This window comes from Myxocyprinus asiaticus, chromosome 15 (genome assembly GCF_019703515.2).
Source record: "Myxocyprinus asiaticus isolate MX2 ecotype Aquarium Trade chromosome 15, UBuf_Myxa_2, whole genome shotgun sequence".
Taxonomy (NCBI): Eukaryota; Metazoa; Chordata; class Actinopteri; order Cypriniformes; family Catostomidae; genus Myxocyprinus; species Myxocyprinus asiaticus.
The window spans coordinates 6,287,702-6,341,739 of NC_059358.1; the positions used below are offsets into that span (position 1 = coordinate 6,287,702).

General features: G+C 36.6%; 4 protein-coding genes across 5 annotated transcripts; 1 reads left to right on the forward strand and 3 right to left on the reverse strand.

Annotated features, from left to right (window-relative positions):
• Positions 1–1,824: 1,824 nt before the first annotated feature.
• Positions 1,825–7,505, reverse strand: LOC127453224 (ras-related protein Rab-25-like). Its single transcript, XM_051719470.1, has 5 exons — positions 7,369–7,505; positions 5,232–5,427; positions 3,828–4,021; positions 2,659–2,739; positions 1,825–2,496 (listed from the first exon to the last, which is right to left on the reverse strand). Exons 1-5 carry the CDS (start codon positions 7,403–7,405, stop codon positions 2,369–2,371), a joined length of 636 nt encoding a protein of 211 aa, XP_051575430.1. The 5' UTR covers positions 7,406–7,505; the 3' UTR covers positions 1,825–2,368.
• Positions 7,506–8,162: 657 nt separating this feature from the next.
• LOC127453238 (ragulator complex protein LAMTOR2) lies at positions 8,163–10,277 on the reverse strand. Its single transcript, XM_051719487.1, has 4 exons — positions 10,079–10,277; positions 9,103–9,265; positions 8,651–8,740; positions 8,163–8,538 (listed from the first exon to the last, which is right to left on the reverse strand). The coding sequence occupies exons 1-4, from the start codon at positions 10,144–10,146 to the stop codon at positions 8,482–8,484; spliced, it is 378 nt and encodes a 125-aa protein (XP_051575447.1). The 5' UTR covers positions 10,147–10,277; the 3' UTR covers positions 8,163–8,481.
• A 162-nt stretch (positions 10,278–10,439) lies between these two features.
• On the reverse strand, positions 10,440–19,648 carry LOC127453126 (ubiquilin-4-like). Its single transcript, XM_051719301.1, has 11 exons — positions 19,491–19,648; positions 18,437–18,588; positions 18,152–18,312; positions 17,309–17,571; positions 16,899–17,057; positions 16,316–16,529; positions 14,725–14,864; positions 14,526–14,609; positions 14,305–14,420; positions 13,356–13,524; positions 10,440–12,654 (listed from the first exon to the last, which is right to left on the reverse strand). The coding sequence occupies exons 1-11, from the start codon at positions 19,635–19,637 to the stop codon at positions 12,502–12,504; spliced, it is 1,758 nt and encodes a 585-aa protein (XP_051575261.1). The 5' UTR covers positions 19,638–19,648; the 3' UTR covers positions 10,440–12,501.
• An 11,048-nt stretch (positions 19,649–30,696) lies between these two features.
• Positions 30,697–35,352, forward strand: LOC127453201 (1-phosphatidylinositol phosphodiesterase-like). 2 transcript variants are annotated; one of them, XM_051719440.1, is made up of 3 exons: positions 30,697–30,756; positions 33,405–33,457; positions 33,645–35,352. In XM_051719440.1, the coding sequence occupies exons 2-3, from the start codon at positions 33,408–33,410 to the stop codon at positions 34,516–34,518; spliced, it is 924 nt and encodes a 307-aa protein (XP_051575400.1). In that variant the 5' UTR covers positions 30,697–30,756; positions 33,405–33,407; the 3' UTR covers positions 34,519–35,352. The 2 variants fall into 2 exon arrangements, with proteins under 2 accessions (XP_051575400.1, XP_051575401.1); XM_051719441.1 differs by lacking the exon at positions 30,697–30,756 and adding an exon at positions 31,896–32,055.
• Positions 35,353–54,038: the final 18,686 nt, after the last annotated feature.

The window sequence follows — 54,038 nt, forward strand, 5'->3', positions numbered from 1 at the left end:
AAGAAAGAACTGCTGACAACAGTCTATAGCTGTCTCAGGTGAGACTTCCACATTCCACAGCATTGCTATGACTTCACCCATGCTTTACAGTGTCTTATGGGCCTGGAAATGCCACGTAGTAGATAATGATGACTCGTTTCCTTTGAAACAATATGACTCAACTCACTTGGTATGCGTATCTGGTGATATTCTTCTATTAAATCTGCCTAAGTCGTCGTACTGTGAAGATATTTATATAACATACTAAAAGATGTTAGATGCAGATTATGTGCATTTTTCAACAGCTTTGTGTGTTTTCTTTTTTAATTTCATTTTATAAACCACATTTCGTTCCACAGCTTCTGATGGATAAATAAATAAATGATTCAAGACTTCAAACTGTTTGCTTCAGTTGCAATTGTATATAATACATCCAGCATAAGTGAAAATCTTATCATATAATGAAATGTATTATGCATTTTTATTATGATTTATGTAGATCAAAAGCAACAGTTTGCTTTATATATTCACTGGCCGCCAAAAGTTTGGAATAACGTACAGATTGTGCTGTTTCGGAAGGAAATTGGTACTTTAATTCACCAAAGTGACATTCAACTGATCACAATGTATAGTCAGGACATTACTGACGTAAAAAACAACACCATCACTATTTGAAAAAAGTCATTTTTGATCAAATCTAGACAGGCCCCATTTCCAGCAGCCATCACTCCAACAACACCTTATCCTTGAGTAATCATGCTAAATTGCTAATTTGGTACTAGAAAATCACTTGCCATTATATCAAACACAGTTGAAAGCTATTTGGATCGTTAAATGAAGCTTAACGTTGTCTTTGTGTTTGTTTTTGAGTTGCCACAGTATGCAATAGACCGGCATGTCTTGAAGTCAATATTAAGTAATTAATGGCAAAAAAAGAAACGGCTTTCTCTAGAAACTCATCAGTCAATCATTGTTTTGAGGAATGAAGTCTATACAATGCTTGAAACTGCCAAAAAACTGAAGATTTCAAACAAAGGTGTACACTACAGTCTTCAAAGACAAAGGACAACTGGCACTAACAAGGACAGAAAGAGATGTGGAAGGCCAGATGTACAACTAAACAAGAGGATAAGTACATCAGAGTCTCTAGTTTGAGAAATAGACACCTCACATGTCCTCAGCTGACAGCTTCATTGAATTCTACCCGCTCAACACCAGTTTCATGTACAGACAGTAAAGAGAAGACTCAGGGGTGCAGGCCTTATGGGAAGAATTGCAAAGAAAAAGCCACTTTTGAAACAGAAAAACAAAAAGAAAAGGTTAGAGAGAGCAAAGAAACACAGATATTTAACAGATAATTGGAAAAGAGTGTTATGGATCTTAACCCCATTGAGCTTTTGTTGGATCAGCTAAACTGTAAGGTGTGTGAGAAGTGCCCGACAAGACAGCCACATCTATGGCAAGTGCTACAGGAAGTGTGGGGTGAAATGTCACCTGAGTATCTGGACAAACTGACAGCTAGAATGCCAAGGATCTGCAAAGCTGTCATTGCTGCACGTGGATTCTTTTAATGAGAACTCTTTGAAGTAGTTCAAGTAGTTTTTTTCAAATTGTAATAGTAATTTTTCACATTATTAATGTCCTGACTATACATTGTGATCAGTTGAATGCCACTTTGGTGAATAAAAGTACCAATTTCTTTCCATAAGAGCAAAATCTGTACATTATTCCAAACTTTTGGCTGCCAGTGTGTGTATATATATATATAGAGAGAGAGAGAGAGAGAGAGAGAGTGTAATAGCACATAATGTTGATTTAGTGCTGATTAGTTTAAAAATGAACAAATTCTTATTTTCACAGAATGTGGTGTATCCTTTATTCTCAAATCTGCATAGGTGTGTTCAGTAAATCATTCACAAACTGTGTGAATGAGTGTGTAAATGAAAAAAAAAACATTCTATCTTACTAATTAAAATAATCATTTTTTTTTTTCTTTTTCTGCGTCCATTGATCATAACATTTACAATAATAACAAAGAAAGTATGATTAGGAACGTTTGGCATGAAATCTCATAAATAATATCAACAGAAGCAAATGTCTTTATTTTGCAAAGAAATGAGAAGGAACATGGGGAAAATACTTTTAAATTAAGCAAAAAAAAAAAATTTTTTTTTTGTTGTCACCTGACAAGCTTTTAAAAATCCCTTTTAATTATTAAATAATATTTTAAAATACAAATATGGCTATGTCAGTCAGTGAAATGGTTTAGTTTCTTTCACTTTTTATCACGCTTGTTCTTTCTAATCAAGAACTGGCGGTTCTCAGTCTACACACGGAATTTTGCAACTTCATCAGGACTCTGGAATGTCCAACCATCTGAAATGTTCCATCACATATTCTTACAACAGGGTTTCTTGTCCTCTTGTGCATCGGCTGCTGGTGCTTTGGGTTGGGACAACGTCACAGCATTGATGGACCCTCGAGTCACCTCTTTGCTGCTCACTTTTTTATGGATTTCTGAAAGAAAGGGACCAAATAATGGCACCGTGATCATGAAAATGAAGTGAAGTGCTTGTGTACATTACGTCAAGCCTAACTAAAGACAAATCCAGAGATAAAGGAACTCATGTAAAGTACATGTAAATACGGAGTGATGTGTTCAGAATAAACCGTTGCTACCTGTAAGGACAGTGTTGAATGCTGCCTCAACGTTTGTTGACTCCAAAGCTGAAGTTTCCATGAACAGAAGACCATTCTTTTCTATAGAGGGGCCAAGGAATGATGATAATATATGAATCGAGTTCCTTTAACAGTTGAAATTGTATTTATTTTGTTATAAAATGAATATTGTACATGACATGCAGAATGTTTAAAGAAATAGTTCACCCATAAATTAAAATTCTGTCATTATTTTTTCACCCCCATCCAAACCTGAATGCTGTTATTTTTTTCTCTGGAACACAAAAGAAGAATTGTTGAAAAATCTTTCTGGAGCTTTTCCAAACAACTCAATCTCCAAAAGGACCAAAAAACCGCATTAAAGCGCCATAAAAGTACTGCATATGACTAATGCAGTGTATTACAAGTCTTGTGAAGACATACAATAATTTTGTTTGAGGAAAAGACCAAAATTTATGTACTTATTCACTGAAATCCTCAACTCTGTTTCAGCTCTCAATACTAACGGTTGGTGGCAATTACGACACCAACATGATCACACAGGAAGTCGGTAAGTTGTTTCCGAGAGTTCCAGTATATACCCTAAGATCGGCCACATTCCGACTCACTGACATGTGCCATCTCCTATCAAACATTTTTGCATCAGCTTCAGCTTGTTTACCTTTCCCTGTGGGATGACCAGAAGCACAATGCGTCAGCAGGGAGGGAGACCCGGGTTCGGATCCTGCGTTAAAACCAGGAAGTAATTGCGTTCACATATTCAATACTGAGTGAATTGAGAAGTTGCATTTTTCCCTCTAGCATTACATTTCTACTCCATTGATGGTTCAATTCAGTTTATAAAATATGCATTCCTTTTAACTGTTTTACAACATTTACAGCTGAAAACAACTCTCTTTTGGCACCCCTCTGTGGACAATACAGCCAGAAAATTGACCTCACATGCCCAAACGCCCCACAACACTTACCGCTTTGGCCACTGGGGGCAGTGTTTTGCATTTCTGTAATCACAGACCGATTTTAGCTAAAGAAAAGTCAACTTACTGTTTTCAATTTCACTTAAGTCACTTTAGTCTTTCATCAGTCTGACGGCACTACATTTCTCCTGTTGTGTTCCAGTATACAGGTTTGGAATGGAACTATTCCTTCATCTTTTAAGTCTTAAATACCTGCAAAGTCTTTTGCATCCTCTGTTGGAACAGATCGTACTGCTGCCAAGTCTGTTTTGTTGCCCACAAGCATCACTACAATATGAGGATCTGCATGATCATAGAGTTCCTTCAGCCAACGCTCAGCACTTTCATAGGTCAAATGCTTTGAAATGTCATAGACTAGTAGAGCTCCAACTGCTCCTCGATAATATCTGAAATAGAGCAACATTTTTGCACCAGATCAGGAGAATACATTTGTCACTTTTTGTACCATGTGAGTGAACAGTATTAATAGTTCAGCCAAAAATGTTGCCATCATCTTCTCACCAGGTTGCTCTGTTCCACACAATGAAAATGGATGGTGACAACGGCAGCCGTTATGGCAAGACTTTCGGTGAATTACGTCTTAAATTTTGGTCTGTTCCTCACACAAAAGTATTGTATGGCTTTGAAAATCACTGACCATAGCACACAAATTGAACAGACTGCTTTCATGGTACTTATGGTTCTTATTCAGTCTTTTCCTATGAAAGTTATGCGACTGGCGCATTTTTGCAAAATTATATTACAATGCTCCTCACACATATTGCAACTGTTCTGAAGTGAAATGTTCACTGTGTGGCCCTTAAAGCGAGTTAAATTTTCTCTCAAACAGATGAGGTGTTTAGGGATGATGCTCTATCATGTTTTAATTAACAAAACTTACCTCCCTACCCTAAACCTAAACCTAACCGAAAGTATCATAAAAAGCAAATGTGATGCTATTGCTATTATGCTTTTGCTGAAGCAACCACATCATTCTGTAGTGCTTCTATGACACTTTCAGCTCACGTGTCAACTTGCATGCTCTTCAGGACTCATACTTCAGTCCTTTGCATCACAAGTGCAACGTTTTATCAGTTGCGCTACTGCGTAATTTGATCATGCTGGAACAAGCTTGTAAATGTAGTTCCTTATGTAATGCAAATGTTGATGTACATGTCATGTACTTCAGTAAAAAGTGTCTAGATGTCATAAGCTTGCATTGTTTGAGGAACCAGGCAAAGTGTTTATGAACTGATAATATGCCGTTTTACTACTGATTTGTGTGAAAGTAAATAAAAAAATAAAATCATTGTTTTTGTAGCGCCTCTAGTTTTTATTTTACCAGGAAACTGCCACATTACAAACCATGAGGCACATAAAAATAATATTGCAAAAATGTAGATATAGCAATATGGTTCTGATACCAGATTGCTTTTATTTGTACATGGAGCATGACAGGTGTAGTCACCATTCACTTTTATTGTACAGAAAAGAGCAGGAACAGAACTACATATCTCATGCTATGTTCTACTGAAGAAAGCAAATCATAAAGGATTTAGAGAACATGTAGATGAGTAAATTGTCTAGTAGTGCAATGTTACAGCAAGCGTAACTCACGCTGAGGTGATGGCCCGATACCGCTCCAGTCCGGCAGTGTCCCAGATCTGAGCTTTGATGGTGAGACCATTCAGCTGCACAGTCCTTGTGCTGAACTCCACTCCGATGGTTGTGCGGCTGTCATGGCTAAATTCATTCTTAGTGAAACGGGATAGCAAGTTGCTCTTGCCTACGCCAGATTCACCAATCAAAACCACTGAAATAAAACGTAGAGTTGTGTATGAGTCAAAGTGTGTGGGTCTGATACTGACCAAGATTTGTTAGGGCTGTTGACAGGGGAGGACAACCAGGACGTTGTTCCAGACCCAGGCAATGCGATAAGGGAGGCCTATGAAGGTCCTCTATAGTATAGGCTACTCATTGGGCCTGGGGGAGAGGGAGCCCCACCCATACGTCTTTGGTCCTGGGCCCAGTGAATTTTAGAGACGCCCTGCTTGGTGTATTTAGCAACACTGTCTTTGTGTAAAGTGAATGATTAGTTGTGGATTAAAGGAGCAACCACTTAGCACATTCAAACTGATGATGCAATCAGCTACAATTTTCTTGGACTTATGCAGGCACTAATAAGGATTTAGTTTAAACCTAGATTAAATCGAATTATTCAATTGCACCACTCTTTAAACCTTGTGTAAAAGTAATCAGTATTACATTTAAAACCATCATTCTGATCCTTAATTTGACAGCAAATCTACATTAACTGAAATCTTGTTGCTCCACTGAATGGGAATGTGAAGCATTTCAACATAAAATTTAGACATAGTTGCTATCAATTAAAAAAAAAACAAATTAAAAAATAAACATTGGCTACGTTTCTGTGAAACAATGCTTGCTTGATTTTCCAGGCTTTGTGTTCATTACAATTTGAGACAGAAGTGATCTGTCAAAACTTGTGGGTGCAAACTTGGATGACTCAAACTTCTCAAAGATCTTATAAGCAAAATCAACACTCTTCCCAGGATTATAATATCAAATTGCTGGGATTGGAATGGATTCCTCATGTCATGTCAAATTATAGTATAAGTGGTATTAATCAATTAACTCGTGCTCAACAATTTGTGACTTAAGAATTTGTGACAAAACTACAGTTGTCAAAATTTTCATGTAATCCTAAAATTGTACCAAATGAAGACTGCAGACTTTCGCCATTGCACAATGAACAAAATATTAAGCAGATTAAACCATTTCCTCCATTTATAAACAGTTTTATGTTGGTCTTTTAACAAATTATCATGCTCTTATGTCTAAGTTGTTTACTTGATAAGGATGATAAAAGAACTGCTTTTGTTGCTTCAATTTAACCATTATGAAATCAGCACAAAATGAAAGGATTTTTAAAGGGTTGCTATGCTTTTCGCTGGTAACTGTGCACTGCTATGGTACGGTTTCACATTGAGTTTCAAAAAGTATTTCCCCTCCCACACTGTAAAATGTAATAAGTTAACTTCTTTAAAAAAGTGAGGAAACCAATTGCCTTTAAAAAAAAGCAAGTAAATATAGGCTACTTAGTTGGCTCAAGTAAAGTGGACTAGTTTACTTTACTTGAGCCAAATAAGTATATTTACTGCAAAATAAGTACATTATATTTAGATTTTCATTTTTAAGGCAATCGGTTTACATGTGTTTTTATGTAAGGTTAACTACTTCGATTTTTCAGTGCATACTGAGTAACTAAACTCAGTAATCTTGAGCAAACAATACCTCTGTTGTCATGGAAATTAGAATTTAGGCACTGAACCAACCTATTGGATTAGTTTTACAAAAGTAAAAGTTTAAGGAGTTACACTAGGTCATACTAGTGTTTCCATTAGTCAATAAACAATTTTCCGTATAGTATAACATGTGCAAAGTAGACATCACCCTGTTTTTTTTTTTACCACAATTGCCATGTAACATTTTCTCTACCACTTTTACTACCACATCTAGTCATTTAAGAAAAATAACAGCAGATGATGAAACAAATTAGACATCCAAAAAGCACTCTAAGTTATATTACAAAGTAAAGAAAGTAACATTGCTACTTCTTTGACAATGCCATGAAGAGGTAAGAGGACATGGCAGTACAGTATCTCCTCTACATAATCATTCAGTCTGTGCAGGTGTATACAGTATAAGGTCATAGATATGTAGTAAAGCTTACCTTTGAAAACAAAGTTGTAGGCCTCATCAGACCCCATATTCTCACTCCTGAAAGTATATCCTTTTTCTAAAAAGACTTAGATTAGTACTGCATGAATCAAGATCACAACCAATCCCAACAGGATTACCAAGGCTGGCCTAAAGTACCAACAAAACAAAAAAACAGTAATAAACAGAAATCAAACCTTACAATGTATGGTGGACAGTTCACTTGCTTGTACAAGGAACTAGCCTTCTTATTAAGCCAGCCAGTTCCGCTATCAAATGTGCTGTAACTTAGGGAGGGTGGGACTTTAGGTGAGCTGCAGTCAGGTCAAACAGGTAGGGCAAGAGCAGTTGCAGTCATATGATACTGGCTGTGATAGTGCACCTGCTCAGCCAATAACAAAAAGACATACACATCATGCACAACCAATCATTTTCACTTAAGCAGTCTTTCCCCGAGATCAGGAACACACTTGTCTTGGAGGAGCCCCTCCCATGGTACATATTTTGGATTACACTTGCTTGCTGTGATAAAACGTATACATGATTCTGCCCAAATGCATTTACTGTTTTGCTTGAACACAAACACTGTGTACACACACACACACACACACACACACATATATATATATATATACTGTTCTTTGATATATTATTACATAAACTCAAAATTAAATTTCCAGGGGGAATAAACTAATTATAAAAATAAAATAAAACCCAAGATTCAGATATGTTTGCTCCAAAGAATAGTCTGCCAAAATGCATAATGAACATACATCAATTTTGTTTTAGATAAGTAAAACAACAACATAATTTTTTCTTTTTTATTATTGCTCAACACTAGACACAGCCTGATCAGCAACTGTAAAAATCTTATTGAGGACAAAACAAGAAAATAAAAATTGGAAAACTGCAGATCAAATGGATTAGTTCATGATCATGCAAAGATTGAGTGTAATATGCACACAATTTGTAATAGGGATCATATTGAGAATGCAAATAAATAAAGGCACAGATAATATATTTCAACATCATAAAGGGTGATTGCTTGAGAAGATTCTGTTCAAAATTTGTAACTGGGATTTAATGTACATAAATACACGTTAGTCAAAATATTTAAAAAAACACCCTATGACGCTGCCACTTGTGTTAGTGGTTCTTCAAGGTACTGCACTAGAGCTTCCGCCTGCAAACAAATAAACATTTATAATAATGAATAAAAATGTTATGATTGATCAAGAAAATACATGCAACATGAATTTGTTCATATTTGTCAGATCATATATGCAGCGTCTCACCTTGGCTTTAAGCATTCCAAATCCTACAGTTTCCTTGGCGTACATGCAAAGCAACAAGTTTGCAACACGGGTAATGGCCACCCTGCCCTCCTGGAGTGAAAAAGAAAACATGTGGCACATTATAAAATATCATCATTGCAGACCAATAAACCCATTTGATATTGAACTGTGCATAGAAAACGCACAATTCCAATTCAAATCTGATGTAAACATTTTGATCTGTATATGTTTTAATGTATAACACCCTGTTAATGTAAATTCATAATCAAGGTAAATATTGTGTAAAAGAAATGTTTTTAATCATAGCATATTTGTGGATGGTAGGTAGGTAGATAGATAGCCTATCCGTTTCTGCTGTTGGAAAAACCCATATCGTTCAGCCTCTAATGTTCAAAGATCTACAAAATAGTAATCTACAAAACAATAACCCCACTGTCTCATTTCATCCATACCATACAATCCATCAGAATTAATTTCAGTTTGTCCTCATTAAAGGCTTGATGTCCGTTTTTGTCATAGGCCGCCCAGATGTTACTGGCAATAGCTGCAGTGACTCTTGCATCAGTGTCTCCGTATCCAGAGTAGGCCAACAGGGAGCCTTCATTATTCAGTAATCTAAAATAAAACAAAACATACTTCAAAAATTGCAACATTCAAAGTATTTAGACACTTAAGCCACACTTTACAGGTGTATTCTATCACATTAACTACTGACCTGTTCTACTAGCATTTGACAACCATAAAGTTGATACTTTTCGTCTTCATTTTTGCTTTCTCATTACAAAAACCAACAAACCCATAAAATAAGTGTGCTTCTGCTATCTTTCTTTAAAATAAATGCCGCTTTATTTGATATTGTGCTATCAAATGCAATGCCATTCATCAGGATCAGACATTAACGGGGGCCAAAAAAATGCCTCTGAAATACAAAATGTTTTGTTTGTTTTTTTTCACATCTGATATAGTTCTAAATATGGCATACATGAGTTAATGCTGATTTAATTCTTTGGGTAAGAGGTAATAAATTCTTAATTTTGAAAATTTGATTAATGAATTTATTCAATTAATGTACTTAAACGGAAAAGACAGTTGGTCTGAAACATTATACACACACAAAGGTTAAAACAAAATCCAGACGGTAATATTGGCTTTTAATATAAAACTTAATTTCTGACACTACAATTCAAACATTTTTAAATGTGACTTGTGTGCAAAATACTTTTGGGCCTACTGTAGGAATGTATGAAAATATATTATATATATGCTTTATTATGCAAATCAACAATCATATTTCCCAAGATATTAAATGAAGAGAAAAAAATATTATATCACATTATAATAACATCTATTTATTATACATTGTTTCCTACGTGTTTATCTGACAGCTAGGCTAACCACATGAACAATGATTGAATTTCAAATACTTACAATGTGCTTTGTACACCACTTGTGTTTGCTTGACTGAGTACTTGTGTTAGTGCTTTAGGACGCAACATAATTTAAAGGAAAAGTACGCAAAAAAACAAAACAAATTAATAAACGTTTCAAATTTAATCGAGCTTTCAGCAACCAACTTCCAGCTGGACTAGACGATCAGCTGACTTCCACTTCCGTGCTGATGAATCATGGGAAATGAAGTTTGAAACACGTTTGAGATCATGTACAGTCGGGTTCCGGAAATAAAAATCCCGTTCATTTTTTTCCATAGACGAACTGATTTTTATGAATAACTTATAAACATTTAAAGACCATTTTTGGAGGGTTTCAAACATAAAAGTGAAGCTTATAATTTTATAAAAGCACTTTTAATTTCATTCTGTTAAAAATCGTGTATTATTTTTAGGGTTTAACTGTTTGGAGTTACATTGTCATGGCAACGGTTGTTTAATTGGATATAACTTTACACAGAAATGGTTAGTAAGTGATTTTATCACACTAATATCATGTTAACACGCATATTGTTTACGTCTGGTGGCTATACTTTAGAAACAGTGAGTATTACGGATTGTCCCCATTCACTTCCATTGTAAGTGCCTCACTGTAACCCAATTTTTTTGCTTTTTCTAAAGAACAGGAGGGACAAGTCCAAGTTAAGTTTTGTGGCAATCAACATTTTGCCACAAATGCTGTAGACTGAGCTTAACATTTTTGGAACCTAGAATATTCCTTTAAGCACAAAGGCCTAAATTGAGACATTGGACTATTTTGAAAATTTTCAAATGCCTCAAATATATAAAGATTAAATCTTTTAGCTGTATCGCCCAGCCCTAGTCTGTAACAGCATATGGTACTTATATATCAGTTTTTGTTTGTGTTGACTAAGTATTCAAGTAGCTTAGATTCTGCTTTAGTTTCTTATTATATACATATTAGAGTTCCCTCAAATAATTTTGATTCCATGTCTTTTCTATGTAATTACTGGATAAGGATCAACTGATAGATTACACATACGTAAAGCAAATTCTAGCTGACGAAATATAGGAGTTTAACATTACTAGAAGTAGGCCTATTTGTATTCAATACAGAAATTTCCATTACTTTTCTAGGATTGTTGGAACCCTTAAAGTGCCATTTAAGGCCTATATTATGTAATAATTATATCATAACAAATAAATATGACTTCCTGGAGTTTGGTCTGTGAATTCCACACTAATATGACTTGTGCTGTGGTCATATTTTCAGTAAGTAGCATCTGACACACACATGATAACCACAACCCTCAGTAATACTGTAACTTGCTGTTGGCTTTAAGAAACAACAAACCCCAATAAATTCAGGTTTTTGCCATGTAATTCATTTAGATTTTTTTTTTTTTTTTTTTAAGATTATGGACGTACAGCAAAAAAAAAAGTTGAACACATTTTTAATTCACATCAAAACTCAGCTGTTAGTTCCATTAGATGGCTGTTGATTAGCACTGAGAAAAGCTAGCATCACTATCATGCTGTAACCAGGTTCACTGCCAGATCAACTTGAGAATGATGTAACCAGTATACAATACAAGTCTTCTCCAGGCACTAGATTACTTCAACGTCAAAGCAAAAAGATATGGTAAAGACAAAATGTTGTCTGTGTTCGCCATTGCTCGTTAAGCTGAGAAATAATTTTATTGAAGCTTTGTTACAACCTTACCAATATAACAAGCCTTTACCGTTGCTTCATTTACACTCCCCACAAAGGCAAACGACTAACAAGATGACTGAATATCTTGAATCTCACTTCCAAAACTCATACCTTTCTAAAATAGCTTAAGTGTAAGCAATCAGAGTCAAGGTGGTATAGTGCTCTGACATGTTCATGTCTATTAGGTTTCAAATAACACATCAAATGTCAAGGAACTCTCAAATCAACATGAACCGAGGAGGATTAAAGGGAGTAAAGGGGTAAGCTCTACCTTTCTGCAATAAATACTGGTTTGATCAGGCATGATTTAGGAGAAACACAAAGAAATGAAGGAAACCAAGCATTCTCACAACAGACAAGAATTCCTTTGGCTTAGGAATTCAAGCATATGTTTTTTATTCCCCTAATCATTGTGCAGTGTCTCATGTGAGTGTTTTAATTATAAGGAATGGTAACCTAAACTTAGTTCAGCAAGTGTAAGCTTTGTCCCATCTTACTAGTGATGTGGGGGTTAGTGTGATGTCATTCCACAGCGATTCTGGTTTTGTTTTTTTGTTCAAGGAAACAAATTTGGAACCCCTTTGCTCTTGATTCAAAGATCAAAAAAAAAAAAAAAAAAAAAAATTGAGAAATAATTGGAATTCTGTCTATGTGGGCTTGTCAGATTTTATGTGATGAAGGACTATGTTCGTTTCATGTCTCCCTTTGCACGCTCTCAGCTGGTGGAATTAGGAAGGCTGAGAGCCGAGCAGTCTTTCGATGGCGGCATTGATGTCACCCCCGGTGGCGATGAGGGCCTGAAGGTTGGCTTCCCTGTTTATGAAGCCCATGGCACTCAGCTGCTCCAGCTGCTGCTGGAAACGAACCTCTGGAGTCTGAGTCTGCAAAGCGAAGCAAAATAAGTGACGTGAGCATACAGCATCTTAAACCAAATGGCTATTTTTAAGGTGCTTTTTATGTGGCCATTAGACTAGTTTTGCAATCCCTCCGTCTCACAACTTGCAAGTATGAGAAAGTTAACAGATATGCTTAAATAAAGTCTCCAATAAAAACTTAAAGGCAAAAATAGCATTTTAGTTGATAAGTTCAACTCATTTTCATGAATCAGTTGGCTTCTGTTTTCAAATAACCAATTCCAAACTATAGTTCAACGATTAATTTGCATCAACACTTGCATGTTAACAGTGTCCAAATGATGAAAATGTTCACAAGTCCCCATGAATAAAAAAATAATTAAATATCATGTTTGTGTTCAATTCATGAATACAATAATAGATGAAAAACACGCCTATTTAAAAAAAATAAAAAAATAAATGTACAAGACCTTTACTGTATTTTACTTCTTGCATTAAACTTTTTCAATACATTTGGCTACAATGGCAAAATAATAGATTTTTTTTCTTCATAAAAAATAAATTAGTGAGATATATATTCAAGTATATATTGAATATTGCCAAAAGGCTGAAAAATAGATTTTTTCACCATACCGCCAAGCGAGAACAAAAACAAGTATACAAGGTCCATTCCAAGTGTACAGAACAGAAAAAAAATAAAAAATTAAAAATAAATAAAAAAAGCGTACCAATGCACTTCCTCCAGCAAACATCTGTAGCATCTGTTGCATGAGCTGCTGCTGGGCGGGATTAGTACCAGCAGTGGGAGCGGAGCTCTGGCCGGAGGGTGGAACATTCTCAGGGGTCACATTTACCCCTGTTGGCAGTGGGGCACCAGGGATAGCACCAGGAACCAGACTAGAAAGAAATAAGGCAAGTTTATTTGAGGAGTCAAGATATTTTCATACAATTTGTTTGATTGTGAATTTTGACTGGGGCTGGGTGATATTTCGAGTAAGTCATAAATTAAGCAAGAATTCATGAAAATTAAGCAGTGAATATTGATATGACTTTAATGTGCATTTTATTTGGTCACAAAGCTTCCTAAAGAGTGTCATGAGATTAATTTTGCAATCCTGTCATCTCATGACTATGCGAGCATTCAGACATCTTAACAGCGTCTCTGGTTGTAACCCCAGAAGAAGCTGAAGTTAAATTAATTTCAATGTATCAGTTCAATCAATATATTCAAAACTGTTTAATCGATTAATTTGTTGATTAATTCACAAAAATGTAAACTGTTCTCATGTGGCAATTTATGTTTTTCAAATCTTTTAGTGAAACATTATGCAAACATTGCTGTTAATTACTATACATAGTCAATGATGCCTTGATAATATTTTTAACTACATTTTCATTGTATTTTCCTTCTTCAAACATCTTGAAAGACTTGAATGGCTAAATGGCTATTTGGTTAAAATGGTTCCCTCTGACGTTTGAGCAAATACATAAATTGAATATACTCAAAGGGCTGAAACATAACATGTAGGCATATAACAGGCACGACGATGTTTTAATTTAGAGGATGCTGTTTTTACTTGATGACTAAAGCAAGAGGATGTGTTGTCTGGGGTTTCTTACTCTGTACAACATACGCCTGCCCTGCATGTTTCTATGGAAGATGACAAACAATCTCACCTGGGCATAAGACCAGGGGCTTCAGTTTGAAGGGTCTGCAGTCCTTCCTGTATCTGCATTAGGGCTTGCATGGCTCGAGGATTTGTCATGACAGAGAGGGATTCAGGGTTCTGCATCTGCAAGTCAGTCCGATAAACAAGCCCGTCAACACATGAAAGCAGATTATAAACCTAAATTAAAGGAATAGTTCACCTAAAAATGACAATTCAAACCGCACATACCTGCTGTAGAAACACAGGTAACTGCTGTCTCATTTGCTCCTGTAGCTGTGGATTTCCAGCAAAGAGCGGGTTGTTCATCAACACCTGAAAAACACAATTCATTTGTAAAACTTAAAAACACATGCAAATATTAGTGAAAGAACATACAAGCTATTCCAAACTGTTCAAAAACAAAAAACGAGAGATGTTAGTTTGTGACCTGTGAGGCGACATCAGGATTCTGAGCCAGGGATTGCATCATGGTGCGCATGTAGGGAGCAGAAAGCATGTTCTGCATCAGCTGTGGATTCTCCGAGATCTGCTGCATGAGGCTTTGCATGCCAGGACTGTTAAACATACCTGTTCAACAACAAGTGAACCAGAGAGATCAGGTATAAATAGTATTACACGAAATCAAGGAATTTTAATTCTGCAGTGCTTTCAATGTAAATTGCACCCTTTTAAATATTATTTCTTCAGCATTATAATAAGCAAGTTTCAATTAGGGATGTGCACGAGTAGTCGAATACTCGAGTATTCGTTTTGCAATAAGTATTCGAAAATTAAAAATACTATTCGAATTTCGCAAAGTTTTGCTTTGCTGGCCATATATACAGTGAGATGCATGTTAAATCCTGAACACATAAACTAAAACTCACAGTTATAACAGAATGCACTGGGTGGCACTGTTGAGTGTGGACACAAGTTGATCACATTTGATGAGCAAACTGTCCTGTCAGTGCGTTTAGATGTACAGCAAAAAGCGGGTTATTGCAAGAATGCGGCTTACTGCGAGAAAGCTGGGTTCCTGTTTAAATATACTGTATAAGCGGTGTACACTTTACTCTCGTATATGTGCAACTCATCAGAAAGCAGCATCCCCTTAGCAACGTAATCAAAGCGACGCTTCTGTAAACAACAAACATGGCATCTGAGAAAGACTTTGCTAGCTGAGGTAAGGGACATTCCATCATTTAAACTGGTGTGTATAAATGAGTACACTTTACGGAGCATGTGGATATGCTTGTTTTTCTCAACAAAAACATGACGAGATTCAATATAAACATAACTATTATATGCCGAGTGTTTATAGTCGTCCTGTATGTTAATTGCATCAGTATACTTTATCAGTGGTTTCTTTTTCTTCGCTTTGCATGAGCTTAAATGCTTTCATTCTGTACTTTTTATGTTTTCACGATTGCTTGTTTAAATGTTTTCAACAAAAAACAAACAACAAAAAAAAAACACAGGACATAATACAAGCTTGTTTTGGATGTAATTAGAAGCTTGTTTTTTTTTAAATGGTGATGCAACCTTTATGACAAAAAAATAATTTTACATCTCTTTCCCATTAATTACCTTAATTTAAATAACAGAATATTTGAGTATTAGTTTTTTATGAGCTTAAATATTCGAATACCAAATTACTGACAAATGCCCATCCCTAGTTTTAATGAGATAGTTCACCTAAAAATTACAAGTCTTTCATTTACTCTCATGTTATTCCAAACCTGTATGATTTTCTTCCTTTTTTTTCTTTTCTTCATACAATAAAACTGAATGGTGACTGAGGCTAACATTCTGCCAAATCTCTCCTTATGTATTCCAAAGACAGCAAGTCATTTGGGTTTACAATACCGTGAGTAAATGACAGAATTTTGATTTTGGGGTAAATTATCCCTATAAGTGTAAACAAAAACACAATAATGCTATTGAAGCTACTAACAATAAGATCCTGGGTGCTTAAGATGCATCTAAGTCTCTACACTATTTCCTTTTTTCACCACCACAACATTTAACAAGGCCATTACCGTTGCCAAGGCTAGAGGAGCCAATGCCCAGAGGGTTGGACACACTGGGTGTGGTTGAGCTTGTGGTGGAGCTGGTGGTGGTAGCCGTCCCAGAGGTGGTGGTGTCTGGGGGGCTCCAGGGATTTGGCAAGGGCTCTCTGTTTTCTGTCCTGGAGGGCTGTATTCCCGAGCCATCAGCATTACCACCCAATGCCGAAAAGGGGTTATTTCCGAACTATTCCAAAGAAGATTAAATATATTGTTACACACTGTCATTTCACAAGACAATACTTAACATAATTAGTGACAATTAGCATTGCAATTCAAGCCTATATTGTGTGGAAAGCAGATCCACATTCTTGTAAAAAATAATAATAATTTAATTTAAAAAAAAAATGGAAATGTACACAATGAAAGTGAACGGTGACTGAGTCTAACATCTGGTGTTCATTATCTTTTGTGTTCCATGGAAAAAAGTCAGCCATAAGGGTTTAGAACAACATGAGTGTGAGTAAATGACAATTCTCATTTTTGTGTCAAATATTTTGCTTATTAAAAATAATTAAAAAAAAAACATTTTAAATAAATATATTTATTTGCAGACCTGTTCACGTGCAGCACTAAACATGGGCTCCTGAATGTCTGTGTACATCCTCCGGAGTGCATTGTACCCCCCGGGAATACTCTCTAGGTTGCTAAGCGCCCGATCCTGGTTACGCATCATCTCTTGCATCATGGCTGGGTTCCGAGCCAACTCCATTGTCTTGCAAAGCAAAAAGGAATTTTGTAAAGTTAATTTGCTTGATTTTAAATAACTAAAATTACTATACCATTATGCTTGCTATATCTTGATTGATATATTAGTATAATTCATTGTTGTAATTTATTCAATTATAGTACATTACCACTACATGAGAAAGAAGCTTTTATTTATGGGAAAGCACAACATTTGTTGTGCCACATGACCAATAACAAATGCACTAGATGCTACAGTGAATCTCCATTCAAACATACCTGTCTCATGAGCTCTGGGTTGTTGAGCATGTGTGAAATCTCCGGGTTGCGCTCCATTAGTTGCTGCATCTGGGGATTGGCCACTATCATCTGCCTCATAAGATCAGGGTTGGACATCATACTCTGCACAAGCGGGTTCTCCATGATCTGAGACAGCATCTCTGGGTTGGACATGAGCTGCCGCTGCATCTGTTGCTGGAGCTCCATGAAGTTGGCAGAGCCCATACCGAGATTAGCCAGGCCTGACAGGTCACCAAACCCAGCTGAGAACACACAGGGTGAACCAGAGTATAACATAAATACAAATAAAAAGCACAGAAATATCTTAAGACAAAAATATTTTCATTAGGATTAACAACAACATTTGTCTTTCAAACAAAGATATTTACATAAATGGTTGGTTAACCCAAAAATGAAAATCGTCATTTCCTCACCCTCATATTGTTTCAAACCATATGAATTTTTTCCATGGAACACCAAAGATGTTCGGTAGAATATTTCCCTTAGTTACCATTACTTACACTTACACTTCCATTGTATAAAAAAGCATGCAATGATAGTGAATGGTGACTGAGGCCAACATTCTGCCTAACATCTCCTTTTGTGTTCCACAAAAAAAAAAAAAAAAAAAAAAAAAAAGCCATACAAGTTTTGGACAACATGGGAGTAAATGACAATTTTAGTTATGGGGTTAAATTACCCTCTAATGAATAAACAAATAAAAAAAAATCATAATGCATTAAAAATAAATAAATAAAACTTTTGAGGGTATATGCAAACAAACAAAAACAGTATTCTGGTATTACACTGAAAACAATCAGAGACAATGAACTGATCTCCCACCTAGTAAATTAGCTGGCTGTGACAGGGCTGGGGTCTGCCCACTGCCCGGGGTTGTGCCCAGGTTGCCAGTCGGGCTGGGGGTAGCAGTCCCGGCATCATTGCCCTGCGATGGTCCAGGGTCAGTAGAGGCAGAGGACTGCGGACTATCGCCACCTGTAGTCCTAGAAACACAAAAACAACCTAAATGTGATCCAAAAATTCCCTTTAAACCAATGCAACACAAAACATAATACATAAGCATCATCATATTACAACAAATGGTGTTGGATATGAAAATCCTCTTACTTTTGTGCAGTTTTGATGACCAGATGAACTGTGAGTCCGTCTTTAATACCGTGCTGACTGAGTGTGTCTCCATCTTTCAGGATCTTACCAGCAAAAATCAGAACCAACTGGTCTTGCTTCGCCTTGAATCTTTTGGATATTTCTTCTTTAAACTATTCAGGAGAAAAACAAAAGAGAAAACTACTATACTTTGTGCTTGTGTATTGAAACTGTGTTGTAATAAATAAAGATTTTAAAGTGTTTAGGCTACTACTGTATTCGAAAATACTATCATTTATTTTTAGAAAGACTAGCTACATTGACCTAACCACAGAAATAAGGACCCGGTCTTATATGCTTATTCCTTTGCACTGTACTGTACATGGATATTAGGAAATAAACACCTTGTTTTGTAAATTGGCTCTTTTACATTAATTTAACAATGCATTTGGTGATTTGCTAATAGTCCTCTGAAATCCAGTGAAGACGAATGAGAAACACTGAGTGAAAATCGCAATATATTAGTTTTGAAATCGCAATACATCAAAAATGAAGAATCGTGACCTAAATATTGATATAATATCGCATCGCCAGTTACCTTGTCTATCCCACCCCTAAAATGTAACCGAAATGAACTGACTTAAACACAGTTATTTCCAATCCAAAGACAATAAAGTCATTCAACATTCTTATTTTATCCATACTTCACCGCGAAACCATATATATGCTTGTGAACCCAACAATATCAATCATTCCAGGAAAAAAGCGTGACCAATAAATGACACACTAGAACCTTCTACTTGAGCAGGCCATTTCTTTCACAACCACAACAGCGAATTACAAAACCTCGCATTGCATGCGTTTCTAAAACCACAAATTAATAGTTTATCTTAGCAGATCATAATATCACAATCTTGGTATTTATACAAGTAAAAGTGAGTTTAAACGTCCACTAAGGAGATTTTCGACTCGTTCGGTTCGTCGTCGTCAATCGTTAGCTCGCCGGCTAAAGCAGCTAGCCGCTGGTGTAGCGCGCGCCTGGTTGACACAAACAGCGGGAGATGCGAAAAATCACCTGTGCGACGGATGAATCTTCGGCAATGGCTATTTCTTCTTTGTCCTTGGGTGTTTTGACGGTAACTTTGATGATAGTCGCGCTAGCGGAGGCATTTTCCTCAGCGCTCGTCTCCACGGCCGGGTCCGTGCCGCTATTCTCCGCCATCTTTACTCTTCTTTTACTTCATTACATCATAGCACCGACAAGCAGCGGGGAAAAGAGTTGGGAACACGCCTGCAAGCCTGCACAGTCTGTGCCATAGCGACTCCTGGTGGTGTGGAGGGGTATTGAACGGCGCCGTAAAATGACTATGCGGAGTCAACTGTCATTTGTCAGTCAACCTAATGTCTATGTACCGCATGTAGCATACGATATCTATCGATATTTAATCACGTTCAAAATAAGAATTATAGATATAATTCCAGTGGCGGTTCTGGCTTACTTGGTGCCCTAGGCGAGATCTGAAGTGGTGCCCCCCTTAATATCAACAACAACAACAACATGAGAAACAGATCAATATTTGAGTCCTTTTTGTACTCTAAATCTACACTTTCACATCTGAAAGTTCATGTCTGAAAGTGTAAGTGGAGATTTAGAGTTAAAAGGGACTTAAAAATTGATCTGTTTCTCACCCACATCTATCATGTCACTTCTGAAGACACAGATTTAGCCACTGGAGTATTATGGATTAATTTTATGCTGCCTTTATGTGCTTTTTGGAGCTTCAAAGTTCTGGCCAACATTCACTTGCATTTTATGCATATACATGTATACTACTGTATATATAAATAATATCTAAATAATATATATATATATATATATATATATATATATATATATATATATATATATAATTCTGTATATATAGATATATTATTCTGTTGATCATTCATGATTATCTTATGTTTGTGCAGAATGTAAGAATACATTATGAACATTCATAATCTTAACCATATAGAGCCTTTAAGGCTGAGTAGCCTGTCAGGAACAACTCGGGGCACCTTTCCCCCATCTTGTGAGCTCTCTGTGGGGGCGGAGTGGCTCGATTTGGGGCATCTTTCTCCCATCGCGAGGTAGGGGCAGGGCAGCACAGTTCGGGGCCGATCAGGTACCCTATCATGCCGCCCCAGAGAGCGTTGCTGCCCTAGGCGGCTGCCTATATTGCCTATGCCAGGATCCGCAACTGTAAAATTCAATTGTCACAGCAATTAGGTTTGCACTAGTGAATGTAACATGTTAATTCTTATGAATTACTAATCACAATTCAATTGTTGATATTAGGAAGGATCATAGCACTAACAATGTAATTACTGGTATCAAAAATTATTATTTTTACTGGTAAGAAGCTAATGTGCATTTCGACATCTTGCCATAGAGCTGTTCAGCTAGATAACCATGGGTTCCATCGGGATTTTCTTATGGGACTTTTTCAACTTATGAGTAAAATAAGATCTGTGATAAACATTACTTGACGATATGTGGGCGTATTGTTCTACAACATATGTTACACACTTTCATACCTCAAACATGAATTTGGAAGCCACCGTTTAATACAATTCAATTCAATACAGCTTCAAAATGTACGTTTGAGGTATGTGTGTAATATATGTTGTAGAAAAAAACGTCCACGTATCATCAAGTAATAATTACCACAGACATTATTTTATAAATCTCATAAATCTAAAACTCCCATTATAAAACCCCATAGGAAAATCCTGAGGGAACTCATGTCGAATTCTGTTCCAGGTTTGTGGACTACAACCTGAACAGCTCAATTGCAAACTCTCGGCATGATCATGATTTCAAGTTCAATTACACTTCCTAGAGCTTGACGCATGCGCAGAGCGCTAGATGGCGCTATAGTAAGTGTAATTGAGCTTGAAATCATGATCGCCAAGGAGACTGCAGATGTCAAGGTTTATAATGAAAACCGAGTTACATTTTGGTCTGTTCTCACCCAAAACCAATTGGATCACTTCAGAAGACATGGATTAAGCCACTGGAGTTTAATGGATTACTTCAATATTTTAAGGGCTTTTTGGAGCTTCAAAATTTTGGTCATTATTTACTTGCATTGTATCTACAGAGCTAAAGAAATATTCTTCTTCAAATCTTCGTTTGTGTTCTGCAGAAGAAAGAAAGTCATACATATGATGAGGGAATTTTACATTTTTGGGTGAACTATTCATTTAAGTACTTTAAGTGTTTGTGGTCTGTTTATAATCTCTCTATTAAGTTCAAGTATGTCTATGCATTATGTTTGAGGCTTTTGTTACATTAGTATTTATAAGTCAAATGGTTGTTAATCCTTTTGTAGTGTTGTCACTACTGTATCTCTTCTCTTTAGGATTTTTCCAGCTGTTCCTTCTCGTTTTCTGTTAGTCAATCAGATTGCAAAAATAACGTACACTTTGGTTGCTTCTGATGTGTACAATCACTTTTTTCCCTTTCTTAAAGGGGAATGATCATTTTTGTTGCTGTGTGCCTACTGATATCTAGTGGTAGGTAAATAAACAACACCACTGAATTAACAAACAACCATACAGAATGCATTATTGCTGCTCAGAAATTATTATATTACAACAGGGATTTTTTTTCTGTGTTCCACACTTGAAAATATTGTGTGTTTTCTGTTTATTTAAATGTCAGTTTGGCCACATTATCAGTGTAAGAATTTGTATCATGTGTTAAACTGTGAACTATTAATACTTTTCAAAATATGATAAACATTATTAATTCATATTTTGGTGTATTCATCATATTTTACATACTCAACCCTTATTTGCAATGGTATCTCACAATATCTGTTCACCTTATATTAAAGGCTCAAAATCATTGCAAGGCGTTGTTTATCTTTGCAGGAGGTTGCACGAGCGATGCTCACCCTTCTCAAGGGTTCATTCAAGTCACAAAGCATTGTCTGATCACAAAATATTTTAGACCCCATTCAGACCTGTTTTTAGCACTGACCACTTGTGAGCGGATTACCCAAAACACATCTTAATTCCAGGTGGAAATGGGATCTGTGTTTGCGTGCTTATATTATTCACACACAATATTTTTACATTTAGATAATGTACAGTATGGGGCATAGGAGGCCTTGTGGCTAATGTAAATCTCTCAGGTAATCCCTGAGAGAAAAATGAGAAATTGTAAAAGTCTGAACAACTTTTTTTGTATTTTTCTTAATGTGGGTATCTACCAATGGCTACGCAACTTAAAAAATACTGCTTGCTATAGTAAAGTATAAATGAGCTGACTGTCAAATAATGGAAGCATTTGTTCTCATTATAAACACTGCTGACAACACTACACTAACTATACTAGTTATTTTAAAGAGTTGGTTGTCTTTCCATGCTATCCATGCATGAGATGATTCCATCTCTGAATTAAATTTCACAACATTTTACTTTTTTTGTTTATTGAAATGCTGGTAACATGCTTCATGATGAAGCTAAATTTTGAAGGAAACCTCCTGATTATAATAGTCTAAAGGCACTCTGGCACCATGTTAACTTGTCCTATCACAAACCTTGTTTTCCTGGCTCAGCTGAACCTTTGGAATCAGACTAGGACTGGCATGTGAAGATAGCTTCACTTTTCTTCATTCTCTTTCTCCGCAGTTTTTTTTTGGTGAATGATACCAGTATCCAGTATCTTTTTCATACTTGCTGGGTGTCTCTACTACATTCTACAGTCATTAAAATAACGGTGTGGGAGACTCTCTACTTACATTAATGCAGGAGAGAGTGGCAAATGTAGCATAACAAGCGAGAAAGTGGATAAATTAATCGGCTTCAGTGCTAGAAAAAATATTTGCATATAGAGCCCTGAAAGTCTGTTGCCATCTACGCCCGCCGAGTGCCTGCGATGTACAGCTCCACTGATTATTATAGGAGTGCAGCTTGCTTCCAGCATAGAAATGGTAAGACAGGGCTCTCCGTTGGCATGATGTCTTGCGGTCCAAATGAAACATGTCCGGGGGCAGTTGTAACAGGGGTCAGTTGTAACATTACTATTTACTTCAATCAGGAACAAGTTAAAGTGAACAGGTACACCCACAATAAGACCCCTTTTGTACATGCTGAAGATCAGCAGTTACTTCACAAGAATACACATTATACCCAAAAGTCTGTTTTTTGGGTGTGAAAGTAAATTTTATAACATTTTTGATTGTGTCATCAGTTTTTATGCAAATAAAACATAACTAGCTTTGTTTAGATCACTGTATATCAGTTAGCATGATTGACATGTGTCAGTGCTGAAGTGTGTAGTTTATCAAATTTCATCATGATTGACAGTGACTGACACATCATTCATGTGTTAAAACTATCTGCAATGACAATATTAATGAAGGAGATTCTATAAACTGTAAATTGTAGTTATTGAGGATGCAAATAAATACTGATTAAGCTTTGTATTTAGCAGATAAAGCATTGCTCTTTGTATTAATTTATTTCCAATATTTGCCATTCTGTGTTGTGTGCCATTAGAGCTACTCTCGCCCCTGTGAGCAGTGCTGGTGTTCCAAACAATGGGCACACAAAGGATACGCTAATGGCAGTGCAATTTATGCATGTCACAAATATCAGATTGAATTGTTAAACTGAAATACTCTTTCATACTTAATCTCAGATGGCTACTTGGACAATTTACTGTCTGGTTTCCGACTGCATCATAGCACAGAAATGGTGCTTATAAAGTTCCTAAATGATATTCGGCTAAATACTGATTCAGGCAAAATATCAGTGCTGGTATTATTAGATCTCAGTGCTGCTTTTGACACTGTTGACCACATCATTCTCCTAGACAGATTAGAAAACTGGGTAGGGCTCTCTGGGACAGTCCTCAGCTGGTTCAGGTCATATCTAGAAGGAGGGGTTACTATGTGAACACAGGCAACTATGAATCTGAGTGGACATTCATGACGTGCGGAGTCCCACAAGGCTCAGTTATTGCACTGCTCCTGTTCAACCTGTATATGCCCCCACTAGGCCAAATTATGAAAAAAAAAAAAAAAATTGCATACCATAGCTATGCAGATGATACCCAGATCTATCTAGCCCTATCACCAAATGACTACAGTCCCATAGACTCTCTGTGCCAATGCACTGATGAAATTAACAGTTGGATGTGCCAAAACTTCCTTCAGTTAATCAATGACAAGACAGAGGTCATTGTATTTGGCAACGAAGGCGAAATTCCAAAGGTGAATACATACCTTGACTCCAAGGGCCTAAAGACAAAAAAATAAATTAAGAAATCTTGGTGTCATTTTGGAGTCAGACCTTAGTTTCAGTAGTCACATCAAAGCAATAACTAAATCAGCCTACTATCATCTAAAAAATATAGACAGAATTATATGTTTTGTAACCAGTCAAGACTTAGAGAAACTTGTTCATACATTCATCACCAGTATGGTAGACTACTGCAAATGGACTGCTAACCAGCCTTCCCAAAAAGACCATTAGACACCTGCAGCTCATTCAGAATGCTGCTGCCAGGATTCTCACCCGAACCAAAAAATCTGAGCATATTATTCCAGTCCTCATGTCTTTACACTGGCTTCCAGTTACATTTAGAATTGATTTTAAAGTACTATTACTCGATTATAAATCGCTCCATAGCCTAGGACCTAAATACATTTCAGATATGCTTGTTGAATATAAGCCTAACAGACTTCTCAGATCATTAGGATCAAGTCAGTTAGACATACAGAGGGTTCACTGAAAACAAGGTGAGACAGCGTTTAGCTAATATTCCACCTGCAGCTGGAACCAGCTTCCAGGAGAGGTTAGATGTGCCCCAACAGTAGCCACATTTAAATCCAGACTGAAAACACTTCTGTTTAGCTGTGCATTTTCTGACTGAGCATTGTTCTGCACTTACTGATTTCACTGAATCATTTTGCTTTTGTCTTTCTTTCATTTTAATTATTTTGTATCTCATTGACTTTTGATGCCTATTGAACCTACAGAGAACAATCAGTAAACTCTCTCTCATTTGATTACTGCTAAACCTGACTCTGAGTTTTTATACTTCAATATCCATATTGAGGACCCAGCTGTCGCCCCCTACAGCTTATGGTGGAAGAATGCGGGCAATTTTATCGGTGTAAACTTGATCAACCAACAAAAATAAGATAGGTAGATTTTATTATTTTTTTAGGGACTGTCTGGTAGAGAGATTGAGTGAGGCACTGCTGTTAGTACCTGAATAAAAGAGGCCTTAGACTTCCCGCACTCTGTACCGAGAGTGGGCGGGAGTGGTTCTGACAGTCCACGCTTATGATCTAGTCCTCACTTGGAGTCTTTATTAAGAATCTAGCAGTGGCTAGATATCACACCCTGATGTAGTGGTATCTTGATTAGAATGTGAAGATGTCCTTGTGACATCGGAGACATCAGCAGAAGGATGGCGCAAATAATAGTCTGTGGACTTTGAATGGGAAAACCTTGTCTCTCTTGGTGTCTCCACTCAGATAGGGGTGCCCCGAGTTTAGGAAAAGATAGATAGCAGATTCTTTTAGTTCAGATTAGATATTCATTGTTCTTTTATTTTTTTGTTTTATATACACAGTGTAGGCATTGGTTGATCATGGGTATAATGAGATCTGCCTTTGAGAATAGAATTAAACGAAAATAAATTCAATAATGATTTGGATCATTTCACGTTCTCTGCTTTTTCAGTTCCCTGAAGTCATGCTCTTAATATCTGTTCTCCTGATTTTTATACTATTTTATTCTTTTTATTTTATTTTTATATAACTTTTTCTCAATGTATGTATTACATTTTATTCTTATTTCATGTTTTTATTTTTATTTTATTTATTTTTTTATGTATCTTGAATTTTCTTTCAAATGTATATGTAAAGCACTTTGAATTGCCATTGTGTATGAAATGTGCTATATAAATAAACTTGTCTTGCCTTGCCTTTTAACTTTATGATGGTTTCATATATTGGCCAACAATTAACTTCTGTTATCAGCTGTTTTTCAGTCTTTTATCTCATTTGCCAGCCCTGCCTTTAACCCTTTAAAATGCTGTTTTAAAAAGACAACTAAAAAAATGGTGGTGTAGCTCTGGTTCCTGAGATTAACCATAAAATGTAAAAAAATATATATTTATATCGTTGTTATGCCATTCGTCCTCGTTCAGCCCCATTTCGTGGCCGGCCCACCGGGAAAAGTCCTGGTTCTCCCTATGGCCAGTCTGCCCCTGGTTACAGTTGACCCTGGTCTCCTCCTATATTTATCAGGCTTACTAAAGGAGCTGTTTAGCACTGCAGGTTTATTTCTTAAAAATAAAATGAATATAAAAGTGAATGTGTATGTATTCTTTATGTGTCTTGTTCTATAATTGTAACAATTAAGGTGTTGATGAATTTTGGCCATGCCCATGGTGATTCAGTCACTTGATTTACATTGATTTCCACAGTTGCAGATGGCTTGCAAATTACTAGGAACCTGAGAGGCCTTTAACCAAATACCTGCAGATGGGAGAAGTGCATATCTTAACAATATACCTAATCTTTATACTCCCATTCCACAATATTTGTAATCTTTTATGTGTGGCAAATCAGACAAGCACAAGTCAGCATTGCCCCTGGCAACCAGCACCAATCTGAAAGGGAATCATGCAGAGAATACTAACCGGGCACACTTCAATTCAGCTCATTTAAAGAAGAAAATTAAACCCCAGTATATGGCAAAATTTTATTTTCTTTCACTTTCTTGCCTTTTAGAAAAAACTACAATATAATGCATTGTTGGATATGAATGGGCAGTGTTTAAAGTAACCTATTATATGCTGTTTTTAATCCATGCATTTGTCTCTGAGGCAAATGGCATACTACCCATTCTACTCTTACTACTGCAAGCTGCACCACAAAGGAAAAATTGCTATGTAGCCATATGGTAATTCTGTACTACAGTACAATGGAATTGCACTAGTGCATGTTTTCAATGTGAATTTTTACGGATGGTCGGATGGTGAAACGTTCAAGCCATGGGGTGCCACTTTACCTTAATGAGGCCTGCCTGTGGTAAAAGGCACTTTTGATTTTATTTTCTCCTGAAACGCTAAATAGCAAATAAATAGATAAACAAATAAATAAAACTACCACAGCACCTTCCGAAACACCTGTTTGTCACTATGCACTGCAAAATTTTCCTGATCCATGAGATCATGGCATGCATGCAATGTCTAGCTTGATTATGGGTTGATCTAACATTTAATAACTTTTAAAATGTTGCAAATTTATGTAGCTAGTGAGAATCTTTAACATTATCACATTTATTTATTTTTTTTGACAAAATACTTTTGTTCAAGATGATTAAATCAAAAGATTGTCCAAGGATTGCATTTGGGATAAAAAAAATAAATAAAAAAAACCTTGTTGCAGGCGCTAAAGCCAACTTGTTGAAAAAAACACGTTTTTTCTGAAGAGGGGAGAACAGATTTATTATGTATAATGTTTAAATTGGGCACACACTGACTGATCCAATCATAACAGAGATTCATATGTTCTTCTTGCTGTCTCAGAAGAATATGCATAAGTTGACAAATTATGCCCTATAACTACTGACCATATATATACACAATATCCCAATTTCCACCTTTGCATTTAAAACACCAATTCTCCAAGTTACCCTTGGATACAGTTTTTCTTGGTTGTTGGCAGATAGGATGTTCCAAGCTTCTTGGAGAATTCGCCACAGTTCTTCTATCTATTTAGGCTGTCTCAATTGCTTCTGTCTCTTCATGTAATCTCAGACTGACACGATGATCAATGGGGGCTTTGTGGGGGCCATGACATCTGTTGCAGGGCTCCCTGTTCTTCTATTCAAAACATTTCTATTTGCAAAAGTAATGTTTGGGAGTCTAACATTTATTTTTCCTATTGACACACTAAAGCTGCAGATATAAATAACTATCTTAAGACAAATGCTTTTGTGAAAGACTTTTGCACAGTACTGTATATATATATATATATATATATATATATATATATATATATATATATATATATATATATATATACTTCAGTCTTGACGCACACTGCGAAGAGAAAAAAGCAGCCTTTAGTCCTGCTTACCCATTAAATGCTGTCGGTGTTCTACTCAGATGGGGACCGTCTCCACATAGAAACTAATGATCTATCTAATGATCTCTTGTTTCCCCTGTACAGAAACAGACTGATCCTCACCTGGCTGGTGCTCACTGTGATTCACTTCCTCCTACTGCACAGATCCCTTCACCCCACTGAACTGGCCACACCATTTATCCTGGATGGACATTGAGACCACATTACATCTACCCAGAACATTCCTCCTCTACCAAACACCCCCCCCCCATCTCTCTCTGTCTCTCTCTGCACGTATCTTGTTTGAACGTTATCCAAAAAAAGGCTTTATTGGAACTGGGGTAAATTTGCACAACCGTTTTGTGTTTGCCTCATTCCTCCCATCACATATGATAACAGTCATATTCAAAGCATGTGTGAATTCAGTTGAGAGGTGTACTTGATGCAATGAGTCAGATATAGGCTCTGGAATGACACATTTTAGTTTTTACTTACAATACATTATGTTGCCGCCATACAGTAGACCTACAGGTCATGCCAAGTTAGTGAAATCACAAAATAAAATCCAAACAATAGAGCACAACAGCTCCTGACACTAAAAGGTATCTTTTCTATGTTAATCTGAGTTTTTGTCCTAACCAGTCATGACGAGCACATTGGTACACTCTGTCGATTGCTTGGTTTCTATTTGTGGCATCACGCCGAGTAATCCCCATCCACTATGATCTGCCATCGGTCCAAAATCATTCTCATAACAGTATATAGAAGCCAACATCTCATGAGCCTGTTAAAAACTACTTGATTTTGACTGGATGAGTAAACAATGACTGAATTTTCATTTTTGGGTGAACTAACCCTTTAACTGAAAATCATTTCAAGACTTTTACAAGACATGTATTTTTCATATTTTAAAAGAAAATAGATTATTTCCACATCTAACACTGACATAATTGTTCTGAGGATTGCTGTAATTACATGTAGGGTAAGTGACTTATGTATTGTATATGCAAAATTAGCCAGCTAATCGACTATTGTTAGCTTGCTAAATTTAAGCTACCTGATAAACACAAAGAATGAGAAATATTATTTAATATTATTATATTATTTAACACTCTTTGTTTATATACTATAATGTGTAATGTGATTTGAAAGTCATGAAATGTCATATTTACAAAGTTATATCAACATAAAACTATTTTGCAGTATTTCTAACCAGGTATTGAATAGGGTACCCATTTAAAGTTCTTTGGACCAATTGAATCACTGTGACGTCAGATGTGGACTCGATTGACCGAGCGAACTCAGTTGTGCATGACACCGGGTTTGCCTTCAAACTGAGGTCACGGCTCAACAAATAACACATCAAAATATATGACATTTCAAAATAAAATTCATACATGACAGATGAAACAAAAGCAGAACAAAAATCTTCAAAACAATCTGTAGTCTAGCATCTCATATTGTTCTATTTTTAAAAGAAGCAAGCTGTTCTGATTTATGTATTTATTGTTTTATACATTTGCATGAATCTTTTATTTGAATGCTTAATTAATTTGTATTATTTTATCTTAATTTCTGGCAAATATATGGACAGTATATAGTACTACACTAATTCTGTTTCAACATGGGTTCAGTATTTGAACTGCATAACATTTATTTGGTGGGGGGGGGGGCGGGGGTTGTGATGTTTGTGAACCAAGTGAGCCTGGACAACTGTTTAAATTGTTTGTCAGTTGGGTAATCGCATCAGGCACCAGATTCTGAACATCCCATCAAAGTGACTCAAATTGATTTTTTTACCTGTTTAACTGTCCAAACATGAAAACTGTCAAGCAATAATATTAATAATAATAATAATAATAAGTATTATTATTATTATTATTATTATTATTATTATTATTATTATTATCATTATTATTATTATTATTATTATTATTATTATTATTATAAAACAATAATGCACAATATCATAATGATTGCACAACCTGTGAGCTTGATTATGCAGAGTCATGGATGCAGTATGAAACATGCATATGTATGCAAATGTACCTCAATAAAATAGCCAATGGTGTGCCAACCCAATTTTTGCATGAAATTCTGACAACTATATATATATTCAGAACGATATTAGTGTCAAAGCAAGGAACTTTGCTGTGCTCAACATATCGTGGTTTCTGGTTATCCACCAAGAAGCGTGAGGTACCTATTTTTTCAGTTTTGTTATTAATAAATGTTTTGACAGTTATAATTTAATACTTGAATTATCTGAATAATTTTCAAAGGTCTTAAATTTTGGGATGTGTGTGCATGTCAGGCAACTTAAAAAAAGTGCTTCATGTGGTAGTATCATAATTACCTGGTTTTTTTCCATTCAAAAATGTTATTTAATCTGACTAAATTTACCCGACAAATTATGTTACACCAATGAAAATTTTTATGGGTTAGATCAAGTTGAAAAAGATCCTTGAGCAGACAATTGCAGGTTACCACTTTTTTCATATGCTTTGAAACAACATCTGTTGTGAAAAGTGCTATACAAACAAAAATGACTTGACTTGAAAATGACTCATATACTGTATATATATATATATATATATATATACTACCGTTCAAAAGTTTTGAGACACTTGCCTGAAATGTTTCTCATGATCTTAAAAATTATTTGATCTGAAGGCGTATGCTTAAATGTTTGAAATGAGTTTTGTAGACAAAAATATAATTGTGCCACCATATTAATTTATTTCATTATAAAACCAAAATTTAATAAAAAAAAAAAAAATAAAAAAAACGTTTTTGAAATTGATGACTTGGACCAAATAATAAAGAAAAGCAGCCAATAAGTGCTCAACAATAGATAGGAACTCCTTCAATACTGTTTAAAAAGCATCCCAGGGTGATACCTCAAGAAGTTGGTTGAGAAAATGTCAAGAGAACATGTCTGCAAATTCTAGGCAAAGGGTGACTACTTTGAAGATGCTAAAATATAACACACTTTTGAATTATTTTGGATTTTGTTTAGTCACAACATAATTCCCATGGTTCCATTTATGTTATTCCATAGTTTTGATGACTTTACTATTATTCTAAAATGTAAAAAAAAAAAAAAAAAAAAAAAAATTATAATAAAGAATGAGTGTTTCAAAAATTTGACCGGTAGAATGTATATATATATATATATATATATATATATATATATATATATATATATATATATTAGGAGTGTAACGGTACATGTATTCATCCCGAACCATCTCGGTACAAAGCTGTTTGCCAACCGCCACAACAGGAAAAAGAGCAGAAGAGGAAGAGACCATCTATGCACCAACCCAAAACAAGAACGCCGAGTTCAGATGACACTTAAGACCTCGAAGACCCTCCTGCTTGTTTTAAATCAGCAGTGTGGGAAAGTTTTGGGTTCCTAGTGAACTACGGCAGCAGTGGAGAGCGAGTGGTAGATTGGACGAGGACGGTGTGTCGCCGTTGAAAGGCAGCTGTACGGTACGTGAGTGGAAATACGTCCAACATGCTAACACATATCAGATGACATCATCCAGATGTGCCAATCACAGGAGCTAGGCAGAAAAAAAGACAACAGGAGTGCAAAAACTTATCCCTGCAGCTTTTAACCAGTCTCTAGATGTGAGAGCAGACAGGGCCAAAGTCATTACCCAGGCAATTGGTATATACACAAACAACATATAGTTTAAGTGGAACAAATTGTAACAATTCTTCTGCTAATGCACAAGTTTTATTTTTCATTATTCTATTTATTTTGTACTTTTATAACAAAAGAGATACTTTTCAGTTTTGTAGCTGATTGTGACCAAATACCTTTTGTTTTTTATCAGCCCTACAAAAAAATATGATCTATGCAAGAGTGCATTCTGTTTACTGCTTAGTGCTTAATACACTAAAGGAGGCTGTATTGTACCAACTAACTCAGGGGGGGACTAAATGCCACTAGGTGGAACAAACTGTAATTTACACTACTGTCTGTTCAAAATAAATAAAAAGAAACCTAGCATTCGGGATTTGTTGCTTTTTCCTGTTGTACCACTCGTATCAAACCTTGAATTCTGTGTACCGTTACACCCCTAATATATACTGTGTGTGTGTATATATATATATATATATATATATATATATATATATATATATATATATATATATATATATACAGTGTGTGTGTGTGTGTGTGTGTGTAAAACATTTTACATGTAATGGTCATTTTAGGAAAAGTAGTTGAAATGCTTTGAATATAAATAACAATATTCGCCAACTTAAAATGAATTACTTAAGTGCTTTTGACAAGCTTCTGTATGTTCATGGCATGGCATGGCAAGTTTCATGTCAAAACCATTGTGAAGATAAAGTCTCAGAAGCAGCAGTGTGGAATGGGGAATAATAAGACCAAAACTAACAGATACATAGGGACCAAGCACAAAAATAACAAATACAACATGCCTTTAAACAACTTGGTGTTTTTGGCCCCTAAAGAATATAAAAGCATTTTGTTTTCACCATATGACCTGGGCCGGTGCATTTTCTTTTTGTGAAATTTCACAATAGAACAGCTCCATTATCTTACAACAAAGGCAATCCAATAAAGTTTTTAAGTAGCACCCTTAGTTCTAATTAGGTGGTCAACACCAGTCATATAATTCAATATAATCAGACTGATGTTTATAACACTAAAAACCCTTGCTTTGTCCCCTCAATCCAATAAATAAACACAAAATCTTGAGTAGCCAAACTGTTATTGCAGTGGAACCTTCTGTTCACTTTGCTGTTCAAAGAAACTTGCCTTTGCTAATGTATTACTGTATTTTATTCTCTGCAAACCACAGACTATGGCGAAGATGATAGTTACTGGGAAAATTCTATTTATCCTGATGCTGCTGTGAGTATGAAAATCCCCAAATGTGTACAGAATGGCTTGTGTTGAAATCATGTCAAGCAGAACTACAGGGTGGCACATAAAATGTCATTGTGCACCACTGGTGGTTTGTATGTATGCATTTGTATATGATAAACCAACCTTTGTTTCAGGTCCATATTTGACCTGATATTCTGATTTCGTTCCACAGACTGCTTAAGGATAGTGGGCAAGTACAAGCAGACGATGAGGTAGAAGAAAAGCAAACATTTCATGAGTCTATGACACTCAACCTCCCTAAATCTTACAAAATTGACTGGATGAAATCTATTGACAACAACAAGTTAATCTCTGCCATCACTATTCCTGGTGCTCATGATGCCTTGGCCCTTCATGGAGGAGCACTAGCAAAATGCCAGTCATTGTCTTTAGAGGACCAGCTTCTGGCTGGGATACGCTACTTGGACCTTAGAGTGTCTGGGGAAAATTTGGAAATTAAACATGGAATAACTTACCAACATATAACATTCCCAGAGGTTCTCAGCAAAATCAAGGCATTTTTATCTAAATACAAAACTGAGACGGTGCTTGTCAGAGTTAAGCCTGTTCGAAATTTTAGAGGGAAAGTTCAAAATTTGATTCAGAATATAATTAATAATGACGATGTCTGGATCAAGAATTCAATACCAAAAATAGGTGAAGTAAGAGGAAAGGTTGTTTTGGTTCAGAAAGACCGCTTTACACTAGGTATCCCTCTGTCTGGCACTGACAACAAGGGAGACTATAAAGTAACTAATATTAATCACAAAAAGGAAATAGTTGCCTTGCATCTGATGGAAGCTGCTAATAAGTGTAAAAATAATGATCATGATGAAGTTGTTCTGAGCTATTCAAGCGGCACAGGCGTTGGTACATCTAAGGGATTGAGTTTGTTTCCAAGTAGAGTGGCAAAGGAAATCAACCCTTGGCTGTATGAGTATCTTAAAATGCAATCTGTAAAAAAACCCAAGCCTTGTTATGGGATCATAGCCATGGACTTCCCAGGCTTTGACTTGATTCAAATGGTCATCAAATTCAATACCTAGATTTTCCAGTCTGTAATTTTAGCATTTTGTTAATCAAGATGTTCTTACTGATTCACTTTCATCACATTCATGTTTTTTTTTTTTTCTTCCATTAATTAAGCTAAAGTTTAACAGGATAAAGCTGATCTGAATGTAAATTTGATCCTTCATAAATTGATTGATGTCAGTATTTTAAATGTGTTCTCAATAATTAAGCATTATCATTAACACTGCCTTTTGTTTGGCTTTGTAAGACACCCTCAAAACCTATGAAATGAATTGTTTTTTTCTATTAAATTTTACTTTAAAATTGTGCACTAAGGCTCATTTTTGTTATTATCAACAATTCTGCATGCGTATATCTCCAGTGACATCAGGCTAAACACTTTGGGTTTGTAAGTATTTAAGAGGAACTATTAAACTAGTAGTACATGAAGGCAGATGTTACACTGATAACAGCTAGGCTGTAAACTTGTAATGAAAGTAATGTGATCATTGTTAAAGTAACTAAATGTGTTTAAATCCACATGTTCAGATTTTAGGATACATTTCTGTTGGCTAAAAGAAGTGGATACATTCATGTGGATGGGAACATAAAAGATTTTTTCCAGCACCCCATATAAGTTATTCATTTTAAAAGTTGGACAACAACTGTGAATTTCTGTTCTCTTATCTCCATAATTGTTTGGCTTTATCAGGTGAGATAATGTTGGTTGGTTAGGTCTTTAAGTTTCCCAAAAGTCCCTTTCAAGTCAACGTAAAATTGGATCCAATAAACTTTATACATGTTCCTACTTTTATGTTGATCATTTTCATAATCTTTCATCATAATGTAATAAATTGCTCCACCTCTTTACTTTAGTTGACGTCATCAAGCCCTCTTTTTTTCCAACCCCTCCCCTCCAACCACCTGTCATATAAAGACCACTTTTCATGATCCATTCAATTCTGGACGAAAGTCACAAAAGTTTTACATATTTGATATGTAACTTACAATAAATGTAACATTTATCATATAAATAAAATGTAAAATGGTTATACAGCCTAAATAAGATTTTATGGTAACACTTTACAATAAAGTTCTATTCATTAACATTAGTTAATGCATTGGGATCATGAACAAACAATATATATTTTTACAGCATTTATTAATATTAGTTAATAAAAATACAACTGTTCATTCATGTAAGTTCAAAGAACATTAACTAATGTTAACATATACAACTTTTGCTAAAACAAAAAAAAATGTTATCAGTATATGTTGGAAAAATTAACATTAACTAAGATGAATAAATGCTAATGTGACTAATGTTAACAAATGGAACCTTACTGATTTAATGTTGGAAGATAAAAGCTGAAAACATCCCAAAGATTCTGTATGGGGATCTGGTAGATATCTAAACACTGTAGGGCCTCCATGTGAAATATCTGCACAATTACTGTATGATTGATTAAAATAGGCGTTTTGAGATTAATTAGTCCAAAACAATAATTCATAAAAGTATTACAAGTATTCCTTGTGAGTCAGAGCTATATATTCAAATAGATACATGAAAATAGCTTCTTAAGCTGTTCATAACAAAAAAATCCTTTAAAATCTAGTAGTGACAAAAACCATCTATGTAAATGTAACCACTACTAATGGTCTCTGCTGCTTTTCACAACTAGATTAGTCTTTATACAAACGTTCAGAAGATAGTGCTGTCCATTTCAAACTATGAACTTGTAACAAACTATTTAAAACTTTACAAATGTGCTATTGAAGCTTTTAAAACACACCTTCTTCTTTCCTATTATTTTATTATTGGGTCATTACAATTCAGTGCCTTTTAAAGGATTAGTTCACCAAAAAAATGAAAATTCTCTCATCATTACTCACCCACATGCCATCCCAGATGTGTATGACTTTCTTCAGCAGAACACAAATTAAGATTTTTATTTGCTTCTTGGTATTTCCATCCAGCAGTTTTTTATGCGATATCTCAAAATGCGTATAAAAAACGTTGATGGAAACACAGCTACTGTCTTCTGGAGAGATCCAGTCGGTTTTGGGTGAGAACAAACCAAAATATGTGTCTATGTCATGAATTCAAGCTCTTTTATACTTCCTTATGCTAGATGGCGCTAGGAAGTGTAATCAAGCTTGCAATCATCATCACCTGACATCATCGCTTGCTGATGTCAAGATTTATATAAAAAAAAAAAAAAAAAAAAAAAAAGAGTTGTCACCCAAAAGTTACATTTATGTGCTTTTTGGAGCATCACAATTTTGGTCACCATTCATTTGCATTTTATGGACCTACAGAGCTGAGATATTCTTCTAAAAATCTTTATTTGTGTTCAGCAGAAGAAAGTCACACAAATCTGGGATGGCATGAGGGTGAGTAAATAATGAGAAAATTTTCATTTTTGGGTGAACTATTCCCTTAAATCCTTAGTAAAAAAAAAAAAATATGGCATGTATTTATAATTTATTTTATTAGGCTTATAAAAAGATAATTAAGACTGTTTATATGCCAGACACTTCTGTGGGCCGAAAAGCCACATTTTTAATAACTAAAATCTTAATTGTTATTTATTGCACTTGTACCATTTCCTCATGTCCAGAAATGCACATCAAACAGCCTTGGCAAAACTTAGTTCTAAATCATCATATATATAATTTTATTTCAATATATTAAGTGTTACATATTGCATTCTCTCAATAATATGCATTCATTTGTGATAAATATGTCATTTTTACAATAATAATAGTGCATTTTTAGTTGTGTCCATCATCCATTCAGCAAAATAATGATAGGAATTATTTGAAGTGTGTAACTCTTCTGTGAATTCATATGGTCAAGCACCCACACTGTTGTGGGAAAATAAGGGGATAATTGTTGCAATCTTGAAATGTAAAAATATTTATGTTCACAGAAATAAAATCATCATTATAAGTTTACAAATATGTTACCAAGATATCATTCACAGACCATGTGTGGCTAATTTTACCCAATGAATGTCTACCTTGTTCAAATTGACTCATCTAACCCCATCTAACAGGACAGACATCTGAAGTTTTAAAGGGATAGTTCACCCAAAAATGAAAATTCTCTCATTATTTACTCACCCTCATGATATCCCAGGTGTGTATGACTTTCTGTCTTCACCAGAACACATTTGAAGAAAAACAGAAAAATATCTCAGCTTAGTAGGTCCTTAAAATGCAAGTGGTGGTGCAAAAACACAGCGATTGATCAAGAAGCTGACAATATTAGCAGCTGTCTGTTTATTTCCAGATAAAAAAAATAAATAAAAAAAACAGGTGTTCAGTGTGGTCTCAAACTTTTGGACCCTATACTATAAAATGTCTATCTAAATATACCCAGGAAAGGCTGATGTGACTGAAGGCTTATCATATAATGATACTTTTACACCGCTGTTGCTCACTATTATTGCTCACTATCGTTAGCAGTGCGAGCGCTTGACTCTACATGATTTTACGACATTCGTTTGCCATAACTGTAAAATAGAATAGATTTAGACTAAGAAAATTTATTTAAAATATGTATTAAACATGTTGTTATTATAACCGTCATACAATTATAACAAAACAAAATTGCACTTTCATAATAAAAAAATAAAATAAAATAAAAAAAACATACACAATCCCAAACTAAAATTCCAATATCATCATATTTTTTGCAAAAGCTTTTAGCTAAACAGGTGAACACAATTAACCACATTGGCATACGATAGTTGAACAGAAAGGCTGAACAAGGGCATTTTCATAAATGTACAGGTTGGAGCAGGCTGTCACATGTATTTTAGTAAATATTGTAATTTTATACAATAAATGAATTACAATATCTGCCGGCTAAAACACTGGTTTGATATTTTTGAATGTTACCTTATCCATATTAGTGGTTGCATCAGTTGTTTTGTGCTCATAGTTGTTTTCATGTTTACTTTTTTAAATAGCCTATAATAGACCATACATTTACAGCAAGTTCCCATTATGATAACTGTTATGTTGGATCATTGTGCATGATGTGCTATAGAATATGAAACATCCTTTTTGGACTTCATTTCCAGGAGGCAGCGATCCAGAGGCTCTTTCCTCTCTCTCTTTTCTCTCTCTTTCTCTCCTACCCCTGTTATTTGCAGTGCGAGAGGTGCCACAAGCCTCCACAGGGTTTTCCCTATTCAAGCTGATGTATGGGTATCGGCCACGTGGCGTGCTCGACGCCATATGGCAAGCTTGGGAGGAGGGACCTTCAAACAGTAAAAATGAAATTCAGTATGTTCTTGATCTTAGAGCAAAACTCCACACTTTGGGTCAATTAACACAGGAGAATTTGCTCCAAGCTCAGGAACATCAAAGCCGACTGTATGACAGAGGCACTCGACCATGGGAATTCGGACCAGGAGATAAATTGCTTGTATTGCTACCCACCTCAAGCTCTAAATTACTTGCCAAGTGGCAAGGGCCCTTTGAGGTCACACGGCGAGTTGGAGATCTCGATTATGAGGTTAGGCGAATGGATAGGGGTGGGGCACGTCAAATTTACCACCTCAACCTCCTAAAATCATGGAAGGAGGTGGTCCCTATGGGGGAGGGCGGAGCTCGGGCCGGAGGTGACTCTCAAACCTAATTCATTCACCCCGGTCCCGTGTGGAGACCACCTCTCACCATAGCAGCTCACAGACGTGGCCAAGTTGCAAGCGGAATTCGCGGATGTGTTCTCGCCTCTCCCCGGTCACATAAACCTCATAGAACACCATATCGAGACGACCCCCGTGGTGGTGGTTCGTAGCGGCCCCTATCGCCTTCCTGAACACAAGAAAAGGGTTTTTCAGGAAGAATTGGAGGCAATGCTCGAGATGGGCATAATAGAAGAGTTGCACAGCGATTGGGCCAGCCCGGTGGTTCTGGTACCTAAGAGCGACGGGACGGTCCGGTTCTGTGTAGACTATCACAAAATGAACACGGTGTCCAAATTTGACGCGTACCTGATGCTTCGGATTGATGAGTTGCTTGATCGGATGGGCATGGCTCAATTTTATTCAACACTGGACTTAACAAAGGGTTGTTGGCAGATCCCTTTAACTTCAATCTCCTGAGAAAAAACTGCTTTTTCCACACCCTTTGGCTTACACCAATTTGTGACTATTCTGTTCGGTTTGTTCGGGGCCCCTGCCACGTTTCAGCGTCTCATGGACAAAATTCTCAGACCACATACAGCACATACCGCTGCATATTTAGATGATATTATTATTTATAGTAATGACTGGCGGCGGCACATGCAACATCTGAGAGCTGTCCTGAGGTTGCTGCGGGGCTCACGGCCAACCCCGAAGATGTGCGCAATTGGGCGTGTGGAAGTTCATATCTGGGGTTCCACTTAGGTCACGGGCAGGTGCGACCCCAGGTGAACAAAACCACAGCGATCGTGGCCTGCCCGAGGGCCAAGACCAAAAAGGAGGTAAGACAGTTTCTGGGGCTGGCTGGCTACTACCGAATGTTTGTGCCTAGTTACTCTGACATCACCAGCACATTGACTGATCTTACTAGAAAGGGGGCCCCCGATCTGGTCCAGTGGATGGAGTCATGCCAACGGGCTTTCCTAAAAGTAAAGTCTGCACTTTGTGCTCCTAATTGTGCTGCTTTTACATGCTCCTAATTTCTCTCTCCCCTTTATTTTGCAGACAGATGCATCTGACAGGGGGCTGGGGGAGGTGCTCTCACAGGAGGTGGGGGGAGGAGGAAAGGCCACTGTTCATCAGTCACAAGCTCTCCTTGAGGGAGACGAAGTACAGTACCATTGAAAAGGAATGTCTGGCGATCAAGTGGGCTGTCATCACCCTCTGCTACTACCTGCTGGGGTGGGCCTTCTCCCTCTGCTCAGATCATGCTCCACTCAAATGGCTCCACAGCATGAAAGATACCAACACGTGGATCACCTGTTGGTACCTGGCACTTCAGCTGTTTAAATTTGAGGTGATTCAAAGACCATGGGTGCAGATGGCTGTGGCTGATTTTCTCTCCAGAAATGGGGGGGGGGGGGGGTTGCATGCTGGATGTTGCCCCGGACTGAGTCGGGCAGTGGGGGTATGTGGGGATGGAGGCGTGATCGTGTATCTGTCTGCGGGAGAGGGGGACCGGTAAGGCTCGTTACCTGGGCTGTCATAATCACTAACACCTATGTCTTGTTATAGTGATGGTGGAGGGAGACCTGAAAAGGCCGACAGATGCATCAGTCAGCAGAAAAAGACAGCAGAGAGAGAGTCAGCTGTGTGTGACCGCTAATATTGAAGTTAACTCTCATTGACTTGTTTGTGTGTATATTTGGCCATGAAGAGCCCTTTTTGTTTATGTATAGGTTTTTTTTTAACTTAAGTATTCCCTTAAGCGTTGCATAAAGCCCCTTAACTGCCATTTTCCTAAGTAAACCTTAAGGGTAGTAAAACTTAACCTTAAGTGTTTGGCTAAGAGTTACAAGGTTCCTAAAAAAGGAGAAAGAAGAACCAGTTGAAGAGTACAGCATACCAATGCACATTTTTCGTGATAGAGAGAGCTCTTTAGACCATCTTAGCGATAATAAACAAGTCCAGGATTACTATGGGGAATCGCTAACACGAAGAAAGGCAATCCAATATCACATCTAACACTTAAAATTCACCTCACTACTCACTATCAAAGGTGTCTTCCTGAAGTGGACACTCACCAGCCATAAAAGCAGAAACCTCCATTAATTGCTCCGTATGATAAACTCAAGACATTTTTTAATTCACACAAAAAAAGTGTTTAAATCTGTTAATTTTGAGAATTGTACCTGAGAAACAAATTAAAATCTGCCCTTGTAAACTCCAGAAAAAGAGTTTTAAAAATGTTTAAGCAGGAATCTGCAGTTATCACAAAGGACTTTGATTGGTGCATCCACAACAGCGCTGAGAAAAGTAACAGGTGCCAGGTGAAAATGTCATTTATGCGATAATTCGGAAAAGGTCGGACAATAATTTACACATCAATAATGATACTGAGAAACTTTATTAGTCACTAAAATGAAAATAAAAAACAGTAAAAAGTTAAAGTATTATTTGTGTTAAAATGACGAATGTGTCCATGGTAACAATAGAATTTTATTACGGTAAAACCTGGCTCACTGTAGTAAAACCCTTAACACTTTCCCTTACCTAAGAGAAGTGTCTAAGGGATCATATGCAACACCCTTAAGTCATTCCCTTAGTTAAGGGGAAATAACGCCTTCAATTTTACATTTAAGGGAAAAAATTAAGGTGCTTTATGCAACTGGGCACAGGTCTTTTGTTACCCCCTTGATGCATGAATGGAGTTTGATTTCTTCAGTTAATCTGATGGCGAGTCAACCCAACAAGAGAACCTAAGGAAGCTTCTAGTCTCAACACAAGGAATGAGAATAAATGGAAAGGACTGCTTTTTTAAACAAATCCAACCAATGTGGTAGGATTATTCTTGACGTGGTTAACTGACTTAGGACTGATTGAGGTTTCTGAAACACACCTCCACCTCCTTAACCGAATCTAGTTGCACAGGCCCATTGGCATTGAGAAATTCATTCAAATTGCCAAGTGATTTATAAAGTAACTTGATATACTTGTTACATCAACAACAAGAGCACTTGACTCTGCTACCAACAACACAAGAACTCGACCAAGACCATGAGAACCAGACTCTGATTATGCAAATATGCATCAAGTCAACTGCCAATGGCATGTCCTTCCAATTTTAGCATGAAATGAACAATTTATGTTAATATAGTTAACGTTAGACAGAAGTATATCAGTATCAGAACTACGAACAGTGCTGTGCTCAACAGTTTCTGGTTTTCCAACAGAAAGTGCAAGGTATTGTTATCTTTGTTTTATTGTACCAGTTACAAAGGATTTGTCAACCACATTTAATACTTTCTTAAATTACATTTCAAAATATAAGGCCATAAGACTTATATCTTAAATATATTTTTTGCAGTTGTCATTTATGCTCTTCTTCTTCTTTTGAAATTGTTTTTATTTTACAACGATTGATAACTATGATAATTTTTTTGAATAAATATCCGCCATTGAACAACCACAGTAGATTGTAGGGTACAACGGGGCTGTAGGGCACCCCTTAAGGAAATGTTGCATTTTTCTGGTCACAAAATGTATCAAGGTAAAAAAGAAAAAAGAGGTGGTGAGGGAGTTTAAAAGAGTTTAAATATCACTTTAAACCCCCTAGGGGCCTTTTGCCCTGGGTAAAAGGCTTCCTCACTTGGGGCAAAAGGCCCCTAGGGGGTTTAAAGTGATATTGTGTAGATACCGGGGCAATAGTTAGGGCACAATTTGTCAACTAATGCAAAGAAATTTGAGACAGCAAGAAGCTTTTTTGAGTAACAAAATTAAGATAATACTTCCTCAAAATAACTACTTAAGAAAAGGGTTTATCATTTCCTGTTAATGTCAAACACATTTGGCATTTTATTACATCTCATGTATTCTATAAACAAACTAATCACTATTATGATTGGATGAGTCAATGGGAGCACACTTTGAACATTTTTCATAACAAACCTATTCAACCCACTTAAAAAAGAACTATGTGTTTAATAGGGGCCTTTCACCCATGCAACAGGGGTCTTTTTACCCCAAATACTATCATTTCACTTATTGGACAGTTATTGAAAAATGTTTGATTTAATGACCTTAAACCAAACTGAAAATGATAAATAAATATTTTGTCTCAAATGACACATGTTAATTTCAGGGATTTTCATAAATCTGTAGCATTATAAAAAATATAACAAATTAGATCAAACTGCCTCAAAATCAGCCTTTAGAAACCACAAGCAAAGATCTCATGGAACAGGAATATTTTCCAGTGCATAGTGACAAACAGGTGTTTAGGAAAGCACTGTGGTAGATTTTGTTGCTATTTAGTGTTTTAAAAAAAAAAAAAATCAATAGAGCCTTTTACCCTGCAGAGACTTTAGCCCCGTTGTACCGTACACATTGCATTTCATAAAGTAGCAATCCAACAAACTATTTGTTAAAAAGAAAAATAAACAGTTGCTATTTGAGTAGACATTATGGGAAAATGTAAGTTTAATGAGAAATGGCTTGATAGAAGTACAGTACATTCTTGGACAGGCTAAAGCCAAATGTTTTAAATTTATACTTGTGAGAATAAACAGTGGAATTAGAAATGCAATGCAAAAAGCACAATTAGAAGTATCAAGTCGACCAGCAGAATCCTGTATTTTTGGAAAAAGACATTTAGAAAAGCAATTGGCAAATTCCGTGGGTCTATTGCATTTTTCAGAAGAACATATCATATTTATACCTAAGTAAAAACTGGTTGCCTGACTTTTATTGATTTCTATATAATTTAGAATTTTGTCCATTGAATTTACATGCAACGCAAATTCGAAATTCACTTTTTTTTCTCACCTTTTTATTCTCCCCTACCACAGGCAATGAAGAAGATGATAATTACTGGAAAGATTTTTGAGAGTAGAGTATTGACAGGATACCAAAGAATCTTCAAGTTGATATTAATTGAAATATTATTACACTAATAAATATTTTAGGCATTTTTAGATTTTCACATTCCAGTTTCATAACAAATTTCCATCAAATTGAATTGTGTAATGTTTAACAAAATTAAATTAATAAAACTTAAATATTTTATTACAAATGAATTTTATTACAAATTACTCAATTCAGTTTGATGGAATTTTACAACAGAATGCGTAAATTTTAAAATAATTTTTTTGAGTGTATAAATTTCAGAAATTCCGTATTTGGTGTGCCCCCTTTTTGCTTTAATGACAGTATGCACTTGAGCTGGCATGGACTCCATAAGTTTGTGCAAAACCTGATGATGCATGTTATTCCAGCATGATTTGAGAATGTTCCAAGCAGCATCTTTAGTACAAAGGAAATTTGTATTTGCTTATATTTGATTAGAAATAGTGCAGCATAATATTTCCACATTTTTTTTTTCCTTTATCACCCATTCCCAGTGCGCTTTTAAGTCCTCATGGTCGTATAGTGATTCGCCTCAATCCGGGTGGCGGAGGATGAATCCAAGTTGCCTCTGCGTCTGAGACCATCAACCCGCGCATCTTATCACATGGCTTGTTGAGCGCATTACCACAGAGACATAGCGCGTGTGGTGGCTTCACGCCATCCACCGCGGCATCCGCACTCAACTCACCACGTGCCCCACTGAGAACGAACCACATTATAGCGACCACAGGAGGTTACCCCATGTGACTATACCCTCCCTAGCAACTGGGCCAATTTGGTTGCTTAGGAGACCTGGCTGGAGTCACTCAGCATGCCCTGGGATTCGAACTAGCGAACTCCAGGGGTGGTAGCCAGAGTCTTTTTACCCTGCTACCCAGGGCCCACAATATTTCCACATTTTAACTTTTCATTGTTTGTTTGTTTTTCAAAATCCTAAAACTGTCTGTTTATTTCCACATTTAAAATAAACAAATATTTGAAAAATCCCAGGTTTTCAGTGTGGTCTCTGACTTTTGGACCCCACTGTATATAAAAATATACTGTATATTGTTGCAAATAGCCTATATGCATTCACAACTATGCTTGTTGGGGGCCACAAAGGCTGATAGGTTGGAATTATTTAGGCCAAAAGAACAGATATTACATAAAACATAACATAATATTACATAACAATCAATCAATTTACCTTTGATTTCTCAGGCATTGATTATTAACTAAAGTCTTTCTAGCAAGTCAGTGCACTGTCGGCCATCTTTGGTACGCTCTCGGGAGGCTATTTCCAGTCATGCCAGTGCAGCTCCTATCAACTTGAATGGGGAACAACGAAATCTCAAAAACGGTTGGTCAAGATTACGATCAAAGAACATATTTCAAATCAGCAATAAAATTTGATAATATTGAAATCATAAATTGTGCTTCTTTACCTCATATTTTGCTAAAACATGCAATTTTCCCGGCTTGTTTGGCTAATGCACATGTGCGTTAGCAAATTGATTGACAGGCGATGTCTGTATCTAAAAGGTGACTGTAAGATACCTGCAAGGTGGGACTTCCTTTCTACATCCATCAGGGGCGTTTTTAGAGTTTGAAGAGACTAGGGGCTTAGCCCAGACACAGACCCACCAAGCACAAAATACAGCTAAATGCATTACTGACAAATTGCATGTTTTGGAAGAACACTTTATTCTGTTTCAGTAACAACTCCTGTATCTACACTTTTCTGTTAATGCGCACCATACTCTTTGTCTTTCATGGTGTCTGCATCATATTTGACTATTTGTTATCTGTCTCTGTGTCTTTCCTGGTCTCTTCATCATATTGTACTCTTTCCTGGTGTCTCCATTATATTTCACTCTTGCTGTTTGTCTCTGTCTCGTGTATTGAGGTAGCTTTACTTGTTTAGGGCCTGTGTCCGGGTCTCCTAAATTAGTAATGGTCCGACCAGTTGCCCCTGCCTGCTGCTGCTCTAGGTCTTTAATTGTCCTGCTGTTCTCATCTGCCCTCACTCTTGTCTCATCTGCAAAGTAGCAAAGTAAAGATGCAACATGTCAGTAGGTACTATACTGTATACTGATAGAATCATTTATTCTGCTGCTGCTTCTTTAAATTAAAGTTAAATGCAGAGCCTAGGGAACAAAGTAAAATGTTTATGCTTTTGCATATTATGAAAATATTATTTTAGTAATAACTTTGTCGAATAAAAAAATACAATCCTGCTGGTACCTGACTTTTCCTAAAAGTGTCTGTATTTTCATTTATAAAGTTTTTTATATAAATTACACAAAAGACAAAGAAAATAATGATCAATTATACCTATAACTACCAGGCACGGTCATATTGACCGCACAGGACTTCTAATGTTAATCTTTCCCACGGTTGATGGTTGCATAGCAACTGTCATTTGTCTCTGTCAAAGAAACGTTGCTAGCGGTCTCGAGTGCTCTCGCTAATTTGCTCACAAATGCAAATTGCTAGATTGAATTGGCTGATCAGTACAATGGTTGAATAGAATAGAAGTGTCTGAACTGAATGAAATCTCTCAATTGGGTATTTTTTCAATTGAGACTGAGATTATAGAGTTTGGAATCTAGCGGTCAAAATGACTGCTATGGCCATTCTAGTAGATACAGAATTCCGGTAGTTCTAGTGTTAATGATAAAAAACAAAGAATACTCTGATTTTGTGATTAACATTTTGATTAATTTTCAAAACAAAGAAAAACAAAACATATATACAGTGATTCAACATTAACACCCACTACTTCCCCTCCCCGATCAAGAACCCCACCCCAAACGAACATCCCAGTGGTCTTACATAAGTACACACATTTACAGAGAATAAAATAATAAATAAATAAATAAATATATATATATATATATATATATATATATATATATATATATATATATATATATATACATATATATATATATATATATATATATATATATATATATATATATATATATATATATATACACACACACACATACATATATATATATATATATATATATATATATATATATATATATATATATATACACACACATACACACACATACATACTGTATATATATATATATATATATATATATATATACACACATACATACACATATACACACATACATACACCTATAATAAACATACAACTCTAAACTATACCTCTCTCTCCACAGACCCACTGCGAGAGTCCCCCAAAAAAATATCTACCCCATTTCCCAATAAAAGAATCCCATATCCCCAGCCTTCTACATGATACCTCTTCGAAGGCTGCCACCCTTCCCATCTCTTCGCACCACTCCCGAATTGAGGGTGCTCCCACCGACTTCCAACCCCTTAAAACAATCTGCCTGCCTATCATCGCACTAGTGAGGATCCAATTGTTTATGTATTTATCACCTACGTCGATGACCGCCCCATCACCCAAAACACAGAGTCTGGGGCAAAACGAAATCCGAATGCCCAACACGTCACACAGAACACTCTGTACCTTCAACCAAAATTCCTGAATCTCAGCGCACCACCAAAAAACATGAGCCATGTCTCCTTCCTCTGATTGGCATCGCCACCAAGTGGGTGTGTCTTTAAGACCAAGCCTATACAATTTAGAGGGGGTCCAATAGAACCGATGTAAAATCTTGAATTGTATAAGGCGCACTCTTGCATCTCTCGATGCAGTTTTTATGTTTTTTAAAATCCTAGCCCATTCTCTCTCCTCCAATTCCAGGTTTAAATCTTTCTCCCATAATCTCTTGAGAGTGGTTGAGACTCCGTCCCCCAGACTCTGAATTAATAAGGAGTAATACACTGATGCCTCATGACCCTTTCCAAAAGCAGAAATCACCACTCCTAGAGTATCTGCTGCTTTAGGGGGGTGTATGCTATTCCCAAAAATAGTACAGAGCAAATGGCTTAACTGAAGATACCTAAAAAACTGAGATCTGGGGATCCCAAAATATTGAACCAGATTTTCAAAGGATCTCATCACACCGCTCTCGTAAAGATCACCGAGTGAATTAACCCCCCTCGCAATCCATTCTGACCAACAAAAAGGGGACTTATTAATGCATAGTTTGGGGTTTAACCATAGGCTCGAGGCAACATTTAGATAAATATCTGAATTAAACACTCTGGACACTTTTGTCCATACTAAGTGTAAATGTGAAATAATGGGGTGTGATTTAACTTCTCTAATTAGTTTGATGGAAAGGCTGTGCAATGGCAAAATAGGGGCAAGAAGTTCTTGTTCAATGCAGAACCAGGGAGGGGCTCTTTCAGGTGGAAGCGACCAATGAGCCAAATGTCTGAGACCGAATGCATAATAATATAACAAAATCTTGGGTAGGCCTAGCCCACCTTTGTCAATCGGCCTATGTAATTTATTGAATGTAGTCTGGGGCGCTTACCACTCCAAATGAAAGATTTCGCTATGCTATCAAATTGCTTGAAATAAGAGAGGGGGACATCTACAGGGAGAGACTGTAGCAAGTATTTAAATTATGGAATACAGTTCATTTTAATAACATTAACCTTCCCAATCATCGATAAATGTAATGAAGCCCACCTGTCTACATCGCTCGAAAACCGTTTTATTAAAGGGTCAAAATTAACTCTGACTAAATCAGACAAATTTGTTGGGAATAAAATGCCCAAATACTTAATGCCCTGTTTGGGCCACTGGAAGGCACCTGGCTGGAAGGCCGTTACTGGACAGTATGCTGTCAAAGCCAAAGCTTCGGATTTAGACCAATTGACTTTGTATCCTGAGAACTTGGAAAAGGAATTAATAATTCTGTGGAGGCAAGGCATAGATCTAGTGGGGTCGGAGACGAATAATAAAATATAATCTGCGTAAAGCAGAAGCTTATGCGCCACACCTCCCACCACCACCCCTGGAAATCATCATCTTTTCTTATAGCGGCTGCTAATGGTTCCAGGGCAAGACAGAACAATAATGGGGAAAGAGGGCAACCCTGACAGGTGCCCCTATCCAGAGTAAATAATCTGAAATTAATCCATTTGTTTGTACCGCTGCTACAGGGTGTCTATAAAGTAACTTGATCCAACCAATGAATGTACTCCTGAACCCATACATTTCCAAAATCTTAAAAAGATAATCCCATTCTACCATATCAAACGCCTTTTCGGCGTCAAGTGAGATGGCAGCGACCGGAGTCTGATCATTCGCTACTGACCACATGATATTGATGAGATGCCTGATGTTATCAGAAGAGCTGAATAAATCCCACCTGATCTATATGTATAAGAGATGTCATAACTTTACTTAATTGGTTAGCCAAAATTTTAGCCAGAATATTTACATCTAGCTGGATCAGGGAAATTGGACGGTAACTTTTACACTCGCTTGGATTTTTGTCCTTTTTAAGAATCAGACTGATCCGGGCTTGTGTCATGGTTGGTGGAAGCTTTCCATTCTTTAATGATTCAGTATAAACTTCTAACAAAAGTGGAGCCAGTTCTGTAGCATAAGATCTAAAAAATTCAGCGGCAAAACCATCTGGTCCCGGAGCCTTACCGGGACTTGATTACCTCGTCAAGTTCCTCCAGGGTTATCTCAGAATCAAGAGAGTTTTTTTGCTCATTCGTCAGTTTAGGGAGATCTAATGGTTCCACAAAGTTTCTAATATGTTCATCAGTAGACGAAGACGTGGAACTATAGAGATCAAGATAGAATTCTTTAAAGGCATTATTAATATCAATGGCTGAGGTCAAAATTTCACCACCAGCAGATTTCACTGAGGGAATGGTAGAAAAAGACTCTCTCTGCTTTATATATCTAGCCAAAAGCTTTCCCTGCTTTGTCACCCGACTCAAAGTATGACTGTCTTGCCCTGAACAACCAAAACTCCACTTTCTGCGACAGAATAGTATTATACCTGTATTTCAATCAGGTCAATTCTCTGAGGCCATCAGATGACATACGGCGCTTCAGCTCTGCCTCGGCACTTTTAATATTTCCTTCCAACTCCACAAGTTCTCGTGCTTTGAATTTTTTGATAAATGAGGCATATTTTATGATCCGACCCCTAAGAACCGCCTTAAGTGCCTCCCAAGCCATGCCCACAGAGGATCCTGAGGACCAGTTGGTCTCTATATAAACACTGATTTCAGTCTTTAACATTTGTTGAAAATCAGGATTTTGCAAAAGGGACACATTAAAGTGGCAACTATATGATTTCCTTTTCGTATAATATCTCTAAACTCACCAGGGTGTGATCTGAGACTAAGATATTTCCAATTGAGCAATCAACAACAGATGAAATGAGGGACTTCGATATAAAAAAAAAATCTATTCTAGAGTAAATCTTATGAACTGATGAAAAAAATGTATAATCCCTACCAGATGGGTTCAAAAGTCACCAGATATCTACAAGACCAAGGTTTTTACAGATCTTGTGAAGTGTCAGTGTAGCTCTAGGGGGTTTACACACTTTTGCTTCACTATGATCAAGGACTGAGTCTATCAAAAGATTAAAGTCTCCTCCCAATATTATATCATGAGGGGTGCCAGCAGCTTGCAACATCCCTTCAAGATCAATAAAAAAAGCCCTGATCATCAACGTTAGGTGCGTAAATATTAGCCAAAATCAACCTTTGCCCCATAATTTCTCCTAACACAACAATGACTCTTCCTAATTTATCTTTAGTCTGTTTGAGACATTTGAATTGTAGATGCTTACTTATCAGTGTAATGACTCCCCTGCTCTTACTTGAGCCAGCACTAAAGAAAACATGCCCACCCCATATCTTCCCAAATTTTTCAGCTTCTTGCGGGGAAAGATGCGTTTCTTGAAGAAACACTATATCAAATTTCTTGCGCTTAAGAATAGAAATAACCTTCCTTCTTTTTATGGGGTGCCCCAACCCATTTACATTCCATGTGGAGAGAGACAATCCACTCATATTAACATTTGACATATTGATATAATAAAAAATAAAAAAATGAGTGTGTCAAAAACAAGATTACACAGACCACATTCCCCATTAATGCAACAATCAAACCCCGAACTTCCCCCGGAACAAAACAAACAGAAAAAAGAAAAACGTGCGCATTACCCCACCCACAACAGCGCCAACCAGCAACAATCCCTCTAAACTCAAAGAGTCCATGTACGCCTACGAGAGCTCCCGCGACGACTTTGCCATCGGATTGCTGGAGTCCGGTGCTTCTGCACAAATTTTGTGAGGCACAATTACAATAACAGGAAACACTTTGTAAAACATACCCCTGCCAACAGGCAGAATAACAGAAAAAACATGTAGATTCATTCACAGAACTGTTTTGAAGGTGTGTTCCTCCACAAAATATACTCCAGCTGATATAAAGCCGTTCAGTTTCCTTGGACAGACAAACAATTGTTCAGTGAGCTGGATGTTATGAGTGCTGCAGATGAGGTAATCATTCTACTAGGAGGCATAAGCACAAAGAACAAACATATTTAACCACAACTGTCCTGAAGTAGTGTAATTCCACAAAACAAGCTCCAGCCATTAGGCAGAGCCAGCGTGAAAAACAAAACCGGCATCCCGGTTCCTCGGATGATCAAAAGCCAAACTAACTCGGAGGCCGTGCAAAAAAAAAAAAAAAAACACCATAACTTACTCAGCCCATCAACTTTATAAAAGACATCTTTTATGTGAGCATATAGATATTTTATGGTCATCCAAAGTGTCCATTCTCGATCTGGCCGGGAACTTCAGTGTAACAAAAAAATCATGTCATAAAACAAACTCCAGCTTCTAGGCGGAGTCAACGCAAAAAGAAAAAAAATGGCACCCAGCTTCCTCAGATAATAGAGTTCCTGAACCGCGAGTCAGTCCACTAATATAAGAAACATCAAATGGCTTACTCCAATCTATTTATAAAGGAGAGTGCCTGTTTTGGACAAGTAATACTTTGCGACCATTCTTCGTTTCTATTCTCAGTTTGGCCGGGAACATCAGAGCAAACGAGAACTTTTTCTGATGTAAGGGTTTCTTGCATTCCTTGAACCGATCGCATTTCCCTCTTGTGGAATTCGCAAAGTCCGGGAACAAGAAAATATTATGGTTCTTCCAAGAAAGCTTCCCTTTGCTCCTCGCCTGGTGCAACACAAGATCTTTATCGGATGATTTCAGAAATTTGGCCAGAATCTTTGGCCAGAATCTCCCTCAGCAGATCTGTGAGCCGGGACTCTGTGAGCTCGCTCAATTTCCAGCTTGTGGCCTGTTATGTCGAGCAGACTCGGGAAAAACTCGTCCAGGAATTTCACCATATCTCTGCCCTCTTCATGCTCAGGAATTCCAACAATTCATATGTTATTCCTTCGGCTCATATTTTCAAAATATTCCAGTTTTTCCGAAATTAATTCCAAATCTGTTTTGGACGCGGGCGGATTAGCGGTTAATTCCCTTTCCGATGACTCAAGATAATCGATTCGTTTTTCAACTTCTGTCACTCTTGTAAACAACTCAGAGAATTTTGTTTCCATTGCCATAATCGATCGACGTATTACAGCGAGATCTTCCAAGTCAGCAAGAACCTTCATCAGCATCACCGACATGTTGGACAACTGACGCTGAATATCTTCTCCCGACGTGCCATCCAAATCGAGTCTCCGGTCCGCAGTCCCGTCAGAGGCCTCAGCTTGAACACGTAAGTGTCTTTTAATAAGAATTTTGACTTCTTTACCATATTTACCTCAAAGAGCAAGTATGTAATTGGGTGTATCGAATCTCACCAGATCACAACATGAAAATAATTTAAAAACTAGCAAAGTTCGCAGAGCTCGTGTCTCACACGTCTGTCTCTTGCATGGTGTCACGTGAACCCCAAGAATACTCTGATTTTAAAAATAATATACATGTTTTTCTGAACACATTTTGTCATGGGAGGAGTCGTGCGAAGTAAGCGGTGCATTCGTGTGATTGCAAGTCACGCAAGTAGACGTCTGTATATAATCGCGCAGCAATGCCGTTATGGTAAACAATTGGAGTACAAATATATTATTGGAATTGGATCAAAAGACCCGGGGCTTAAGCCTCGGAAGCCCAGGCCTAACGACGCCATTGACATCCGTTGACTTGGGCGCTAGAGCTTCTTGGTTGGGCATTCCAATTTCTCCCATTCAATTTAATAGAAGTGGCCCGTCTCTGCTTAATAGTCTGTTATTAATAAAATTCAATACCTAGACTTTTAGTCTGTAATTTTTGTTCTGATTCTGTTTCTTCAAACCAAACACTTTTTAATTAAGGTAGGTAATCAAGCAAAGGAACTGAATGTAATTGTGATCATATGCAGTATCAACTGATTTAACTGGTGTAATGGCAAATGTTTGGAAGTGGAATAAATTGTTTGAAAAGTATAATTTCTACAGTTTCTATTATCTTTGTTGTCTCAATTATCAGTTTTTTCCTCAATATCAGTATTTAAAAAAGAATTTATAAGTATTACAAACACATTCTTGTTTGGATATACATACAGCCTCAACTTTTAAAATACTCATAATAACTTAAAAAAAAAATTATATTTTCTAAAACACTCTATATTTTTGATGTTCTACATAGTGCATTGAGACTTTATAGATATATTTATAGGTCCGTGTAATGCTTCACATTTCAGTTTAAAGAAATGGAGAAAAAAAGGTCAATTATCACCTCATGAAGTAACCAGAAAAATGAAAAATTTCAAACCGTTTTTCTATTAGTATGGCCTGAAAACAGAAATGTGAAGCATTACACAAACCTTTAAAGGTGCACTAAGTTCTTGTTCATGTCGTCTTAGACTTACACTGACACCTAGTGGCCTGGATGTAGCATCATTCAAACACAACAGTTTTCAATTACTGATGCCAATGTAAATATTCACAATTTACAGTCAGACATGATTACTTTAATCAATGAGTGAAAGTGTCAAATAACAGGACGGTTACTGAGATTAAGTGATTAGTATTCGGTATATTCGATTAGTATCATATAATATATGATTCAAACATGGCCGCCCC

Excerpts from the sequence above, each read along its gene's own strand:
- LOC127453238 (XM_051719487.1), bottom strand. The coding sequence starts at position 10,146 with ATGTTGCGTCCTAAAGCACTAACACAAGTACTCAGTCAAGCAAACACA. Across the intron at positions 9,266-10,078 it reads AGTGGTGTACAAAGCACATT|ATTACTGAATAATGAAGGCT; the intron begins GTAAGTATTTGA and ends GTTTTATTTTAG. Across the intron at positions 8,539-8,650 it reads TTGGAATGCTTAAAGCCAAG|GCGGAAGCTCTAGTGCAGTA; the intron begins GTGAGACGCTGC and ends ATTTGTTTGCAG.
- LOC127453126 (XM_051719301.1), bottom strand. The coding sequence starts at position 19,637 with ATGGCGGAGAATAGCGGCACGGACCCGGCCGTGGAGACGAGCGCTGAG. Across the intron at positions 14,610-14,724 it reads ATCCTGATGTCGCCTCACAG|GTGTTGATGAACAACCCGCT; the intron begins GTCACAAACTAA and ends TGTGTTTTTCAG. Across the intron at positions 14,421-14,525 it reads TACCTGTGTTTCTACAGCAG|ATGCAGAACCCTGAATCCCT; the intron begins GTATGTGCGGTT and ends ACTGACTTGCAG.
- LOC127453201 (XM_051719440.1), top strand. The coding sequence starts at position 33,408 with ATGGCGAAGATGATAGTTACTGGGAAAATTCTATTTATCCTGATGCTG. Across the intron at positions 33,458-33,644 it reads CTATTTATCCTGATGCTGCT|ACTGCTTAAGGATAGTGGGC; the intron begins GTGAGTATGAAA and ends TTCGTTCCACAG.
- LOC127453224 (XM_051719470.1), bottom strand. The coding sequence starts at position 7,405 with ATGGGGTCTGATGAGGCCTACAACTTTGTTTTCAAAG. Across the intron at positions 2,740-3,827 it reads GGATGCAAAAGACTTTGCAG|AAAAGAATGGTCTTCTGTTC; the intron begins GTATTTAAGACT and ends GCCCCTCTATAG. Across the intron at positions 2,497-2,658 it reads ATTCAACACTGTCCTTACAG|AAATCCATAAAAAAGTGAGC; the intron begins GTAGCAACGGTT and ends CCTTTCTTTCAG.